The 72089-nt window shown below is 33.4% G+C and overlaps 5 protein-coding genes and 3 long non-coding RNA genes across 8 annotated transcripts in view; 4 read left to right on the plus strand and 4 right to left on the minus strand.

The window, feature by feature from the left end:
- The first annotated feature begins 8020 nt into the window (after positions 1-8020).
- On the plus strand, positions 8021-10678 carry LOC144569280 (putative cinnamyl alcohol dehydrogenase 5). The gene is made up of 5 exons (XM_078319547.1): positions 8021-8264; positions 9180-9293; positions 9393-9909; positions 10042-10195; positions 10365-10678. The coding sequence occupies exons 1-5, from the start codon at positions 8152-8154 to the stop codon at positions 10568-10570; spliced, it is 1104 nt and encodes a 367-aa protein (XP_078175673.1). The 5' UTR covers positions 8021-8151; the 3' UTR covers positions 10571-10678.
- Positions 10679-17424: 6746 nt separating this feature from the next.
- On the minus strand, positions 17425-18391 carry LOC144569571 (uncharacterized). The gene is made up of 2 exons (XR_013516091.1): positions 18033-18391; positions 17425-17659 (listed from the first exon to the last, which is right to left on the minus strand). It is a non-coding gene; the product is annotated as an uncharacterized LOC144569571 (long non-coding RNA).
- A 14450-nt stretch (positions 18392-32841) lies between these two features.
- On the plus strand, positions 32842-36953 carry LOC144569279 (putative cinnamyl alcohol dehydrogenase 5). The gene is made up of 5 exons (XM_078319546.1): positions 32842-33055; positions 35252-35365; positions 35469-35985; positions 36141-36294; positions 36505-36953. Exons 1-5 carry the CDS (start codon positions 32937-32939, stop codon positions 36708-36710), a joined length of 1110 nt encoding a protein of 369 aa, XP_078175672.1. The 5' UTR covers positions 32842-32936; the 3' UTR covers positions 36711-36953.
- A 1109-nt stretch (positions 36954-38062) lies between these two features.
- Positions 38063-40656, minus strand: EMB2217 (Pentatricopeptide repeat (PPR) superfamily protein). The gene has a single exon (XM_078319921.1). It carries the CDS (start codon positions 40566-40568, stop codon positions 38220-38222), a length of 2349 nt encoding a protein of 782 aa, XP_078176047.1. The 5' UTR covers positions 40569-40656; the 3' UTR covers positions 38063-38219.
- An 824-nt stretch (positions 40657-41480) lies between these two features.
- On the minus strand, positions 41481-46205 carry LOC144569281 (GTP-binding protein ERG-like). The gene is made up of 9 exons (XM_078319548.1): positions 45689-46205; positions 45284-45373; positions 44841-44989; positions 43944-44102; positions 43683-43749; positions 43202-43309; positions 42976-43115; positions 41983-42104; positions 41481-41671 (listed from the first exon to the last, which is right to left on the minus strand). Exons 1-8 carry the CDS (start codon positions 46124-46126, stop codon positions 42005-42007), a joined length of 1251 nt encoding a protein of 416 aa, XP_078175674.1. The 5' UTR covers positions 46127-46205; the 3' UTR covers positions 41481-41671; positions 41983-42004.
- On the plus strand, positions 42361-43137 carry LOC144569283 (uncharacterized). Its single transcript, XR_013516034.1, has 2 exons — positions 42361-42493; positions 42959-43137. It is a non-coding gene; the product is annotated as an uncharacterized LOC144569283 (long non-coding RNA).
- A 7586-nt stretch (positions 46206-53791) lies between the features above and the next one.
- LOC144569485 (zinc transporter 3-like) lies at positions 53792-58998 on the minus strand. Its single transcript, XM_078319859.1, has 4 exons — positions 58539-58998; positions 57506-57800; positions 55026-55175; positions 53792-54507 (listed from the first exon to the last, which is right to left on the minus strand). The coding sequence occupies exons 1-4, from the start codon at positions 58880-58882 to the stop codon at positions 54202-54204; spliced, it is 1095 nt and encodes a 364-aa protein (XP_078175985.1). The 5' UTR covers positions 58883-58998; the 3' UTR covers positions 53792-54201.
- Positions 58999-71029: 12031 nt separating this feature from the next.
- Positions 71030-72089, plus strand: part of LOC144569671 (uncharacterized) — a 2505-nt gene continuing 1445 nt past the window's right edge. Inside the window, exons 1-2 of the long non-coding RNA XR_013516124.1 lie at positions 71030-71139; positions 71635-71673. This is a non-coding gene — a long non-coding RNA (uncharacterized LOC144569671). The remainder of the gene's footprint in view (positions 71140-71634; positions 71674-72089) is intronic.

The raw sequence follows: 72089 nt of genomic DNA on the forward strand, positions 1-72089 counted from the left end.
ATATAGATACAATACTAGAGTGCTCCAAACATCTTCAATGGGAGTGTTGTATTAGGGTTGTAAATGCCCTATTATCTTGTCATCTAGAGACACTACTAAAGTTCTCCAAACACCTTCAATTGAAGTGTTGTATTAGGGTTGCAAATGCCCTTTTATCTTACTATATATAGACACTATTAGAGTGCTCCAAACACCATTAATTGGAGTGTTTTATTAGGGTTGTAAATGCCTTATTATCTTGCCTTCTGGAGACACTACTAGAGTGCTCCAAGCACTTTCAATTGGAGTGTTGTATTAGGGTTGCAACTACCCTCTTCTCTTTCCATATAGAGACATTACTAGAGTGCTCCAAACACCTTGAATTGGAGTGTTGTATTAGGATTGTAAATGCCCTATTATTTTACCATATAGAGACACTACTAGAGTGCTCCAAACACCTTCAATTAGAGTATTGTATTAGGGTTATAAATGCCCTATTATGTTGCCATCTAAAGAGACTACTAGAGTGCTCCAAACACCTTCAATTGAAGTGTTGTATTTGGGTTGTAAATGCCATATTATCTTGCCATCTGGAGACACTACTAGAGTGCTCCAAACACCTTCAATTGAAGTGTTGTATTTGGGTTGCAAATTTCCTATTATCTTGCCATATAGAGATACTACTAGAGTGTTCCAAATACCTTCAATTGGAGTGATGATTAAATGTTGTGATTTAAGCTTACAGATCAACTCGGACTTGCTGCCGGTTCAATGTCATAGATGCATATAAGTGTTTATATGTCGTCCAATTTCACCATGTGTGAACATCACTATGGATTCTTTGTTTTGTCATTAATGGTTCACACTGTTATTGTCTAAAGTATGAGACTATGGTATATCTGCTTAAGGAATGTGCATTAGTGGTTGGTGTCCAACGCTCTCCGTAAAAAGGGGCTATTCAAACATCTTCTCTATGTACAGTACTTACGTTGGGTATGACACATATGTCAACAAGACTAAATATCCCTTACTAGGCATGCTGGTGTATGCAGAGTAAGCTATGATATCCATGCCATTAAATCTATAACAACCCATTTTAATCGTTCAGAGAGCTTGGTATCCATGCCATTCCCTCTCTGTGTCATTAGAACCCCATACCGATTTAGGTCATTAGGGTCTGAGCTCATCAATCACTTTCTATTCAAATTAATTGGTCAGGGAACATCGTAAAGAGGTGAGAGACACCTTTACACTCTCAATTTTCCATTTGGTGTTTGATTTTGACAAATCCCCAATCCATTCTTCCTTTTCCTTTATTCAATTCTCTTCGTAGGTTGAGAAATAAACCAAATTGACTGTTCCATTGTTATCGTCTATCGGTTTATAGCTTAGAATTGAAAGGAATTGGGTTAATTCGGCTTAAGTCACTTGAATTTCGATTTCCTTTGCTTCCTTGTTCATCAGAGAAGAAGGGAGGAGAAGGAAAAGAGAGAGAGAAGGACTGTCAGGGTGGGGCCCGTGCATCAAACTCCCAAACCCGACGTTCTTTTTCTCTCAGATTTGAATACTCCCAGCTTGTCATGAATCGAGGCGCTGGCGACTGGGCATGTAGCGCTTTGGTCTAGTGAACAAAGTTTACCCATATCGAAGGGTTCAAATGCGCTGGAGCACTGGGGTTTTAAATGGGCTCGGGTTGGATTGAGCTTGGAGCATGGTGAACCACACAGCTGACAGCTCGGTTCACATGTTCATTCTTCATGCTCTGGGTCCATCCAGATTCACAGTTCAGCAAAATTTTCATTTATTCACTGACTAGTGGGCCCAAGGTATGGTGTTGTGCTTTGAAGCTCTAGTTTATACACCAATTGGTCAGGGCAAATGCTATGGGTACCCAGAGACACGTGGCACCAATTTGGAACTGCCATGTTATCAAATTATTTAAAAATTCACAACTCTTCAACCATTTTGAGTTAGAAGGTGTATAATATATCAAAATTCATGGTCTCACATGTAGAATATTATCATGATTTCTAACATGCCATTATTGATAACACAAAAATATATAGCGAAAATCACTACTTTTTAGTACGAAAAATTACGAAAATGCGTATGCAAAGTACCCATTTTTCCGAATTATTTTGGCAGGTTTTGAAGAAAGTTGTGAATTTAGGTTGATAACGGAGCAAAAATGCCATATTTAGGCCGATTCTGAATAAGGCGTCAAAATAGGGTAACACATGGAGTATGCAAACACCTCACACAAAGTGCACAACATGCAACATGGCAAAATTCACTGAAATTCAGCTAAGTATAGTGCCCTACGGCCTCGGGTTTGTCGCATGTGGCATAAAAGCCTATGCCGCAGGGGCACACGGATTGAATCCGTGGACTGTCTAGTTTGGATTAAATCTCAGCCGTTAGACATCAAGTTTCTAGAAAGACGCGTTTCCAGGTGTGGCAGGCCTCGCCTCGCCTTGAAGCCTAAGTTTAACACTCCAAATATAGCATTTATGCTATATTTGGCACCCATGATCTCCATGTTCTCCATGACTCCTCACTTATAGGCTAGGCTATATAAACCCCTCTTGTAATAGGAATTAGTGTGCATGTTTTACTTGTGTAAGTCCATAGTTTAGAGCATAATATTACGTGAAATATTTGGAGTTGTGGAGAAGAAGAGGCGCTTGAAGTCCAAGGCGGAAGAAGAAGAAGTCTTCTAAGGATGAGGTGTCTAGGTTTTAGGTTATGTCTTTCTTTTATTACTTCTCTTATTTTGTCATGGCTTTGAGTAGCTAAGCTCCTCCTCTCTAGGGATGGATGTAATGAATTCTAATTGCTCTTTACTATAATATTTATTTTTCTTTTATGTCTATTTGAGATTTCGTTATACTTAGAATGCTATTGAAATATGTCCTTGCATACATAGTTCTGTCTACAGATGGTTCAGTGTCCTCCACATACCAATAGGTGTTATAAGTAGTTGTACCTCGGTGTGAGAAGGGATACATGTAAGTACTATAAACACTTTGGCTAACGAGGCCTGGTCGCGATTCAAAGGCTAGGGTTCGAACCCAATGGGCTCCCTTGGCAGGACAAATATTAGATAGTATCTCGAGGTTTAATTAGGAATTTATTTATTACTTGTAATGAATAGGGTTTAGGGTTATTACTTAGCGAGTAATAGGGAAATATAATTAATTAGATTGGTGTGAGTGGTTTAATTACATTATATCCTGTGATAATCAGAATTGTCCCCCACAAGCCGACCTTAGAGTCGAAGAACCTTTCAAATATGCATAGAACTGAACCCAAGTAATCCGTGGGGAATAATAGTACTGGTATGCGGCTCTGCTCTACGGGGTGGTCTATGTCACATACGGCAGTGACAGTGCCGTATACGGGTAGACATGAGTACCATAAATATTGTATTGAGTAAATTAGAAAGAATTCGTCCAAAACCCTAGAAGCTCCCTAAACTTGGTTTACAGCAATTAGCATCTCCACCTATATCCTTGCCAGAGTAAACTGTAAAATCAACTTGCACCTATTATTATTATTATTATTGTTATTATTTATTTTAATTAGTATTCACGCAACCTAAACAAACCCGAAGAACCTAGACTAGTGTTATTGTTGTTAAACTACTAAGATCTATCCCTGTGGATCGACACCCGACACTACTACACGGTAGAATTATGCGCTTGTAATCCGACGGAGTAGCATTATGGTAACTAAGTATATATTTATATATACTAAAAGTTAGTAGTCTCATTTAGAGTCATCAATTATCAATTCATCTTGGAGAGCCTTCATGCATCTTTGGCATTTTCCAAGCATCTCAAACATTGTCAATTTCCGATTTATTTAATTTGGCAACATTTTAGGATACAACATGCATAAATATGACATTTTTGCTCTATTTTTGGATTAAATACGCAAATTTCTATAAAACCTGCCAAAATAGCCTAAAAACACGTTTGCGGTAAATAATTTGGAAAATTGACTACTTTGCATTCATTTTTTTGCCATTTTTCATACTAAAAAGTAGTGATTTTCGCTCTATAATTTGGCATCATCATTCTCTCGAAAGTTGTCGGAGATTTCTTTTCTGCAATACTAGAGATGAATAAAAATTAAGTCTCTAAAAGATATTTAATCAACTTTAAATTAGGTCTCTTAAAGAAATTTTGCTACTTTGGCATTATTTTTGAATTGACTAAGATATTCATTTACATTGAAAAATAACTAAATTTGAGAAAAGAAAAGCAAACATGATAGCAAGCTTCCATAAAATCAAAGGAGATCAAGGGCGCACTTCTGTAGAATCGAAGGAGACGAAGAGGGTCTCGCGCTTCAGTATCGTAAAATTAGAGGCGGAGATGAAGCATATATTATTGAGTATGGCTAATATAACATCATTGTCATTTCAGTCTATATAACACCAACTTCAAAACCTATCAAATCAAGTTTAAATGGTGAATCCAAACCGTTCACATGTAAAATTTATTAGTTGTGCGTTTACATGTAAAATTTATAATTTTTTGAGTTTATTCGGTATCAAGTCAAGCGGTCAAATGTTTGAGTTTTTAAGTTAATTTTAATACATTCATTTTTCAATTTTTTTTGCCGCTTGATTTGGTACTAAAATAACTCAAAAATATAAAAAGTTTGTATGTAAACGCATCACTCATAAAGTAAATTGGTTTGAACGGTTTGGATTCACCATTTCAACCCGATTTGATAGGTTTTGGAGTTGGTGTTATATAGACTGAAATGACACTGATGTTATATTAGCCATACTCTATATTATTATATATATAATCCATGAAGGGTTTGATACTATTCACAACCTCCCCTCCGTCTGATCCCATCTGACGGTTCTTAGCTGACCGTTTTATAGTAAAAATGACATGTGGGTTCTTGTTCACACAAAAGTATCCACAAAATTTCAGTACATCAAGCTGTACCTTTTAACCTTGATTACACTTTCGACTCAGATTGCAAGTTTACAATCCTAATCGCGTAGTATTATCAGGTATCGATCCACAGGGACGGTTGAAACTTAACTGGACTTTACTTAAATTAAATAAACTCTAGAAGTTGCAAATGTGATTTTGGTGTTTTAAAAAGATAAATAATAATATTCAAAACAATAAATATTTTTGGGGTTTTGTTTAATAAGAATAAAAAGGCGTTTTCAAGGTACTGTTTTCTGTGTATGGGACCCCGAGTTGATGTTGCAGCTACTGTTTTCTGTGTTGATACTAATGTTTAGAGTTTCTATCGACCAGATCTAGATACCTAACCTCAACTTTCGCATTTTGGCCTAGGACCCGATTACCGGACTCAAATACTTCCCTCTTAGATGCGTTAAACCTCAACTTTCGCATTTTGGCCTAATTTATCTAAGTTACTTGTCGGTTTACTAAAAGTATCCAAGGACTTTCGCCTCAAGGAAAGTTTCACCTTTCGGGTACTCCTTGGTTTCACCCTACTTCATATGCTTTATTCGGTTGGATTAAATGTCATAGACTTGGCTCCTAACACTTAGATGTGCGCATTCATCTAACGGGATGACTAATCAATTCAAGCAAGCACAAATAAAGCAATCAAAATACTACACAACAAGGTAAAAACAAAGCATTCAACACAAAATCCAAGTAGCATACGAACAAAACTAAACTAGAAACTACATCTTAGCCCTAGAAACTAAAATAAAAGAAAGCAAATAAAACAAGTAAAGATAATGATAAGGGAGCTCATGGCAAAACTCAAGGAAGGAAGAAGATCCGTCGCAAAACTCTCGTTTTCCTCCTCTCTACTTGCTCTCCAAGCCAAGCCCTCGCTCCCAAACCCTAGGTTGATCCCCCATGATGCAGAATGGTCTCTCCCCTTTTTTTGGTGTGGAATATCTCCTTTAATGCCCCAGATCACCTCTCAAGAGGCTTCCTTTTCAGCCTCCTTAAATTATGCTCATTTCAGATTCCAGCTGGATTTTCCGAATTAGCGTCCTACGGCCCGTAGGGGACCCCGTACGGGCCGTATGCCTGTGCTTTGTCTTGGAGACTTTGTGCCTCTGTTGTGGAACCTTCTGTGTGGTTGGGCAGATCTTGTACGGGCCGTAGGGAATGTCATACGGGCCGTATGAAAAGTAGTCAGATCCAGTTTTTTCGCCATTTTTCCTGCAAAATACCAAACAAAGCATAGCAGTACCACATTTCATCGAAATACAAGTAAAAAGTCCACGTTTATAGGCTTTAAAGAACAGGTTTCATAGAATAAGACTGTGTAGTTTCATACAAAATCTCAAAACAAATCGTGAGATATCGGCTCTCAAAAATTGCCCGAACTGCTGAAGGAGTGCTTCTGAGCCCAAATTTGCACCTCTGATTAACATATCAAAACACCTTCAAAAATTATGAAAATTTACCGACATGCATTATTGACTTCATAGAACAAGACTGAAGTTTCATACAAAATCTCAAAACAGATCGTGAGATATCGGCTCTCAAAAATTGCCCGAACTGCTGAAGTCAAGAAGAGTAAACCCGCTTAGCGGAAATCTGAATATATAAGCAAGAAAATATTAGTACAAATTATAAATAAAAGACATTTTATAAATCAATAAGTTTGTTTAGGACTAAAGAATTTGTTGTTGTTGTTGTGTTGTGTTGTTGTTTTATTATTGAATAGGAAGATCAAGTATAGAATATTTTTTAAAATAGATAAAATTATACATGATAAAAATCACTTAATGCTACCTTTTTGCAAATTAAAAAGATATTATTAATTTTTGTACTTGATTAATACATTAGTATCTTCAAAACTATTCTTAAAAATCATTTTAAGAAATGAGGAATTAAAAAAAAAAAACGAATTGGTATTGAGGTTGAGCCGAGCAAAACGACGTACGACACCAAAGATCTCAGTTTCCTGTGGCTTGTCCGGTGCTTTCGTACATGTAGTTGGTAGTTTAATTGTAAACAAGGTCCACAAACTAACCACACACACGTGGATCTGAGGAAAAAATGCTACTTAAAATCAAGTTCTGGATAGTTCTGTTACTTTGCATCTCTTTTACGTGTGTGTGGGACGATGGACCGAGATGGTATGTTTCTGCTGTCCCAGTAAAACAGGCGGACAGGATTCAACGATACGGAAATAAATCTGCTGTGATCCAAAAAAATTGTAGGTACACTGATATTTCAAATTTAATATTTTATTTGTTTTGAAATTTATTTATAAAAATACAATTTTTATTGAGATTCATACATTCTAAAAAATGAAAAGTTAAAATTTGAAATAACAAAGACCTACAATTCCTTTGAATTGCAGCAGATTTATTTCCCAACGATACTGGGAATTGAAATTACCAGAGCTTTCGCGAACGGTTGCAACTTGTCGATGTCAATTGAAAAGGCAAATGAAAGGAATAAAGAAACAGGGTTATATTTTTGAAAAAGAAATATTGTCTCAAGTCCGTCCGTTATTCAAATTTGGCAGCAAGATGAATTGAGAAAGTTTTCAACTTTTACATCCAAATAAATAAAAAAAATGTTCGAATAGCATATTTGAAACTATATGTATATATTAGTAATAGATTCATTGTACTTAGCCATGTATTATGACTTGTGTTAGACTTGTAACAGATTTCAGTTATGATGCTGTTAGGTTAGTTAGTGAAGCAATTGAGCTCACTTGTAATCAGGGATCAGGGAAGTCTATATAAAATGTGACGCAAAATATAGAACTTGGCCCTCATTGACTTTAGTTGGTACAAGATTTATGGAGGTGTTTTGGTGCGCTACTAAGCCAGACATTTATTGCCCAAGACATTTTTGTGTTTGTACATTTAAAGCGTCCCACATGTAATCGCAGATGGCATTGCCAGTCGGTGTATTTTTCTGTCTGTGAGTAATTATTGTCCAACTACTAACAAAAAGTAATATAAATTCCATTGAAAAATTAAGTAATATACAAAAGTAACCGCTGATCTCAGCAAGGATCGAATAGCCAACGTTCCAGTACCTCCTCGGCTATATAAACCTCTGGTCACTCTCTTCTGCTTTCCATCTCTGCATTAACATTTTATCCATCCAGCTAATTAAAGAAAATCTCTCTCTTAAATCCTCCCCCTCCCCTCTTTATTTTTAAAAACTTGAGCGATCTATAATGGCGGCACTGACAAACGGGAATAAGGTAGCGCCAGAGCTTCCACGCAAGGTCTTTGGTCTTGCTGCTCATGATAGCTCCGGTCTTCTCTCTCCTTTCTCCTTTTCCAGAAGGTTCATCTCGCTCTCTCTAGATTTGTACACAGATTTCTGTTAAATCATCGATCTTCCTGATAGATAGTGATTATTTTTTCTTTGAAACTCTAACTGATAGTCTTTGTTGCAAGAGAAGAAGTGTAGAGGTTTATAGTTCATATATATACAAAGGGATTTTTAATTCCTATTAACTTAAATCTCCGGTCTAGGTTGCCGATTTGACTCGAAATATATACGTAAGCTTAACAGATTTGTGCATGTAGATTTATTCTTCATTCAGTCTCTGTGTTGATCGATGTTTGCTATAAACTAAAAATAAACAATAGATGAAAATAAATCAAAGGTGGATAAAAACCTCCCTCGCCTTTTCAATTAAATTTTCGTGGTTTTTCCTTAGTATAGCACTTCCAAAGTGACTTCACTTTTTACACATTTTCTTTTGTTGCATTTGCTAAGCGTGTGGATGTAGAGATTTATAGTCTGTTGTTTTATTGCTTTCATCTTGTTTAGTACTTATTGATACTTCAATTGGATTAAGAAAAGAGTAACAAATTTCACAGTCTTAAACAAATCTGAATAGATCAATAAGCGGAAATCTGTCAATTATAAGTCTTTTAAGCTCATATTTGATTTTGATATAATCTATACAATAACTAAGGGATGCAGATCTGTAAAAGCGGTAAGAAGGCCCATCTTACTAGTTATTTTTATAAATAACATAATTTATTTCATCGCACTTATATTAAATAAATTACAAGGAATGTTGATATAAAACGCCTTGAAATGTTGACATCATCCTCTTTCGCTGTTCATGTTTTATAGATTATTTCAATAATTTGAAAATTAATAGACTAATTTTATGATGCCAATTTAAACCTTTTGCATTATGTTGTGCCATCCTTAACTAATTAACCAATTTCTCTAATTTAACAGGAACAATGGAGACAATGACGTGACATTAAAAATATTGTATTGCGGTATCTGCCACTCTGATTTGCACAGCTTAATGAACGAATGGAAGAACACCATGTACCCCATTGTCCCAGGGTAAATCCGAAATCTGACACTTTGAGTATATAATCTCAACAAATAGTTCTTTCAGTTGTTTCTGTTTAACTTTAACATCATAAAGCTTTCTTTTGACAGGCATGAGATCGTAGGTGAAGTCACTGAAGTCGGCTCCAAGGTCAACAAATTCAAACTCGGAGACAAAGTGGGGATAAGTTGCTTGGTCAACTCATGCCGCTCTTGCCCTGGCTGTACAACAGGCTTTGAAAACTACTGCCCAGTACCGATTCTCACCTACAACTCAGTGGACTCAGAAGATGGTACCGTAACCTATGGTGGCTATTCTGACATGATAGTTGTCAACCAGGACTTTGTGATTCGCATCCCTGAGGGTCTTCCACTAGACAAGGCTGCCCCACTGCTCTGTGCTGGTATTACTGTTTACTCACCAATGAAATATCACGGGCTTAATGCGCCAGGAATGCACTTAGGGGTTGCGGGTCTTGGTGGTTTGGGCCATGTGGCTGTCAAATTTGGGAAGGCATTTGGAATGAAGGTGACGGTTATCAGTTCCAGCCCGAGCAAAGAGAAGGAGGCGATTGAGAGGTTGGGTGCTGATTCATTCTTGGTTAGTAGCAATGCCGAAAAAATGAAGGTATGTAATTTTTTTTCAATTTTAAAATTCCATACATCAATATATAATCCTGTGATGTCAATTCTTGCTTAAAAAAGAAATATGTCATTAACATGAGGTTGATTTCATTTTCTTCACCCCTCTTGGTCATAGGCTGCAATCTTCAGTATGGATGGAATAATTAACACTGTCTCTGCTTCACATTCTGTTGTCCCTCTTCTAGCACTTCTCAAACCAAATGGAAAGATGATAATGGTTGGTATACCAGACAAGCCCTTGGAGGTCCCTGCTTTCTCTTTGATTATGGGTGCGTGGTTCTATTAGTATTTACATGTTTAATCGATCACTAATTTCCGTTGTACTCGTTTCATTGATTTTAGGAAGCAACAATTTATTTCTTCTTAGCAATTTCAATGTTTCAAGTTTTCTATTAGAACTCAACCCAATTCAGGCGCTAATAAAACTTTGCTGTACAGGAGGGAAGATTCTAGCTGGAAGCTGTATTGGAGGGATAGCGGATACACAAGAGATGATTGATTTTGCAGGCAAGCATAATATAACAGCCGAAATAGAATTGATTGGTGCTGACTATGTGAACAAGGCAATGGAGCGGCTTGCCAAGGCAGATGTCAGATACCGCTTTGTCATTGATATTGCCAACACATTGAAGCCTAATATTTGATTTGGTCGATATCTTGAGCTTAACAAAAATAGTTGAAATGAGTTGTTGGTTATTATATGCTTTGAACAGTTGTGAGTGCATGCAATAAGATATTTGAGTTTCTGTTTTGAGAATCTGGTACAGTTGGCAATGTTTTGAGATTTATATACTTAAAGTGTCGGCTTTCAGATTATAAAATCTTGTTAGTTCAAGCGAAATGATGAAGGTGTTTTAACTCCTTTTGTCCTTCTATTGCGTTTCTATTACAAATTTACAATACCGAATTGGAACTGCAATTCCATGCTACATTCGTTGGTTGCAGTCTTGCAGATCCTGTTTTACTGCAAAATAGTGGAACATGCAGAAAAAAATGACCTCCATCAGCTTGTATCCATGAGTTGTGTTCTTTTATTGTTCCCAAAAAAATCAAGTGCCAGAATGAATATAAGAAATAAGGGACATGGCTTTAAATTTGAACTACCGCAAATATGTGAACAAACTTAGTCCAATATTTCAATCTGAGATATCCTTTCTAATTTTTGAAAAACCCCCCTTTGGTCTGACAAATGTCGAAAGATGGTGAAAACGGAAATAGGAGGAAAATACAAGTTCTTAGTTCAATTCAATAATTATTTATCCTGATTGCACTGAGAGTATTAATATATCACTGCTAATTGCAGTATTAAGCAAACAAAAAACTAAAATTAAGCAGTTGTCGTGATGCTCAGGATATATTAATTTAATTTATATCCTTTCTCCAGTTTCTCATTGTCCAGTCTTTCATGCAATTCACAAACAAACCACGGGAGCACACAGTAATCGGTTAAGCTTGTCAAAGGTGTAATCACGATACGTAGTTATTACAAATTTGCAATTGCAATTCATAAGCTCATGTCCTCTTCTCCAGTTTCTCCTTGTCCAGTCTTTCTCCTCCCCTCTGTTCCAGCCTCCTGGAGCTATCACGCAGGACTGCTCAGTCCTCTGTGTCCCACTGTTCGTTGAGCTTGTCAGAGGTGTTGTCGAGGAGTACGACAGGATGAAACCTCTGAGTGACACAAATTGTAATTAAACTGTCAATGGACGCAGCATGAGTATCTCATTCTTACTTTTTTACATTAACGGGAGAAATTTTATATTTACCATAAAAAATAAACCATTTAACCACAATTTTATGTAAATTTCAAATTTGACACAGCTGCAATTATAAACGGTAGTCACTTTTTTGGTGTCTGCAACGACAAATGGCAGACACAAAATTTGTCCGCCATTCGTCATTGCGGTTAGTTATTTTGTTAAAATTCTGAAATTCAATGATTCCGTTGAATATATTTTTTTATTCATTTTGAAAATGAATAGAGCTTACAATTTTAATATAGGGGGAATTTCACGTATACCCCTCAAAAACTTCAAAAACTCACAAATTTACCCATTTTATTATATTTTATATTAAAACTCATTCTAAAATCTTAAAATACCCATTTTACCATTTATTAAAAGCATATAAAGCTCATCAAACTCAAATTTAAATCTAAAGGGTTCCTCTACCGTTTGATCTATGTGCATCACATTAAGATCTGTGCATAGTGCTTCAATTTCGTGTTGATCTAGCATGCACGGATCTTAAAGCAATATTGATGGGTGCGCATCGCATTAAGATCTGTGCACGTCACATCAATATACGTGCGTGTTCGCATCAAGATTCGTGCTGATCTTGCGCATGCTTATTTAAAAGCAGTTTGGACGGTAGAAAAATTGTTCAGATTCAATTTTGAGTTTGATAGGCTTTATATATACTTTTAATAAAAGAGTAAAATAGGTATTTTATAAATTTAAAATAAGTTTTAATATAAAAGACAATAAAATGGGTAAATTTGTGAGTATTTGAAGTTTAGAGGGGGAAATATGTAATTTCAAACTTTAGAGGGGGAAATATGTAATTTTGAAGTTTTTGAGGGGTATACGTGAAATTCCCCCTTTAATATATAAGAATGAATATCAAACAAAATCAGTGTTCTAAATAGCTAGCTATAGCGGCTTTGGACCTAGAAAGCTAAGCTACGGGTTAAAACTACGCTAATCGAGCTATGGTCGCTATAGCGCTAATAGCAGTCCGCTATAGCGGGTAGCGCATACCGGCAATAGCGGTCCACTATGCTACATGAGCTTATGATTTTGCAATTTTAATGGGCTTTATTGTTCAGATGGATTTTTTTTTACTTTATCAAGCTATATCAATACAATGGAGCATGTGCGGGCTATACCGCTATATCAATTAAATTTTGTATCATGCATTATTGTTGGGCTTTTCAAAAATGAAAAATTAAAACAATACCTAGAGACCTTGTCCGTGAGAAATTGAAACGAAATGAAACCATATGTATATATGTATATTATAACTTCTTAATCAATTTGGCGTTTTTTTTTTCTTAATGAGACATGTTTACTATTAGTAGAAATATAAAATATAATTTTTGAAATAAAAAAATGCTATTTATGATAGCTTCCGCTATAGCTGTGTTATTCGCTAAAGCTTTTTTTTTTGTCTCCCCGCTATGCAGCTATAAACGCTATTTAGAACCTTGAACAAAATAGATAAAATATCTTATAATTTAGATGTATTAAAAGTACTACGAAACATTTTTCAGCCATGATTTTTTGCAGCTATAAAAAAAAAATTATGTTGTTCTACTTGAAATAAATAAATAAATGTGTTAGATTTGAGTTATTAATCTTGGTTCAAAAATCATTTCTAGATAAACAGAAAAATTATTGTGGTTCTTCTAGTACATTCAAAATCTAAGGCAATCCATCTATTTGCCTAGAAATTATTTTATATTTTTTATATTTTAATATATTATTAAAATCACTTCTAGAGAAATAAATGAAGTACCTAAGAATTTAAATGTACTAGAAGGACCACGATATTTTTTTTATTTATTTAGAAGTAATTTTTAAACCAGGATCAATAACTCAGATTCAAAACATTATTATCTTTTTCCAATAACAAAAAATCATGCTTGAAAAATATTCATAGTATTTCTAGTACATCTAAATTATAAGATATTTCATCAATTTTGTTTGATATTCTTTTTAGTATATTCAAATTGTAAGTTGCTCCATTCATTTTCAAAAATTAATATAAAAATATATATTCATCGGCACTATTGATCACTGAATTCCAAAACAAAATAGCTATCTGCAATTACAAATGGCGGACCAATTTCATGTCCAACATTTGTTATTATTGTTGTTGTAAGCAATAATCTAATACTCTATTTAACTAATTTGTAAAACACATAATTGTTGAATTTTCTTGAACTAAGATATTTGCAGGTTCATAAAATTTAGAATTGTAACATAACTATTGAGGATATTCCCTTTGTCTTTGAGTTATTTGACTGCACTGTTGTTCTGATAAATGTTAAGGGTTCAAAATCAATATCATCTCCTCACAAGCTTTCTAAAAAGCGATCATATGCTGAAATTAGACACTTGAGAGCTAAGATATGCCAGTTTGAAGATTGTTGAAATTCCACAACACTTATAAAGCATTGTAACAATTGTCATCAAAACCCTAGATTTTTTTTCCCCCTCTATATAAATAGAAACATTGGATAGGTTCTCATATGTGCTATCAGTCACCATACACTTTGAAAATTCATCTTACTCTGCTAAAAAGAGCCTCCATTGTTTTTTTTTCTTAAAACTTCAACAACTTCAAATTTACTCTATCAAAATTCAATCTTGATTAGAATTAGAGTGATTTGTGAGAGACCTCTTGTTTATTCAAACATTAGAGCATTGAGTGTTCGCTTCTTTGGGCCGTGTGACCTTTTGAATTTTATAAAGGCTCACCGATTTCACTTTGTACTAATTTCTCACTGGATAAAGAAAGACACATCATCGCAAAGGTCGTGGAGCTCTGAAGATGTAGGTATCTTTAAGCCAAACTCCATACATATATATCTCGTGTCAAGTGTCTCTCTTCTATTTATTTTACGTACACTTGTTTATTGTTTAGTTTCTTGATTCCGCCAAAAATAACATACCTACACACGAGATTTATTTTAATAATAGACTATCAAACTAATTAGGGTTACAATTTTATAAGGTTCCATATTCACACACACACACCCTCTAGGTGCTCTTAGGGACAACAGTTGCGGACACCAAAAATATATCTGCCATTTGTATTTCCAGCCGTGTTAAATTTGACATTTACAGAAAAATATGGTTAAATGGTCTATCTTTTTTTTTAAATGTCAAATTTAAAAATTTGGACATTAACGGATAATAAATGTATAATTATTGAATAAATTAATCGCTTATAATTTAACTTAAAAATATTGCAAATAAATAAATACTAAACACATCATGTTCATAATATCATAAGATATAAAAAAATTCATTATTAATCTCATTACTTTTTAAAATATAAATAATTGAGTAAAACAATATAAAATGTTGTACAAATATATTTTATCATAAAATATAAATGCTTAGAAAATAAATTGTGTCATATAAAAATATATAAATCAATCTAATTATAAAAATAAAAAAGATTTAGTTGTAGATATGAATGAAAAATTATTATATATAATTTTATTTTTATCAATTATTCAATAAAATAATGGGTACAAAATATTTTTTATTCTAATTAAGCTAACAAAAAATTTATTTACCCACATCCTTAAACATTTTTAAGCATACCTACTTTAAAGAATATGATACAAAAAAAGGGTTTCGTTACACCCTATGTTACTCCGATACGTATCTATTGGATCCATATCTGTATCGGGTGCGTATCGGATATGGATATGCACCCAATACGGACTCGATACGTGTCCGATACTCCATTTGGCGTATCAGCCTACGTGGCGTATCCTTACTCTCATGATACGGTCTCTAATACCGATGCTCCATTTGGCGTATCATGGCGTATCCTTACTCTCATGGTATGTGCAGAAGCTGTGAACCACGCATGAACCGCTTAGAGCTGGTGCACCGTGCACCGCGTATGGACCTAGCCAAAACATATTTCTAGCGCCAGGGAGATTCGAAATGGGGTGCTTTGGTCCGACCCACATAGTTCTCAACCACGTCGCTAGTTGGGTTTTGTTGTTCATATCTACTAACTAATATAATTATTGTATACTTGGACTAACCCCTATTTGTTATACCTAATACAAGTTTAAATTAATAATATAATTAATATAATAATATATATAATAAACGTATCGTATCCTTGATTTTTGAAAATTACCGTATCGCCATATCTGATACAACACCCATATCCGTATCCATGCAACATAGGTTACATCCCTTATTTCCCTGCTAGTTGTTTTATTTGCCCATGTGAAGAGTCTGGTCCAAGCGTGCAGTGTTATAAGTTATAACGTAACTTCCTTTTTTTCTGGTAATTCAGTACAAGTTCTCAAGAAAGATGGCATGATGATTTCATTTGTATACAACATGAATTCCACGGTTTTCTCGAGTGTTTTTTTTTAAAAAAAAAAAACATTTTTATGATATTTAAAAGAAATTAGTATAAAGTGATAACAGAGAGGAAATTATTTGAATTGTAGAATGATTTCATTATCGCGATGTCACAGTATCTTTACAATAGCCAGTATATATATATAGGCTTTATTTAGAGGCGGATGTAGGAAGCCAATATGAAAATCAATTGATTCTCATCTATTTAAATTTGTTTGTTATTCGTTTAAATTTGTAGGCTGAAAATGTTATTACTTATTACACATCCATCTCACGCAGCGATCTTATTACTTGCTTTCACGGAATTGGGGAGAACCTATCTTGTTCTTTCTCAAAATAAAAAAGAAAAGGAAACGGTTACTTTTTCAGCTGCCTTTTTGGGATTTTATTTTAAAAATAGAATTAATTTTAACTATTTTAAGAAAACAAGCACTATTGATTTGTTTTTTATAAAAAAAAAATATAGATCGATGGAGGAAGAATTTTAAAATTTTTTTGAGCCATCTTATATTGGTTGTTTGTACTTATTTCTGAGCTGTTTTTGTTTTTAAAAAACAAACCAACCAAGCTTGTTAGAATAATTAATATTGATTCTATTTTAAAAACAAAATTTTTCTTTTTGATTTGACAAATCAAAAACAAATTGCTACATGGGTTCAAAAGCGACTTGAAGTATGCTTGCTTGGATTTTCCGAGGGCTCACTTGTTACATCAAGGGACGGGACCCCACGGCTTATATAAAATATAAAAACGGTTATTGAAATCAATTTCAGTTCTTGAAATTCATTTATTTCTCTAGAAGTGATTTTAATAATATATTAAAATATAAAAAATATAAAATAATTTCTAGGCAAATAGATGGATTGCCTTAGATTTTGAATGTACTAGAAGAACCACAATAATTTTTCTGTTTATCTAGAAATGATTTTTGAACCAAAATTAATAACTCAAATCTAACACATTTATTGAAATCAATTTCAGTTATTGAAATCAATAATCTAACACATTTGCAAAACGGTTATTGAAATCAATTTCAGTTCTTAATTGCATAACTCCTACAACCATGCAATTGCAAATCCAATTTTTTCGCTCCAAATCAACGAATTTAATGAAGTTTGACCGACCCTTTGACCAGAACTGACCCCTTCCTTTCTCCGCAAAATCAATTTCCTTTCTCCGCGAAATCAATTTCCTTCCTTTCCTTCCTATGACCAGAACTGAACACCTCCAAAACCAACATTAATGACTAAATCCAAAATCTATAACACCAAGAAAACAGAAACATGTGTAAATGACTATTAACTCATTATTCATAATCAACCAAGAAATTTTGGAATCCTGACAAGTGCTTAAACAAATAAATTGAAGAAAAAAAGGGAGAGGCCGAAATGCAGTAATACTATTTTCATCATATAGCAGCACAGAATGAAAAATTGAAAACAAAATAATACTCATTAAAGTGCTTAAAAGTAGACTACAAGTAACAAAGAATCCTAAAATTATAACCATATAGCAACAGATCTCCAACAACTTTCATCCCTGTTCGAACCAATGTGAAGTAGATTGAAGATGCCCATATTACTATCTTTCAAGTATGCAAATTGCGAGTATTCCCTGCTAAACAATAACCAGAAATCAATTAAGACTTTGCAAAATAAATTATAATCAGAAAATACAATCATTTTTGCATTATTTTTTTTTTCAAATAAGACGTGTTCCAAAAGGACAATTCTTCATCATTCTTTTAAAATTTCAAGTATACAAAATATATTTAAATTTATCTAAGACAACTCAGCTTGAAATGTAAAATTTGCGGAAAGGTGCATATACATAATGGAATTCTTACTTTTAATTAAATCTACTTATCTAATTTGAACAATTTTCAACTCAACCGAACTGCATTTTAATTGATTACATAAATTCCAACATTACATTACAAAGTTACCAAGAATTCTTAATTATGCCATAATAAGTTAGTCTTATTTACCTCACTGTTTACGAAGATATCTGGAGACTTAGTCTAATTTCCTAGCACCTTTTGAATGTCTGAAAGAAGCCGTTCTGCGATGCTGCGGCTGAAGTCCTCCCTGAAAAGAGTATTTTGATATAAGCTCTCTGGTGCTCTTAATTTAAAAAATTTTAAATAATAGCTTTGTTTACAAAATTACAAGAAGATAATAATGGAAACTTAGTGTTCCTTATTGCTTTTCATGTTTATTTCTCGCTTGAAAACTGAAGTACTTAAGTGATATTTTCTCTATTTATTTTAAATGGTCACAAGCATTAAGTATTTAAAATTTGAAGTGGCCTTGATTATACTCGTAGTTGAACCTTTCTGAAGTGATGTTTTCTTGTACAAAGGTCGGTTTTGACTCGTACCAGCTGGAAAAGTAAGAAAGGAAGAGACATAGTACCCGTAAGTAACTTCCTTGATAGAAGAGAAGCTTTCGAAATAGTTCATCTTTCTCCACTCAGAAACAAGCAACTTGCCAGAACTTCACCCTCTAGTAACATCTCATTCAATTGGAGATCTCCGGTCAGAAACAAGCAACCTATCGAACAAACATGAGCTGTAGGAAATTTTTTTGCCTGTTCAGGAGATACATGATGTTCCTGAATCAGATGCAGAGAGAATAAATCAAGATTTGATTAACAGGCTGGAGATGATCAGGATGCCAAACTCCATCACCACCGAAGAGAAAAGTACTACTAATGTGAAAATCGAAGGAGCAAAAAAGACTCAGGAAAAGGTCAAACAAGGAGATGATGTAACTATTCCAGAGGATTTTCGGTGCCCTATTTCTCTTGAGCTAATGTGAGATTCAGTTATTGTGTCAACTGGACAGGTTTGTAAATGGGGTACCAATATCTAAGGGCAATTAATTGTTCTTGTGTACATAATTTTGCTGGACCTGACGAGTACCTGCCCATACAGTTACCGGGCACCAGTAAAACAGTACATATTTTACCAATACTTGATACACAGATATAGGTGGCCAAAGGTATGTAGCTATATTAGATATATGGTGTTGAAACTTTTGACTGAAATCTTTGCATGAAACACCTAGGCCCTAGCATGCCAAAACCAAATCACAGGAAAAAGGTTGACTAGTAATATAGACAAAAGCTCTGATATACTATGAACAATGGGGCTTAAAAAAAAATTGGTCCAAACCAACAGGGTTTCTAGATGTGTCAGCTTGTAAAACCTAGTACCAGTCGGCTAACCTTATCTGATGACGTGCACTCTAGCTCGAAGCACTTTATACTGTATTCAATTGCTTGGTGCACTCGCTCGCCATGTGGCTATACTCCTTGCAGTTCCAGCACAACTTTTGTGATGGGCACTCAGCTGCTATATGGCTGTTTATAATCATTTCATCTGACAACAAAATTCAAATTAACATCAGAACCAGGCAACCAGCTTCATGCATCAAACAAAACAGAAAAATAGATTATATTCAATAATTCGACATGTTTCCTAGTTCTGAACAAAATTTCTTATCAACTAATCGGTTGAGTTTCTTTTCCAAAACAAAACAAAATAGATGAGTTCACTACAATTGAACCTCAATTGAAAGAGCATGAATAAAAAACCTACCAGTGTAAGCAAATTGATTAAAAATTCCTACTAATAAACCGAGAGATGTTGGTCAAACGAACCATAGCAAGGAATAAGCATAAATTGGGCAACAGAATTCGCCACAAATAATGTAGACCAAATCCACAATCAAATATAAATCGAATAGAAGTTATAATTCAGCACTCACCCCAATAATACAACAAGGAAGATCTCCGTATCAATGAGCAATTCCTCTTCAATTGTTCTAAAAAAGTAGATGCGAAATAGGAGAAATTCTAGCCGCGACACAGAGAGGGGCGAAGAGATGGAAGGGAGCGATTGTGATATTTTCTTGGAGCGCGGCTGTATTGAAACGGGGAGGGGAAGAACGGAGGAATGGAGGCAAAAATGGTGAAAGGGAGGTACGGTGGAGGAGGAACGGGGACGGGAAGGGGAAGAAGGGTAGAGGAAAGTTTCCGTTGACAGTAGCTCAAGTAGCGACGAGCAGATCTCTCGCGATTTGAAGTTTTTGAGCGATTTGCAAGCCTTGCAAATCCTGAAAGCTTTCGTTTCTGAAATTCTCTCTCCATCGGTGTCTTGCGGATTTGAAATGACACGTCGGACTTTGCAAGCGTAATTGCAAGCCGATGGAGATGCTCACAAGGTAGCCGACTTAACTAATTACTTCTGCAAGACTCACATGTGATCCTCGCCAGGAATTTTTATTTTTATAAACCATAACTAAAAAGAAAAAAAAGATTTTTATGAAACAAACATGATTATTTATTTTTTTTACAAAATTCATAAAAATCGAAATACCATTTCGATTTCAAAAATTATTTATTTTTTATTTTTTTGGACCGAAATGGCAATTTAGTTCTAGGTTTTTTTATAATTTTTCAACGTATTTTTTCTCGAAATCTGTGAAAACAGATGGGACCGAAATAACAATTCGGTCCCAAAAACAAAGGGACCGAAATAACATTTCAGTTCTTATGATTTTTGTAAATAAAAAGTAATCATAGTGATTTCATAAAAAATCTTTTTTCTAATTATAGTTTATAAAAAAAAATTCCCTCACTAGTCACCAGTGACGTCAAAGTATTGTTTCTCACACGGTCACACTTTAATTTTATTATTTTTAAAAATTATTGATTATGTAATGTAATAAGGAGAGTCTTATATATTTCTAATTGGTTTCAAATTATGCATAAATTAAACTATATCAGAAATTCAGAATGAGCGAACATGGACTCAAGGTTAGGGGTGAAAACGGAGTCGGATTATCCGATCCGAATCCGCTCCGTATTCGTTTATTATCCGTATCCGTTTTGTCCGGAGCGGATAATTCACGGATCCGGATCCAGATAATTTCTTAATATCCATACTATATCCAGATACGGATTCGGATAAATTCCGCTACTCGTAAACGGAACGGATATCCGAATATATCCGAACCCGCAACTGCTATGCTGGCTACCCGTGAAGGCTGAACCAGCGAAATTATTTGAAAAGTATTCAAAAGTGCTGTTGGCGTGAATCGAACCAAAGCCATCATGTTTAAGAACCAAGACACACATCCACTATACCAAACACTCTTTTGTGTTATTAGAGCACTTCTTGGCTATTTAACAGAGCTTATTCTTTTATTTTTCATTCACTTCAATTTCTTCAATTCCGTTGTTCTCCATTCCAAATCTTTTATTTATATCTAATTTGTTTTTAATTTTCATTATATTTTCTTTCTGTTTATTATCTAATATAACAAATTTTGTATCTTTATATTATTTTTGTATTCCTCATATTAGTTGTATATAAGGTTTATGTGATTCAATTATCCGATAATTATTTGTTTGTATCCGAATTCGAATCCGTATTCGTGGATTATCCGTTCCGTATCCGTATCCGTTTAAGGCGGATTTGGTTTTGAATTTTGATATCCGTTTACTATCCGTATCCGTATTCGTATCCGCTCATTATCCAACGGATGCGGATATGGTATCAGCATTATCCGCTCCGTTTTCACCCCTACTCAAGGTGGCTTGGCAGGTCTCCTTGATAAATAATTTTGTAGAAATAAAAAATGCCTTCTAGTAAGACATAATTGGTTTGGAATAAATTTAATTCTCTAGAGAAAAAAATTAATCTGTATTATATCCGACAACTAATGTCTTAATTTAACATTAACTGAACTTTACGACATTATTAAGTGATTTATTTAGGCCCTGTTCGGCATGCCACAATTTCGTGGGATTTAGATGGGAATAGGGTCAATTTCCTTTTTTTTTTTCAAACCCCGTTTGGCTGTCTTGTTTTTTTCCCAATGGGTTCCCAACTATATTCCTCCATTGTTCCTGTATAAATGCAATTTTGTGGGAAAAAAATTATCATCTCAGACTCAAATTTTTTTTCCAAATCTTCTCTCTCCTCTTTCTTCTCTTACTTCACAATGAAAGTATGAGTCAGTACCTCTGTTTCATTTTATATTCTAACACACCATTCAGCTTGTATATATAAAGACCACAACAAGAATGAAACACCTTTCGCGAGGATAAAAAAGTGACTTTTTGCGACGAACTACTCTCATTCTTCAGCTTTTTCTTTTTGCGACGGTACTTTTCGCGAGGGAGTACCGTCATAAATTTGTTTTTTCTCTCGCGAAAAGTATCTACATTGTTGTAGTGGACATGGATTTAAACTGAATTTTGGTTGTGGGACTAATAAGTTTAGCTCAGAGACCGGATAACACTGCCTTTGCATGTGAGGCAGTGTTTTAAAAGTCAGTTTAGTCGGCCGAATATTCGATTGAATATTCGTATTCGGTTGGAATCCGAATAGAAAATGAGTATTCGGTCTAATATTCAGTTTCAAATATTCGGCCGCATATTTTTTTCCGCATATTATCTATTCGGCCGAATTTTTTCAAATAGAGAATAAGAATCCGAATAAGAACCGAATAAGAACCAAATAAGTTATAATTTAATTTATTTAAATTTGAACTTATGTTTTATTTATGCTTATTCGTAATTTTGTAATTTGTACTGTGGGTTAACTTGTTCTAACTTACGTTATATTTTATTTATGTTTATTTGTAATGTTTATCTATGTTTATTAGTGTTAATGTCTATAATTTTTCATTTGAAAATCCGAATATATAAATCTGAATAAAAATCTGAATAAAAATCTGAATATGCGGCCGCATATCATATATACGGTATTCGGTGGCTTTCTGAATACCAAATAAGAACTAATTATTAAAATACTGCATGTGAGTATGTGACTATGTTTTTTTTTTTTTATTCAAAAAGTCAGTAGCTAGGCAGCATGTCCCTATGTGAGCCAAACAAAACTGGACCCAATTGTTTTTATCTTGGATTTTGTGCTCCTTCAATTAAAAAAAAATGTAAACTAGTATATAAAAAAAACTTATAATTGTGAATTATTTTTTGTATAAATTAAGTGAAAAATATGTGAAAAAAGTAAAGACTAATTATTTTTGTTATAACATTTTCTTATTTAAATAGATGAAAAAATTAAATAAAAATATATTTTAAAATAGATTAAGATTTTTCACAACTAATTTCATGATACAACCGTACACTAATTTTAGTACATTCTCATAATTAATTTTAAAATTGTATCATATTGTGATTAAGATAATAGTTTAAAATTATTAATATAAGAATTGAAATATATGAGTAAAAATACTATATGCAACACACCCTAAAAAATATTTAATGCATTTTAAAAAGACAGTTATTTATAAAGAGATCTCCTTTATTTTGATGCCAATTATGGGACAATGCTCAAGTCTAAACTAAAACAATTAAATAAATATACATATTTCAAAATAAATAAAGATTTCTCATAATTAATCCCATGATACAAACGAACACTCATTTTCTCATATTCTCGTAATTAATCTCATGCATTCTATACCCGTGGGTTCCCACTTTTTCAAAAGTAAATTTTCACTTTTTCAAAAGTGAATTTCCATTCCCATTCTTATTCTCATTCTCATTCCGTAATTCTGTGACATCTGAACACGCTCTTAATGAGATGGATCTGGCGAGTTAAATTCCCACAAGTCATAACTAAATCTGCAATATTAGTATTTTGAATCCGAAATTCAAATGATGATTGGTGGGTAATTTATTGAATATTGAATAACATGTTGTAACCCAATCATTATGGTTTTCTTTTCTTTCTTTTTTCTTTTTTTGCGTGTTACAAGCCCTAGCCCAACATTATGAATATGTTTAAAAATCTATATGAGAGCCAACGACGCAATCCATGTACAATCCGTACCTAACCTCTTTTTTTTCTTCTAAAAGTGGGATCAAGGGAAATAAATCTGCTACCATCTTAAAAGGGATTGTAGGGTCCTATGATTTTAAATCCAACCTTTCATTTGTTTTGAGATTCATGCATAAAAAGCATTATGGAGACCCAGACAGCCCAAAAAATTAAAGGTTGGATTTAGAATCGTAGGACCCTACAATCCCTCAGGATCGTAGCAGATTTATTTCCGAGATCAAGCCTACTGATTTTATTAAGAAATCAGGAATTGTTTAGATACATCCTACCCAGTGTTCTAAATAGCTAGCTATAGTTTTTTCAGACCATAAACGCTAAGCTATGAGATAAAAGTGCGCTAACTCAGCTACGACCGCTATTACCGCTATATGCGACCCGTTATAGCTACCGCTATGTTACATTGACTTGTTTTTTGTAATTTATATAAACTTCTGTACTTCTATTCTTATCTCTAATGCTACGTGGTCTTCTACGATAAGTATGCTAAAACAAACTATGTGCTTCAGTTTTTATTTGTGATTTATTCTCTCATTCTATATCGAGAAATATTCAAATGTTAATTCTTCATTTTGATTGCTCTTCGTATAGTATTCATTTGTAAAATTATTATCATTCGTTTCAATTGAAAGCTAATTATTATTATTATTATTATTATTATTATTATTATTATTATTATGAGATGGGCTACGGTGAGTTGCGAAGTAAAATGCGTTTCTACTTCAGGCCGTATTTTTATTTTGAAAGTCCAAACGACTGATCCGAACGTTAGATGTTTAATCCATATTGAAATGTGCTTGGAGATCAAATTTTACATTTTTTTCAAATTTTTTTACTATTTATGAAGCATTTTTTAAAATTGTTGTTTCGCTGTGAACAGTGAAAAACAGTAAAATTTTCTGGACCATCAGATCAGCGACTTTCAAAATTGCTTAATAAATAGTAAAAAAATTCCAAAAAATGTAAAATTTGGTCTCCAAGCACATTCCAATATGGAAAATAAGATGAACGGTTCGGATCGACATTTTCAACTTTAAAATCGCAAAATATGAGCGTGAAGTAAAATAGTCGCTTTACTTCGCAAACAGTAAAATATGTAGCCCATCTCTATTATTATTATTATTATTATTATTATTATTATTATTATTATATATCAAATGTTTAAATATGTATATTGACTTCATTTATTGTTCGCACAAAAGTATGATATACACAAAGTTTCAGGTACAGCGAGCTGTACCCTTTTAAACCGTGATTTAGCTTTTGAATTATGTTGCAAGTGCACAACTTTCGTTCAAGAGTATAATCAGGTATCGATCCTCAGGGACGGTACAGTTCAACTCTAAATCTTTGCTTGTCTCCGTTAGGTACTAGATTTTGGGAAAACATTGGTTTGATTTGTTTAAATTCCTAAGTTCAATAACATAAAAGGTAAGCAATTAAACGTTTGGTTTTACTTTGATTTTAAAACGAAGTTTCTAGGGTTTCAGATTTCATCCTCAACTCTGCCTCTCTGGACCTTCACGCGACCCTTGTGACGCGACCCGCGTGGTCTCCCATGCGACTCGCGTCGTCCTCGAGTAAATGCAGCATTTGACCTGTTTCTGAGTTATTTGCTTGTGTAAGGATCTGTTGACCGTACCTATTGTTCCTAAACCTCAACTCTCGTTTATTGTCTTAATCAACCTGGTAAGGATGTGCAACTTCACCTTCTTAGATCTACAACCTCAAACTCTCGTTTACTGATATTCAACCTAAGTCAATTGTCTGGTTTGCTAAAGGTATCCACTATCTCTCAATAGATGGAAATTTCACCTCTCAGTTACTATTGATCTCACCTCTCGGATCTAAGATCTACCTCAAATACTTTATCTAATTGCAAGAAACATCAAGGTCAAAGTACTAGAAGAGATGCAAGAAACATTCAACAGTAGACATCAAGATTCATTCAGACAATCACAATCAAGCAATAAAAGAATAATACTCAGGCAATCAAACACAAGAAAAACTCAAATTCAAGTTCAATGCATTACAAACAGAATCTCAGACTACATCAACCCTAGAAATAAGATAGATCTACTCAAGCATGATAAAGAAAGAGATAAGAGAAGAAATCATGATAAAACCGAAGAAGGAATTGGATCTAAGAAGAATCTTCCAATCTTCAGTCCTCAGCTCCTCCTCTTTCTTGAACGACACTCCAAAGGCCTTGAGATTTGAATTCTTCAATTTCTGAGCTCCCCTCTCCAATGGCAGAGGGTGGTCTATTTATAGCTTTCCCAAAACGAATACTTCATTGGGCTTCGTTGTCTGCTCTGGAAACTCTGGACGCGAGTCGCGTCACCAGTGATGCGACCCGCGTTGGAACCTGTCTGATGCGCCTCACGTCTGTGGTAGAGTCAGGGCATGACGCTACCAGCGTCAGGTTTGATACTACCAGCGTCAGGTCTGATGCTACCCGCATCAGAGTCTCAGAATGTCAGTAACTTCCCTGATTTCGCCAGTTTTCTGCAAAATAAGAATGAAAGCATAGCAGTACCACTTTCTATAGATATTCAATGTAATAGACGCTATTTGATGGTTTAAAATGCAGATTTTGGTACGGAAAAAGGTTAGAACAATAGATCAAATATGGTGATATCATTTATCTTATAAAATTAATTGCTCTTTGTTTATTATAATATGTAATACTATGAAGTATGAACTATTAAATAATGTTACTTTTTAAAAAAAATTTCTTCTTATTTACGTAATTGATATAAAGTATAGACTTAAATTAGTTGTCATTTAGTTGTTACATCAATTCTCTAATATTGATTATGTTGATAATTAGTAGAAATATAGAATATAAAATTTAAAAAGGGAAAATCGCTATGTATGATAGCTTTCGTTATAGCTACGCTATTCGCAATAGCTTTTTTTTGTCTCCCCGCTGTGCCGCTATAATCGCTATTTAGAACCTTGATCCTACCAGAATCAAAAGAAAGAAAGTCAACTGATGCATCAAACAAAAAGCTCATATATAATCAAAAAGTTGAAATTAACAAGCACACATACTATCTTAGTGATATCTCCATATTTGATCTATTGTTCCGACCAATTCCTGTACCAAAATCTGCGTTTTAAACCACCAAATCGCGTATTTTACATTGAATATCCATAGAATGTGGTACTGCTGCGATTTCATTCTTATTTTGCATAAAACGGGCGAAATCAGGGAAGTTACTGAATTCTGAGACTCTGCACGCGACCCTCATCACATCTAACGCTACCCTCATCACATCTGACGCGACCCTCATCAGAGTCGATGCGGGTAGCATCAGACCTGACGCTGGTCGCATCGCGAGTCTCCAGAGCAGATAGTGAAGGCCCAATAAAGGCCCAGAATTGAAGTGCTCGTTTTGGAAAGTCTATAAATAGACCACCCCTGCCACCAGAGGGGGAGTTCCGAATTTGAAGATTCAAAACCTCAAGAATTGGAGTATTGATCAAGAAAGAGAGGAAGGAGGGAAGATCCTTGCTAGATTGCTTCATTTGGTTTCATCATGATCCTATCTCTTATCTTTTCTCTTATCTTATCTTTTATGATGTTGTTTGAGTATATCTTTCTTGTTTCTAGGGTTGATGTAGTCTAAAGCTTTGTTTGTAATGCATTGAATCTGAATTTGAAGTTGTTCTTGTGATCAATTGATTGAGTATTATTCTTTCATTGCTTGATTGTGATTGTTTGATTGAATCTTATTGTCTATTGTTGAATGTTTCTTGCATCTCTTCTAATATCTTGACCTTGATCCTTCTTGCAATTTAATCAAGTACTTGAGGTAGGTTAGAGATCTGAAAAGGTAGATCAATTGAACCGAAAGGTGAAATTTCCATCTATTGAGAGATAGTGGATACCTTTAGTAAACCGAACAATTGACTTAGATTGAACACGAATAAACGAGAGTTTGAAGTTGTAGATCTAAGAAGGTGAAATTGCAATTCCTTACTAGGTTTCTGGTGCTAATAAACGAGAGTTGAGGCTCAGGAATCTTAGGTAGGGTCAATAGAACCTTGCACAATCGAATAACTCAGAAACAGGTTCAATGCTGCATTCACTCGAGGACCACGCGAGTCGCATGGGAGACCATGCGGGTCGCGTCACTAGGGTCGCATGCGAGAGCATGCGAGTCGCGTGAGGGTCCAGAGAGGCAAAGTTGAGGATGAAATCTGAAACCCTGGAAACATTATTTTAAAATTGACTGAAACAAACATTTATTTTCTTTTGTCATCTTCTGTTATTGAATTTAGAAATTGAAACAAATTCAAACCAAGTTTGTCACTTCTAGTACCTAACTCAGATTAGTAGGAATCCAGAGTTGAATTATACCGTCCCTGAGGATCGATACTTGATTATACTATACGGATAGGATTGTGCACTTGCAGTCTTAGACGAGAGTTGATTCAAGGTTTTTAAACGGGTACAGCTAGCTGTACCTGAGACTTTGTAACATACTTTTGTGCGAACACTTAGCACTATATCTTAATCAGTAAAAGCTTCTAGGAATCTTATGTCAAACATAAGGATTGAATCTTAGAGTTGGAGTGGCTCCTCCTCGTCCCCCTCCTCTGCCTTTAATGTCTCTTCCTCTGTCCCTAAAAAAGTAAAATCCTGACAAGATATAGACAGACTAGACAAAATTAGTGATAAATGTAAAAACAAAGAATCATTGAGTGTAGGACACTAAAAAGAAGTCAGAACTATAGCTTTGGAACCATAGTCTGCAAGAAAGAGATGGAACAAAATTGAAAATATAATTTATTTCTCTCCAATCAAATGGTCCAAAAAACAGCAACATTTCAATCATTATTTTTTTTTTTTTAGAGGAATAGAAGCATCAATATATCATATGTCATTCATATCCAAACCCTCAAAAATAAAATTATTATGATAAATAATCTATTGCCATATTTAATTTGTAAAATAACAGTATACAAATAAATGATCTACTATTTCATAAGCACCACAAAAGGAGCAAGAGGGATCACTGGCCAACCCATTTTACAAAGATTATATTTTGTTCAAAATTTTATTTCTTTTAAATAACCATGAAAAAACTTTTATCCTTGAAAGAATTTTATAGTTCCATATTGAAGCAAACTCAGTATTCACAATGTCTCCAAACTCAACCTATTAGTAATAAAAGAGACCGAATCGTCTGCCCCCAGAGTCACTGCGGGTGGGCCCTCATTTAAAAACAGTAACAGTAGTTAAACCTTTTAACAGTAACCGGTCCCACCCCGCAGTGACTCTAGGGGCAGGAATTTTCTGCACCCCGGGGGGCAGAAAATCCAGTTCCGTAATAAAAATGTATAGAAAAACGACCTACATGTGACCATCTCCACAAAAGAGAGTCACACATAGAAAAGTCAAGATGACAAGAGCTCAACTAAGTGTGAAGATTATTCCATTCAATTAAGAGTATACCAGTCAATTGTCTATTGAATTGGATTGAGAAGCAATTATTAGGAAAAGCCTCAATACCTAGTAGGGTTGTTCATTGGATCCGGTTTAGTCAGTTTTGAACCGAACCGAATTAGTTTGGACCAAATAGTTTGATTTTTTTGGTTTAATGGTTCAGTTCGGTTTGTTTTTTAAAACTGAATTATAACTTCAGTTCGGTTTAGTTTGGAAATTTAAAAAAACAAATTAACCGAATCGATCGAACTTTTATATATTATGAATTTGGTACAGACTGCCCCGGTTTTTTTCTTAATCAGTTGCTTTAAATACTTCGGTTTATTTTTTAATATCCTAGTTTATTTCTTAATTCCCTGGTTTATTTCTTAATATACTTCGGTTTATTATAAATAAATTGTCTTAAATAAAAAAATTAATATATTTCGGTTTGAACCTAACAAACCGAAATAAAACTTTGGTTCGGTTCGGTTCGATTCGGTTGCAATGCTAAATCGGTTCGGTTCGGTTTTATTTTTAAAACCGAATTATAACTTTGGTATACTTAGTTTGATTCGGTTTCAACCAAACTGAACCGATAAACACCACTAATTTACCAGTAAATCAGAATCAGTTGTAATAGTAAAAATAAAAAATAAATAAAGTAAATCGGTACGTTTGGATGAAATGAGAATAGCTAGAATAGAGTGCTATTCTAGAATAGGAGCTATTTGGAATAGCAACGTACATCCAAATAATATTTTTGTTATTCGGAATAGTTAGAATAGCTGCTATTCTCTATTCCTTGTAAATGTTGGAATAACAACTATTCGAAAGTGTGAAGAGAGAAAAAAAAATACTTTCTTCTCAGATTTCCGCTAACACAGTTCCGAAATTATAAAATTGACACCACTTCTGTTATCTCTACGTCGTGACAATTCATTTGAGACCCCACTTGCCTAGCTATCTTTCCTCTTAATTAGCACCTTGTTAACACTATTTTTTTATCGGTTGTAGCTATTCACTATTTCAGATTTACAATCCAAGTAATATTTTTACTAATCGGAATAGCACCACTTTTATACTAATATAAAAATCACTATTTATTTTCTATTCTCATTTGCTATTCTTAAATTTTACTATTCTAGCTATTCTAACTTCCGTACCCGAAAAGAACAGTCTAACCATATGTCGTTTCAAAATAAAATTGCAGTGTCATTGTCTAACTATCTAGAGAAACCAACATAACAATGTTGGCACCCTTAATCACCCTTTTCCAAAAAGAGAACATTGAAAAGAATAACATGAACTATCATATTTGACATTTTGATGAATTTTCACATACCATGTATCTGGAAATTTTGAAATCGTACCCACCATTTATTCAAAAAAGTCTGATTGAACCGATATAAATCAATAATACTCTAACCCGGCCCCTTGAGCTTTACTTTTACAAATTGCAACCCAAGCAACAATAAAATATTTATTTCTTAACAGAATGACCTTCATATTATAAAAAAAAAAAAAATCCACAATTGATTTGTTAGAAATTTATTTTAAAACTCAAAATTTAAATAATATTTATTTTAATATTAACAGTTTTTAGCTTTATGAATTATAGAGCTAATTGTGAATTAATTCTTTTGATTCAGTTTCTATATAGATGCTCATTATTCATTGCCTCAGAAAATCAAATCCAATATATTTTGGATATCAGCTGTGTGTGGTATCAATGCACTTTGCGCAAGCAATTAATCAATTTCCGTTTGAGCTATGCATGATGACCATTCATTCCTCATATTCAACAGTTCAATTTCATTAATATATATAGAAACTGTAATAGAGAATGAATGCGATTTTAATTGTCATAAATGCACAGATTTATCTGTGTTATTGTTATTTGTCTATAAATAATACATGATACTTGAAGAGCTAATTATCCAATAACCCAATAATTCATTCAACAATTCACATTCTCTTGCTCTTCCTATTAGCTCTATAATTCATAAATTCAATTTCTATTCTCCCACAAATAAATATTTTCTTTATAAAAACATATTATTCTGCTATCATTGTTGAAAGAAGCTACATCAACTTCTACCACGGTTGCGCCCGAAGGTAGAGGAATACCGGCGTAACTTGGGGCAAGCTTAACCGATTATTCCTGCGCTTAGGGCGGGAAGTTGCCTTAGGTCCGCATTTTGCAGCTCCGGGTAATAAAGTTTTAATTATATTCTTGATTATATTTTTTAATATAATTGTTATTTATTTTATTGATCAAATTTCAGATTTAAAAACTAGTTGGTTAGTTAATATTTTTCCAACATGATTAAGTTTCAATTTGACCTTAGAGGGCATCTTAAAAACTGACAACCAATAATAAAATTAACAACTTATAAAATTAAATAATACCGTCAAACTACCAACATAAAAAATAAATTGGAAAACAAGAAAGACAATACTAATAGTACATAAGATTGAAAATTAAAAGTGAAATTGTAAACAAGAGCTGAATCAAAATTTACACATTGGAGTGATCAGTTAGCCCATAAAGAATAAAGAATAGAGAATCCATACTTCAGGACGGTAAACGAAATGCGTTAAAGATCACAAAAGAAAATATGTATATATTTTATACTCATCTAGTAAGAAAAATAAAATAGTCTAAATAGTAAATATCAAATGGCTGATTATTCGTTTAAATTTTTTCCTTTTGAAAAATAGCAATTCGAGTTTTCCCGTTGCTTCTAAATTGTGAACAATTTCATAAAAGTTGATTTTGCAGTTATATTCTAAAGGTCGAGAAAGTGAGAGAGAATTAAAATTTCTAGTTAATTATATTTCAAATTAAATTAAATTTTCTAGGGATTGAAGAGGTATATTTCGAAATATAGGTTGGATGAAAACTAATTATATCTTTATCTATTTTTTCTGACAATTGCAGACATAAAAAAAAGCTAGTATTACTAAACATTTTTTCGTCCTAACATTGACCGGAAAAGGGGTAACAAATATTTTTCTATTCCTAACTATGAGGTTTCTTGTTCTCTGATGAATGAAAAATAAATTAGATTAAAAGAAAATTCCTAACTATTTTTCAAAAAGAAGCTCTTTTACCTAAAACATAATTTAAATTAGAAATGCTCTTAATTAAAAAAAAAAAAATCAAGAGAGAGAAGAAGCATATTAAGACAGCCAATCTTGTGTTTCATGTGTCGTCAATGCGTTATTTTTGGTGGATATAAAAAAATTATTATATATAACATTAGAAAATATGAGGTAGCCTTTTTACATGTATATGACGTCAGCGGTGACGTCGGCAATGATCAGTCACGTCCGCATCGTCTGCATTAACTCAAAAGATGCTCTTTTTAAGTTAACGCATCTTTTTCAAGTTAAAGCAGAGGATACGAATTCTAAACGAACACACTCCTATCCGCTATATAAACCCTTGTGCACCCCTCCCCTTCCCTCCATCGATCTCTGCCATTGCCCCCCTCAATACATCCAATCCAAAAAATCGATCTGTTTCTCTTAAGTCTTAACCCCTCTCTCTCTCTCTCTTTTGAGAAACTACAATGGTAGCTCCAACAAACGGGAAGAAAATAGCGCCGGAGGAGGAGCACCCCCGTAAGGCCTTTGGTCTGGCTGCTCATGACTCCTCAGGCATTCTCTCTCCTTTCCCCTTTTCAAGAAGGTTCGTCTCCCTGACTCCCTCTCTCTCTCTCTATCCATGTTTCTCTATGTAGATACATCTCATGACGATCGACGCCAAGTCCAACTGGTGTAATTCTACATCAAATGATTTCATCGAAAATACTTTTGAACCAAATCTTTCTCGGATTTGAGCTCTCAGTTTTGTACTTCTTAATTTTGATTAAATACTCTCCTTGTTGACTTGATAAACATATTGATTTCATCGAAAATATTTTTGAACCATATCAAAAACAAATGTTTTCTTTCTTATTTTCTTTCTTAGCATTGTTGTGGAAGACAAATAAAGAATGTACCCGACCGCATACAATTGTGTTTTTGCGGCTTTAACTGTGCAGCTTACAATGCTGTTGATAAAAAGTGAGAATCATCATGTCCCCCACACGCCACACAGATAGACAGCATAGAAATAGTTTACGGAAATCACAGCTGCAGATTGTATTTAGACAACTATATATTAGGAGTCTTGTCTAGAGTAGAGTAGAGAAAAAAAATACGTGACATGCTGTGTCACGCTTGACGTAATTAAAATGGTGATAGATGGTCACGTTACATGTAGTCACTCCGTAATTAGACGTGACGTGATTACACGTGATATGACGTAAATTAGTCACGTTAATTTTTTATATTTTAATTTAAATTGTTGAAAATTCATAAAAAAATATGAAAAATTCTAAATAATTAAATAATGTTGCAAAAAAAAAAAATTTTGAGAAAAGACCGTTGAACATTTGATATTATTTAAAAATTTAAATTACAAATATTCATTAGACTAAACTAGAGAAAATTAAAACCAATGAGTATCAGTGATAGAACCTACACTAAAATAAAAACTTAGATATTATATACATAGGAAAAAAAATTCGATACTTTATGTTTCAAACTGTAACGTTACGTGACGTGACGTGACGTTACGTGACGTGACGTGACGTGACGTGACGTGACGTGACGTGACGTGACGTGTAATTTTCGTTCAAATGCGGTCATGTCACGTGAATAGTCACGTCATGTAATCGACACATGTAACGTAACATAATGTAAAGTTCCGTAACATGATTAATCACGCAGTGACTAATTTCCTTCGTGCTCTTGCCTAGAATTTTGTGAGATATTAGTTTTGCATACGGGCTTGTTTAAAAAAAAAATGTAGTCTTTTTTTTTTTTGGGTCCTTTCCGGAAAAAACTAAAGATAGGGGTGAAGAGCAAATCCCAGCCAGGTATGAGGTATCTCATTGTGGGTCCCAAAGGGCATAGCGGAGATTCAAAGTGAGTGGACTCAACAGAATCCACAACCGCTGTTGCTACAAAATGCGATTTCAGCCTCTCGTTTGAAATTTCGTACGAATTTTTAAAGACCTCTCTTAAAAAGTCATATACCATGCACGTTTTACACGTACATTCAGTTAATACTAAATGATAAAATTATACAGGCACGAAATTATGTGCTTTGACCTTTCATGGCATACCATTATTTACATCACTGTTACAAACAAGTTTAATTAAGTACTTTGGGTGAACGAGCTAGAACGAACACCTTTTAAAGACAATAACAGTTAGCCATTTATTTGCTAATATGAAAAGTCGAGTCTTTAATGGTAAATCTTAGAATAATATAAAGATACAAAATATATCGTGGTGACGTGGTGCATCTTTGTACCTACAGCTTGGAAGTTCAATAAATACAGAGTTTATGGAGATGGTGTTATTTGGTGCAAAATAATAAATGTGAAGTTACAGACTTACAATGTGAGGCATACAATTAATTAATTAAGTTTCCTTTCTTCTTTTAATTAATGAAGTAATGAATGCATGTGAACTTCGTATCCGCCCTTCTGTCCACCCATTTTAGTTTTCGATTTCAACCACTCACAGCCTTTTAATTTCATTTTTGTACGTAATTCCTTATTTTGAACTTAAAAATAACAAAAGAATAATACAACATATTTAAGAATAGGATCTATCCCCCAAGTATTTCTCCAGTGTTTAATTGTGAAAATATTGGAGTATTTAGCGATGCCACTTGTTATAATTTATATATCTGTCCTTAACACCAGTTCATGTATTAGATTTAGCATGCTACACTCACAACTCCCTCTTTACTAATTACTATACTTATCATCATTTAATTTAAGCTTTCGTAGTTAACCAACATTTCTCTAATTTCTACTTAATTTAATAGGAACAATGGAGACAATGATGTATCAATAAAGATATTATATTGTGGCATCTGTCATTCTGATCTCCACAGCTTGAAAAATGAATGGCACAATACCATCTACCCCATCGTTCCCGGGTAAATAAATTAAATATAATAAATGAAGTTAATTTTATTATATATAACTTATTTCATGACTCGTTCTTTTAACATCATATATACAACTTCCTTATTTTTACAGACACGAGATTGTAGGTGAAATCATTGAGGTTGGCTCTAATGTTAAGAATTTCAAAGTTGGGGACAAAGTGGGGGTGGGTTGCCTGGTCGACTCCTGCAACTCTTGCCAAAGCTGCACCACTGGCTTTGAAAACTACTGCCCAGGAATGATTCTTACCTACAATTCTGTGCCCCCAGGAGATGGTACCATAACATACGGTGGCTATTCTGACATGATAGTTGTGAACCAGAACTTTGTGATTCGCATCCCGGAGAGTCTTCCACTGGATAAGGCGGCCCCACTGCTCTGTGCTGGTATTACCGTTTACTCACCGATGAAGTATCACGGGCTTAACACGCCAGGACAGCACTTGGGAGTTGTGGGTCTCGGTGGCCTGGGCCACGTGGCTGTCAAATTTGGGAAGGCCTTTGGAATGAAGGTGACAGTTATCAGTTCCAGCCTGAGGAAAGAGAAGGAGGCAATTGAGAGGTTGGGTGCCGATGCCTTCTTGGTTAGTAGCAATGCCGAACAAATGAAGGTAATTATTATCTTTTTAATATATGACATGCACATGTCTGATTTATTTTCCTGTGTAAATGATTGTGGAAAGTATATATAAAAATAAAGCATTGTCATTGATTTAATTCATTTGATCATGGTCTTTAATTTACTGCAATATATATATACTTTTAGGCTGCTATGGCTTGCATGGATGGAATAATTGACACTGTTTCAGCTACACATGCCATCCCGCCTCTACTAGGACTTCTCAAACCAAATGGCAAGATGATATTGGTCGGTGCACCCGAGAAGCCCTTGGAGGTCCCTGCCTTCGCTTTAATTTTTGGTAATTACATTTTAGCTTTTATTCCTACAAACTACTTCAATTTAACTGTCAACAATTGTCATTTCAATTAGCATGGTATTGGGTATATATGTTAAAGTTGTCTTTATTTAAAATTTCCAATTTCTCTCTATTTTTAAAGTTTACTTTTAATTAATTAGTCATATTTAATGTTAATAATAAAACATCTGTTGTACATTTGTATTGTTACAGGAGGGAAGACTCTGGCTGGAAGCTGTGTTGGAGGAATTAAGGATACACAAGAGATGATTGATTTTGCCGGAAAGCATAATGTAACAGCCGACATAGAATTGATCAGTGCTGATTATGTAAACAATGCGATGGAGCGGCTTGCCAAGTCGGATGTCAGATACCGTTTTGTCATCGATATTGCCAAAACCTTGAAGTCAAATGTTTGATTCAGTTGTTCTTGCATTTGAAATGAAATAAAGAGTTGGAAGTGATGCATGGCCTCGGTTATGTTATAGTACAAAATAGCAATGTTATATTGTTATATTACGATGAGTATGAGTTTTGTTTTTTTTTATAATATTCATGTAGTATGTTGAAATGTGCAGTTTTATCTGCAATTATAATAATTAAGAATGAAAGATATGAAAAGAGGATGGAAGAATAAGGAATTGCTCGATGGTTTGGCAGTACTTTTTCCTGGATTCACTAAAACAAGGACCATTATATTTCCCTATCTGATACTCTAAAAACTATATATAAATCATGTCTCTTTCTTTTATTTAGAAATTGTTGTTTGCAGTCCTAAGAATCAGGCTAAGATGATGCTCATAGCCGATTTTGCACATAAAATGAAAAATTAGGAAAATGTATGGGGTGCAAAGAAACGGAAATCCTGATACCTCAGACGAAGCTGTCTGACCTAATTAATCAAGAAATTCAGACCGCTTGCTCCATTATTAGGTAGATATTCGGTTAAATTTGAACATTCCATGAATTTTGTACAATTGGAGAGGAGATCTGAGCTCCACTACAGGACTGAAAAACTGCAAATTACACGCACATTGAAGATGGTTCAATGAACCTAAAAACCTCATGATCAACTCTCTTAATGTACCGAGACCAAGTATTAAGCAGGGATAGATAAAAAATAATTCAAAAATCTACTATCTTACATTATATTAAGTTTGTTAACAATATTTGTTCAGCAAAACCACAACCATTGACTGACGAATGGTGATGATAACCATCCATAGGCTTGTAAGAGGCATTTGAATTTTTTTTTAAAATAGCATCAAATTTAACTATTTCAACGAAACAATTAAACATGTTGGATGTGATTGTTATGAAAAACAGTTTCCATAGAATCAGTGGAAACAGACTCCACCGATCCACACTATTTTCCGCTCATTGTTTTTTTATTTATTTTTTCAAATTATGAGTTAGAGTCAAGTCATCCAATACACTTTCAAATTCCTGTGTATATTAAAAAGGTTTTCACCACTTTAGTTTCAAACTCATGACTTCTCACATGAGAGCCATGTGCCATTGCCACTAGATCAAAGACGAACTCATTAGTTGTATTTTGCTTAGTCTTTTAGGCAATAACACAGACCCAATAAAAGGCATATAGATGTCTCACGTTCTGTTATTACAAATGCTTGTGAACATTATATCAGAGAATTCACTTTAACGTGAGAGAGAACTTGCCAGTCGCTGCCAAGAATTTCAAAAGAGAGCACAAATGCCAACTTGCTATCGCTAAGGTTTATAAATAAACAAAACAAAAAAGAAACGGAGAGAGCACAACTGCACAACGTTTCATTTTGAATGTTACTATACATGCTTTCCCACAACACAACAAAGAGACTCCACATAAAATAAGTTATTAATTATACTAACCCTCCTAAAAAACCAAGAATATCAAAGAAAATCTAGGATCAAATAAAAATAGTTTACTAATACCTCCCTTTGGAGAAAGGTTTAGGAGGTGACAATGACCTAAGCTCAGGTGCCGAGCTAGGAAACAACACATTGAGCCTATGCATCAACACGTCCCCTTTAGATGGTATTTCATTCAACAAAAACTGTTGTACAATCGGTTTCTTAAACCATTCCAAAACTGCATCCCCAGGAGCTCGCAAAACGACTTTACTAACCTCAAACGGCGACTCAAGAGATTCCAAAACTTGTGCTACGACCATTTTGAGTGTGGGCCCAGTGACCAACTTAATCCGACGTGGGACAACCCCATAGTACAACATCCTCTTCCTAAACCTATGCAAGGTATGCACCACAGATACCAAAGCAGCGCCTACTGATAGATTTCTCACATCCAAAGACCATGCAATATGTTGGTCAAAAACTATGGCTTTTGGGAATAACTTGTTTTCATACGCCACTTTCCATACACACCTTGCACGGTTCATCTGTCCCATTAAAACTAAATAATTTAACAGCACATTAACAAAATACCGAGCTGCATTTTCTTCAGATTCATAGTCTATCCCTTGAAAGAATTCACGAACAAAAGACAAAACTGGTTTTTTCCTCTGTTCAGGCCCTGTGAATAAGTCACACAAAAACTCATGTGCCTTGTGGTTGGTGATGCTGAGTATCTCCATGATGGCACGCTCATTAGACTCCACCTGGCAACGAACTAGATATGCAAGGATCGAGGTATAAAGAATCAAATCAACCTTTCCTGCAGACCCCACATAGGTTTCAAGTAGGGGCCGGGCCGATTCGTACATACCAGTTTTCATGCAAGATTCAAATAATTGCCTGATAATGAAATTGTTGGTACGGATGCCGGCTGAGTCCATAAATTGAAGCCACTTTAAGGCTAATTCAGCCGACCCCTCTTTAACATAAACCATTAACATATCGCTTGCATTTACCTCTACAGGATAGCCACTTGCTTTCATTTCAAGTAAAATCTTTGCAGCCAGATCAATCATTTTTTTCTTGGCTAAGAGAGTAAGTAAAGAGGTGAAGGTACCTAAACCAGGTCGTACACCTGCATTGACCATGGAACCATAAGCCCACATGGCAGACTCCACCTGACCCGCAGCTGAGTGCATCTCAATCAAACAAGCATATGTGGCAGGTGTTGGAAAAAATCCAGCCTTTTCCATTTCATTAAACAAAGAGGCAGCAGCATCTAATTTACCTGATTTTGCATTGGCCTCTACCATCATGGTGTAAAGGCTGAAATTGGGTCGAAATCCTACCCGCTTCATCTCTTCCCAGATATCCATGCCTGCATCCAACTTCCCAGCTTTGACCAAAGCCTGAATTATAGATGCATTTATGGCATTAGTAGGTTTATAACCCAAATTTTGCATCTCTCGATAGAGCCCCATTGCTGCATCTAATCTCCCAGCCTTTCCCATGGAGTCAACCAAAGATGAATAAATTCCAAAACAGGGTTTGGTCTTGTTGTCCTCTTTCAATTTCATGTCACTAAATAGTTTCAAAGCTGAATCAAGCCGGCCAGACTTAGCAAGAGCGGGGATCATCAATTCATAAGTCTCTGAATCGAGAGAACACTGGCTTGTCTGCATTGATTCATATATCTCAAAAGCCTTGTAATGAAGCCCCTTTGTCAGAAACAGGGTAATCATAGAATTGAAGGTCTGCGTGGTGAATTGTGTAAAGTTGCGATCTTTCAGCTTCTTGAAGCATGCAAAAGAAGGTTCTAGCAAGGAGGCATTTGCAAGCAACTGCACAGCAAGGTTAAGGGAGGGAGTGAAATGAGATAACAGCTCCTGATCCTTCTCTCCTAATGAAATCATTTCATCGAACAGGTAAAGGACATGCTCAGAATGCGTCGACCCCTCCAATCTCTGTAGAACTAAATTGAACAGGGGCTCAGACTTGAGCAGTTCACACCAGCTCTGCCTCCTGGCCCAGTTGAAGAGGGACAAAGAAGGGGTGGGATCAGATGAAGGCAAAGAGGAGATGGACGAGAGGAGTACGGACAGAGAAGGAGGAGAGGGGAGGGAGTCCAGGCGTGAGAGGAGGTCGGGGCCCCAGGGATGGCGGAGGGCAAGAGAGGCAAGACGCGCGGCAGCGACGGGGTGGGAAACAGGGAGAGGAACGGAACCGGCGAGGAAGGTGGAGTCTTGGCTGGGGATAACGGGTCGGGCGCCGGGGGAGGTGGAGATAACCGAACCCGATTCGTCTAGGTAGTCTACGGTGTCTGTCCATTTGGGAGGAGTAGTGGTCGCGTAGAATTTAGATAAAACTAGTGTTTCGGTGGCGAAGATGGAGGTGAGGTGGCGCGACCGAAGGAGACGAAGCATGATCGAGTGTTGTTAGTCAAGGTTCTGTACAATTAGTACAAGCTTGCAACAGAGAGAATGCCCACAATTAGTCTTCTAATTCTGCAAGTCCTCTGGTACTTTTTCGAGAAGCCCAAAACTAGTCTTCTACTCACGGGCTCCTCAAAATATATATAAAATAAAAGATTCCAAATTTTCTCTTATCTTTGGGCTGACTTCAACATATCTAAATGAAGCTAATTTCTCTTGATGGCAAATTTAGGTATGAATTCTCACTATTATATAATAAATTTTGAAACTCCACACGTGTAGTTTTTATAGAGCTTTTCCAAACCGGAAAAAAAAAAAAAAAAGTTTTTTGATAAGCTTGACGCAAGTCAGTGGTCTAAAAATCTATTTTTGGAAATAAAACATTCACAAATTGGATAAGAGTAGTACTAGAATGGATGATCTCCTAAAAAGTCCCCGTGTGTTACTGATTCCAATTGAATTTCATTTCTAACCTACCTTGAATTTCATTTATAACCTACCTTAAACTGTTTGAAAATAAAAAATTGAAGAAGAAGATAATAATAAATTCTGAGGTTGAGAACTTGAGATATATACTCATAACCATAAGATTAATATATTCATGTAGATACATATCAATTGATACCTGAGATTGTTAATCGAAAAATATGTTTATCCTAAATAAACTACGTCTAACAAGTGCAAAACACACTAAAAAAATGAATGTCAAGTTTTAGAAAAAACAATACAATTCAACTCCTTTTCTAGTGATGATCGACGGTAACAAGTGCATATGAATAGCAAATACGTGAATCTATTCTCATCTCGTGTTCTCTGATAATTTGTGATACAAAACTATTACATTTTATCATTCAACTTTCTATACAAGTCTTTACATTACCTCCTTTCAACCCTTTTTTTTCTCAAACAGACTATTCTATTTCGTAAAGAGAGCAATATTCATAAAATTATGAACTACTATATAAAATGTTGCAAAAATGTACATCTTGTCAACGCCATGTTTAGAAAAAAAAATCACCAGGGGATTTTCAACCATGTCCTTGTAAGATTTCGTGTAAATTTTGAATAGCTGATTCAGCTTTGCTTTGAAGTGTCTGCAGGATTCCAGGTAGAATCAGAAACACAGAATTTCACAAAAAAAAAGTACGACAAAATAGAATATATATTTCAGGAGCAGTCTGTTCCTTTCCATTTGTATTTTTGAAACTGTATCCATGCAGGAATTATCAACTGCTGCATTTCAGTATCTTTTCTTGAACAAATAGCCAGCACCCGCATATATCTCAAGGCAGACGAAGGGCTGGAAAGTCAGGTAGCAGTCAATGGACATGTGTGTTATGCTATCAACAAGCAACACAAGTTTCCAACCAAAGTCGAACAAATTAGTGAGAGGACGAGAAAGTACTCTTTAAGAACTGATGCGCAATTTAAGCGCCCTTTCTTTTAGCAACTTTGACTTGAAGGATCAGATGAACCTCTCTTTTGAATATGGATCTCAATTCTCGGTTTGCTTCGATCCCAATTCTCCTACAATGACAATAATAATTTAAAATAATGAGGATGACGGGAACAATAACTATATGATAATAGCGATGATCATAATTACAAAAACAAACTTATGTCCACCTATCATATAATAAAAAAACTAATTTTCTTTTGGTACTACTAAATCTTCAAGAATCAAAATTGCTCTAAAAACAGAAATATCATACATTATTCCTTCAAATAAAATTCTATGAACCTTGGGATAAGTAATCTCATATTTAAGAATTTAAGAAATAGGAGAAGAATGTATCTGCAAGGAAATTTTTATTAAGGCTTTCCTTAATTGTCTTTTGATGTTTCCATCTTGGATTCTAATTTTCATATTTTGATAATTTAGAGAGGAAAATTCAGATATACATATACATACATACGTACATATATATATATATATATAGAGAGAGAGAGAGAGAGAGTGAGAGAGAGTAGGGTTAAAATGCACCATTGGTTTTGTGCCCCAACCATACCCCATCTCTTTATCTCTATTCTCAAAGTTCAAATAGTCAATCTGAGAGGCTCAACATGATCTCCATATTAAAATGTGCTTAGAGACCAAATTTTATATTTTTTGGAATTTTTTTACTATTTTTTTAGATAGGTACAAAATCACTGCATCTGGATAGTGTCCAGATGCAGTGATTTTGTACCTATCTAAAAAAATAGTAAAAAAATTCCAAAAAAATATAAAATTTGGTCTGTAACCACATTTTAATATGTATATCATGGTGAGCGGTTCAGATCGACTTTTTGAACTTTATAAACGAAGATAAAGACGTGGGGTGTGGTTGGGGCACAAAACCAATGGTGCATTTTAACCCTACTCATATATATATATATAGAGAGAGAGAGAGTATACCCGATTTTAGATCCTTTCTTTCCAACAAGAATTTGGCGCTGGCTTTGTTTTTGTGTTATAAAGTGTTGCTCTATTCTAATAGAGCCATCTCTAAACTCCTTCCATCCCATCAATTTATGGTCAATCACATAAGGTATTTCCTTAAAAAAAAAAAACAGAAAACATTCACAACAGGTGAAAAGGATGCAAGAATTTAAGTTTTACCAAAAAAAAAAAAAAATAGTACCTGATGAATGTGATCAAGCATCCGTTCCCGCACAACCTCCATAGATATATTTTTCATCACTTCTTCTGTTATAACCTCCGGCTCTTCTTCCCATGGCCTTTTTACTGCCTACAATTATTCCATTGAAAACAAATAGTTGGTTATTACACACCTACAAAGAAATAAAAATCTTACATATAAGTGGTCATTTCATAAAATGTCTTGAAGTTTCAGTTACGACAAAACTGATACTATATATAGTTTCCAATTGGTGCTGATGATTATAATAAAAAACATCTTACTGTTTACTTAATTTTTATATAAAAAATAAATAAATACAGCCTTGGTACAAGCATGCAACTAAAGTTTACTACAGTTGAATTTAGATGTAGCAATAACTTATAAATAAAATATGCATTCAAGAGGAGAATTTTCAAGTATTGCACAAGAAAAAACACCATTTAGCCCAGATACCATGAAGTACCATTTCGTACGAACATACCTGGTCCATCAAGTATTGCTCAAGGTCTTTTACACCAGCACCTTTTAGCCCAGATATCATGAAGTACCTACATTCCAAAAAGACCACTTGATATCAAATCTGACTTGCCCACCACAACTATGTGAAACAAACAAAGAAAAATTATATATACGACATAAGCAAATTGACTAAAACAATCAACCACACACGTGGACACTAATTGATTACAACACAATTGCGCGGGTGAATGCACACATGGAAAAAGAATAATATGTCATATACCGTTCATATCCTGGGAGATCTTCAAATTCTGTTGCAACTTTCAACAAATCTTTCTTATCGGTTACCAAATCAACCTTATTCATGCAAAGTATCCTCTTTTGATCAGGCTGCTCCTCCTTACCTAGTAATTTTATCAACTTTATAACCCTTTTATCGGGGCTATAAAAGCAAAACAAACAAACCAACATATAAGAATTTTCTTTGATGTGTCTGCTTCTTCAAGTAGTTCAATTACTGAATACAATAATTGATAATGAAAACATTAGGTCTGTCGATCTACCATGCAAAACACCAATATACTCTGCATAATGAATACCATAAATAAGTTGGATAACCCAAAACCAATTACAAACATCTCTATCTCACAATAAAGCAAACAGAACCCTCCTTTTACAGTTTCTTTATCATTTCCTTTTTTTCTTGTTTTATATCAACTGCTTCCACCCTTACTGTTCTCTCCATAAATGAGAAGCAGAAAGGGGAATACCTCTCCAAAAGATTATTAACCATAGGGCCCTGAGCCCTTGAAGTTTTATACATTTGCAAATTTAGACCCTAGAGCTTCAGATTTCACATTTTGGTTCTTAAACTATCCAAATGCTTGGGCGGTCATCTTTTAGGCAGAAGTTGGATGAAATCATAGTCACTGGCTCAGTAATAACATGCCATGTGCCATTTTATACTAAGATGTCCCAACAAAATAAAATATTCTACATCAGTGCTAATGAAGATTTTCATTCATTTTTTATTTCAAATAAAAATTATTACGGGGAATCCAGGGGCACAAATTAGTACAAGTAAAAACTTGACAGCAAACAAAATGCTATGTTGGAGTTTTTGGCAGTGACGTGTAATTTATACTTCAAAGAAAAGGCATAAGAAAAAAAGAGACCTTACATGGTTAAATGCCTATGTACGTCAAAAATTACAATTAACATATCATATAGGTTGATTGTATTCCAAGCACTCTCCACTCGAAATCTAACATCAGTTGCCTTAGGGTATCCGTGAGATCCTATCATCAACCCTGGTGTATCAAAGAAACACTGCAAAAATAAAATACAAAAATGCAGTAAACAATAAGATGTGTGAAATAAAAAAAGGGAACTTGTACAACATCTACCAGAATAGTACAACATATTCCATGCCAGCTTGAACCAGGTGAATTTTCTATTTCTTTTTGTTTTTGTTTTCACCTTCTTTGTTTACAAAGATGCTCCATAGATCAAAACTAAGAACACCCACCACTTCAGGGTCAATTTCGAATTAAGCATTAAATTTAGCCAAAAAATACATAATACTTGGGAAGTTTTGGTCCTGTACCAAGTAATGAAACTTACAATTTGAGTATGCCCTTTGGTAATGACTCCCAAAGTTTCATGTGTGGTTGTATTTGTCTTTCTTGATACAGCTGCCACTTTTGTTCCCACCTAACATAAATGTAAATAAAAAGAGAATGGAGTGGTAGAATTGTAAATTGTAATTCATTACTGCACCAGATAGGTAAAGATATAGGCAAAAAAAAGTTGTGAATGAAAACTGTCTTCATACATGGAACTCCAAACCAAAGACAGCCTTAAATGTAATTGTCTAAAGAAACCAACTACTGTGCGGTATAAAGTGAATGGCATTAGAATGGATCTGAATGATGTAATTCTACTAAATATTCAAAATAGACAAGTATAAATTCGGAAGGTATGAAATACAAATCAGACACGGAGTAGCCACCAAAAATAGAACTATACCATCAAATTAGTCAGACACGATTTCCCAGCATTAGGCGCGCCAATAATTCCCACGGAAAGAGACATTTGGTCTTCTTCTCTTACCACCATATCATCTCCCTCTTCCACGTTTTCAGGCGATTCCATCGCAGCTTCTAGAAGGGATCTGGCAAGCCTACTCGCTCTCTCCCTCTCTTTCTCTTCTTGCAATGGAGATTGCATCTTCTTACCGAACAGAGCTTCATCGGCTCTCGCTCGGTAGTATGAGTCCAGTCTAGGATTTGATTGAGAAGGAGAGGGGGTGGAAGGGAGGGTGTAATCTGAGCCATCAAAATCGGGATTTGGAGGAGACTCCGAGTCAGAGGCTGTCTGGGCGGAGAAGAGGCGGATAGGAAGAGAGACAAATGATCGGATAGTTACAGAGGTAGCGGCGGCGGAGGTGAGGCGGAGAGCTTTCATTGTGGGCTGGTGGAATTCTGATAGAGTCGGGCAAGAAGGGTTTTAGGAAGGGTTCTCGATTCGGAAATTTTTTAACCGTAGAATTAAGAAAATGAAGAGAGAGAAACAGAAAGAGAAATCCGAACAAAAGTAGATTTTTAATAAAAAAAATTGGCATAAACAGACAGAGAAATCCGAACGATGGTATAGATTAATTAATTAAATTTTATGGTATAAATAAAAAATTTGGTATAAGATTCTGTGTTGGATACTTGGATGTTACATATTCGAAATCTGAACAAAAATAGATCTTTAATAAAACAAAATACAAATTGCAACAACTTCTTCAGAGACGGTCCAGGAACTAAACGAGGCAGTGTTCAGCTCCTCTGCACAATGTGCTCCTGGACCTGACGAGCTCTCATTTCTATTTTATCATACCGGGATGTAGTCTAACAAGATCTATTTTCTCTATGTATCTACTTTTATGAGCATAAACTAGATTTACATATATTAAATAAATCAATTATATGTTTGATATCTAAGAAAAAAGATGTTCATCTCATTAGCAAATTTTGATCTATTAACTTAGTGAATTGTAGCTTTAAGATTCTCTCAAAGATCCTAACTAATCAATTAGACCCTATTATGTCTTCTATTATTGATGCTAATCAAATCAGCATTCATTAAAAATAGATATATTTTAAATAATGTCATTCTTAGTCAAGAACTTATCCATTATTGTAAAAATAAGAAGGAACCTGATGTAGTTATAAAAGTAGATTTTAATACATATTTATATATGTGGCTTTTAAATGAGAATTCATACATATCCAAAGTGTCCAAGTGACAGCACTGAGGACAATTAGAAAACCTGTGCGATCGGCAAGGCTAAGAGAGTAAGCAAACTGAATCAAACTATCACAATTGTGCCAGAGATGCATTACCTCTTGACTTTTTCCTAACCAGAATCAAACCTGTTGAGCTAAGTCACAATTAAGAAACAAATGATCTACTGTTTCATGTTGACCACAAATGTGGCATTGAGTGTTACCGATCCATCCTTTTTTATTAAGATTATCTTTGGTCAGAATAAGATTATGTGTCACTAACCACATGAATATTCTTATTTTGGAGAGAATTGGTAAATGCCACCAAATCATAGCATTGGTTGGTTGGTACCCACCAAAGTTTAGAATAGTGTAAATAGAGCGAGTGGAGAACTTCCCTGAATTTTTCCATCTCCAATCTATCTTGTCATGCGGCAAAGTGAATGAAGTAGAGCTAATATAGCAAGCAATTCTAACCATTCTATATAATCTACACCTAACAATTATATTCGAAATTTCAAAACCTGACCTTGAGTGTGTATGACATCAGCTAACAGTACTGTTTTATTGGTGCATTTAGAGAACAAGGAATAGTATTTAATAGAAAGGGAACAATTTTGGTACCATTGATCTAACCAAAACCTAACTTGAGTTTGTAAACCAGGAGTATAAGTAGTACTCATATCCCCAATATGACTAATTTTATTCATAGAAGACCAGAAAGGAGAAGGGGAAACTGAATGGTTGCTAATATATTTGTGTAGAATAAGGGTTTTCCAAAGGCCAACATAGTCATTATTTTTAAGTTTCCACCACCACTTAAGCATAAGGGAAATGTTCATTTGTCTAAGGTCTAGAATACCTAATCCTCCAAATTTTTTAGCTAACCTAGGTGTATACCAATCTAAAAGGATGTATTTTTTCTTCCTTGAGTTACCTTGCCACATAAACCTTCTTCTAATTTTGTCTATCAGTTTAATAACAGTAAGAGGTACTTTATACACTGAGAGAGCATAAAGTGGAATAGCAGAAAGTACTAAATTTAACAAGGTAAGTCTACCACCTATAGATAACATATTGCTTTTCCACAATTGTAGCCTACTTTCTACTTTATCAACTAGGAAAGACCAATCAGAAATTTGTAATTTTTTATAATGTAATGGAAGTCCTAAATATTTCATTGGAAAATCCCTCCAAGAGCACCTGAACAAGCAATTAAGAGCTGAATTACGATCTATATGTAAGGGGAACATTTCTGTTTTATCATAGTTAACTTTGATCCCAAAGATGGATTCAAAGGCTAGCATGGCCCACCATGCAGCTTCCACATTAGTTTCTTGGGCTGTCAAGAAAAGAATTGTATCATCTGCATAGTGACAATTGGTAATGGCTCTACCTTCGACACATTGGGGTCCTAAACCTTGTATCACATTAGCAATTCTACCTTTAGAGAATATTTTACTCAATGTATATGCAGCTAAGATATATAAAAAGGGAGATAAGGGGTCCCCTTGTCTAACTCCCCTTTTACAATAGAAATATGGACTAAGTTCCCCATTAATAGTCAGACATGATTGGGAGCTATGCAACCATTAAGTGATCCATTGGATCCATCGACTACCAAAATTCCTACCATGAAGTATTTCTAACAGATAGTCCCAGTTAATCTTATCATAAGCTTTTTCAAAATCTATTTTAATAACTACCCCAGCTTGCTTATTAGTATGACAGGAGTGCAAGATTTCCTGACTCAGGATGACATTATCTAAAATGTATCTATTCTTAATAAATGCAGATTGACTATTATCTATAAGTCTATCCATAACTAGGTCTAGTCTATTAGTAAGTAATTTAGAGAGAATCTTAAAACTACAATTAACTAGACTAATGGGTCTAAATTTCTTAACATTATTGGCATCTTTTTTCTTTGGTATGAGGCAAGTTTAACTTTATTATTTATTCGATTAAATTTCCATTATATTCAAATTGAATCATGGTGTTCATCTTAAATTAAAACTACATAAACTTCCAACCTAATTTTTATTCATGGATTATCAAACAATGATTTGTAGGATGGGGTTGTATGTATGAGAAGACATTTTGCTTAAAAGAGTATGTGAATTCATATGTCGATCGATATCATATGTTGCAAGAAAAATGTGAAATTATTTAACTTTATTCATTCACGTTTAATTTATTGTTAGACCAGATGATTTGAAATTTTGAACTGAGCAGATTCAAATCGATTGTCTTCTTCTTACAAATAATAAGAACTATTGAGAAATGTGAGAGGTTACATATTTGAAATCTAAATAAAAAAATTTCTTATAGATAGATATTATGATAGTTAGGTAACTTCACTTCAAACTTTATTGAAAAAAAAATAAGCACTCGTCATCTTCAACACTTCGTGGTCATCCTCCTTTTGAAATATGCTCTCTTCAAAAACATAGTAACGCAAATCAGTAAAGAACAAAATCTGTTGCGATTATAACTAGAAATTTGCGTGATCAAGCAATCAATCTGTTGATGTGCAGATCTGATCATCGATCCTTATGAATAAGGACAAAATATACTTTTTTTTTTCTTTTAATTGTTTGATTGCTCAAATAGATTAAATTATACCAAATGGTCTTTTAGAGTATATTTCTTGTCCGCTGTGATCATCAAAATATTAAAATTTCCAATTTACTTCTTAAAATTTTAAAACTACATTAGTTTGATAATCATTAAAATATCATCACACGATGTGGAGACCAAGTCAGAAAAAATTAATCATAAGTCTATGCACTTTTTCTCAGAAAAACAAATGAAGAAGAAAATTAAAGTTTAGGATGAGCTTCTGAATTTAGATAATGAGGAGATCAATGGTGAGAATGAGAAAAAGGGGGAGGTGGGGTAAATAGGATCCTTAAGTTGTTCTCTAAGTTTAAATTTTAGGAAGCGGAGAAAGATAAATGAAGAAAAATGAAAACAAAAAATCTCCTATTGTTTCAAATTTTATTCCCTTCCTGTATAAAAAATAATAATCGTACATTTCTTATCATTTTGTTCCATTTTTTTTTCTATTTCTTCCTAACTTGATAGCAGGCCCCATAAACCAATAATAATAGTAATAACTAATGTTTTAAAATATGGTTTCATTCATGCAAGCAGAAAATCACTGCATACAATATATGCAGTATGCGGCTGCATGTGCAGATTTTAATACATATTTATATATGTGACTTTTAAATAAGAATTCATACATATACATATTCATATGTGTATTTGAATTTATTTCCGCATAAACAACATAAAGTGTGTCTTATTATATGTGAAAAATACAATAAATTTTTACATAATAATTAATCAAACCTGCTAGCTGCTTCATAATTTTAATTAAACATGCTTTCCGCATAAATAACAAATAATGTATGCAACAATTATAATCTTCATAACACATATTTAATTTGAGATTTTGGATTGATTTCGCATAAATCACATTAAATTTTGATTTCATGCGCCGCATATTAAATTTTACATCTACATATCCGCATATGTGGCCATATATTCAAAAATGCATGACATTCTGAACACAACTGCTAACTACATAGACATATACGACCACATATAAAATCCATATAGCCACATTTTAAAACACTACTGATAAGATCTAGATTTTCAATATTTGTTAGAATTGTGTCCCGTAAAATAGGGCAAATCAACAAATATGTTTCTTTCATAGTTTTAGTCCATGGATTTTCTTCACAAAGGCATATATTTTCTTTATTCCATCAATGCTGTTGTTGCTTATTATTAATATTAAATAATGATAGTAAGATAAAATTTAAATATTATCCAGGAAAATCTTTTAAGACATGTTTAGTTGTCATGAGCAAGTTTATAAATAGTGTTTATCACGTCATAGCGGAAAGCCTACAAAAAAAAAACTATAGCGAAAGCTATGCTACATAGCATTTTTTTTATTTTTATAAAAATTATATCATATATTTGTACTAAATATCAACATTATCTAAGTCTCATAGAACAATAAATAATATCAAATTAATTAAAAAATTATAATATTTATATTGAACCAATATAAATCCAAATTGCAACTCAAAATATCCATAATGATACTAATATCATTAACTGATCTTTTTTTATTCAAAATATATTCAGCATCATGACATAATCTATCTTTTTTCTATTTAAATTACAAAATAACCTAGACATCATGGCATAATTAACTATCTTAATCTATTCAAAATATTCAAACTACCATATAGTAAGTATCATTTTGTTACTTCAAGAAATATCTTAATATATTCAATTTGAGCATTTATTTAAAGCTCATATAAATTGAAAAGAAAAAAAAAACAACTCATATTGCATAGCGCGCTGTAGCTTCCTTATTTGATTTCATTTGATGAATCTCTCATTTAATAATTAATAGTTTAATATAAAGCATAGTACGTCAATTGCAAAAAAAAATTACGGTTAAAATTCAATCTGAGTCTTTATTTAAAGTCCATATAAATTGAAAAAAAAAAAAAAAAAAAAAAAAACAACTCATGTTGCATAGCGTGCGCTATTTGCGCTACACGCTATGTGTTATAGCGTCCGTAGCTCAAATAGCGCATTTTGATGTCATATATAACTTAGCGTTTAGGGTCCAAAAATGTTATAAGGACGCTATAGCGCACTATTTATAACACTGGTCATGAGATATATTATGCTAAATGTGATTTCACGGGTTTACAGAACCCAGAAATCCAAATTCATGAATATGCAAAAAAATAGTTATGAAACTGAATTTTTTTTAGTTACCTTCTCAATATTTCAAAATTTTGATAATACCATAGATTTCTAAAACAAGAAAAAAAAACTTAGCACATCCGCACTGTGGTTCTGCACATGAGTTTTTCTCTATTTCAATTTAATATGAGTAAATTAAAGCTAGAAACTCATACGGAGAACCACAGTACGAACATGGTAACTTTTAATTTTGCACAAAGGTTAAAGTCCGAATTTTAACTAAAAAAATATCAAAGAGAATATACTTAAGTGAATATTCGGTTGTACTGTAAGAATATTTTTGAGAAATGACAACACCCTTCCCTTTCTCTCGGTACTACATCCTCGAGCGAAAAGGAGAATAAGAGAGAGGAGAGGAATCAGAATCGAGAGTGCAGTATCGTCGGAGCTCAGAGTGTAGAGTTTCATCTTGATAGAAGCGCTACCGTGAATAGATCCAGTCATCGTTAGAGCACGGCGGCGATCGAAGAAGCGGATCCGATCGTGGAACGAGAGGGGAGGGATCTAAGCCGAGCGGAGCTGATTGGACCTGAAACTGCGGTATCATCGGAGCTCAGAGCGTAGAATTTCTATCTTGATCGAAGCACACAGTAAGTAGATCCAATCGTCATCAAAGCGTGGAAACGGTCAAAAAAGTGAATCTGGTCGTGGACCGAGATGGAAATGAAATTCTAAAATTGAATATGAATGTAAATGTTTACTTATATTTTATGTTATATGAGGAGATAAAATTTAGAATTTTGTAAATATTTTTTTCTTATGTTAGTTGTAATTTTAACCACTAACTATAAGAGAGAGAAAATAATATTTTTGAGAAATGATTTGAGAAATGCATCCACAAGTAAGAGAGGCATAAAATTAGATAACAGGTAAGAAAAATATTTATGTACTAATATTATTTATTTAATTAAATTAGAAACAAAATAGTTTTTAAAAATAGCTACAATTAAGAAAATTAGAATTAATATTGCATTTTATATAATCAAATTTGCTTTGCAAAACCAATTGTGTAAATCATATGCGCCAACAAGAATGGAAGGAGTATTCGCAACCGATACTATCGGTATACCGTCGCAAATACTCTTCCATACATATAGTTAGAACTCCAATCAAAATTTGCTCTGCAAACCCAATCAAATATTCAACATTTTTTTCTTGCTTCTTAGGCATGTTTTGTATCATGAACAGATTAAAACTCCAATCAAAATTCATGATGTACTTGAAATGTAGTTCGCCAATTTTTCTGTATCTAATTGGTGATGAAACTTTATCTTTTTGTCTACACTCATCTTATCAATAAATCTACGTCATATCTGAATGTCAATATTATGCTAAATATAAACTATGCACAAATTTAAGTTTTATACATGAATTATTGTTCCCATTAATTGGTCATCCGAAAACTTACTTGGATCTCATATTGGTTGCAAGTTCTAAACTTAAATGAAAAAATTAATTGTAAGTACTTAAAAGTTGAAATATTTAACTCTATTTTATTTACTAAAAAAGAAAAAAAAAGTTAATTTTAGGAATATTATACATAGCTTTCAATCTCTCACTCTCTAAACTAAAAGTCGAAGAACTAGATTGGAGCTAATTGTCTATTTCCCCATAACAATGTGAAACCCAAACACTTTGAAAAGTTTCCAAAGTTTGGACCAGCGAATCAAATTCTTGATTCTTATATAAGGTCCATTGAAAAACGCATTTGAAATATGCTTTTTTTATCTGATACATGCCCATACAACTCATCTAGTCCACAAGCGTTTGAGCTATGAACTAAGCATTTGTTTGTACTTAAAAAGCATCGTTAGTGAAGCATCCATGCCTTACAGTGAAACAACAATTCAATTCATAGGCAGATGATATGGTAATTCCTGTAGTAGATACAATAAAACAAAAAAATCCTTCACAAATTTCTTTCATTTCATTCATTTTACAACAAATAATCCAATAAAATTGCTACTTCAATTCCTTCATAAGCTAGCAAATTCTCTACATAGTATTTTTTGGAAATTCAAAATGGCAAACAGATTCTCTAAATCAGTTATAAATGTGAAGAGATCAACAAAATACTTTATCATCTTTGATTACACTAATTTAAGCAGGTAAATAACAATCAAGAGAAACAAAATTTTCTCTTTTGAAAACGTGACTCCGCCCAAGATGCTCTTTGCCATCTATACGCTATGTTTTTTTTTTTTTTTTTTTTTTTTTTTGTTTCCCGCCCATACAGAACAATACTACAAACGTATGAGAATAAAGTACTTCAACAGTTGAACCCACCCAATCCCTTGATCCACAATTGCCAAGACAATTAATGGATTCTATTCTTCTTGGGGGAAAAATTTGCTTCTTAGAACTAAGATTCATCCAAGACCCAAAAAAAATTTCTTGGATTTAACCAATTGCATCAAGGACCGTAAATTTGTTTATAGCTACCGTTTTGTCCCTCCCTCTACATGTTCAAGCCCATCTTGCGAGAAGGGACATAAGACCTGCACCAAGTAAGAGTGTGATGTGGGTCCCAAATTGAAGTCTCCCATTAGTCTGAACTCTTGGGTGCATGAAATCAGCAGCCAAGAGGTCAACTAGTGCCATATAAATTAAAATACCAGCTGAGGCCGCGTTAAATACCCCCTCGACTATCAAGGCTGTTGAACTGTTCTGGTCGTAGATTGATGAGACACCAATGCCTAGTGCAATCCCAACAGGAGTTGTAAGAGAGAAAAATGTTGCCATGATTACTGTTGCTCTTGCCTTGAAATTGGCCTACAGTTAAAAGGTAGAGAGAGGTTAGTGTTATATATGTAATAAATTAATACTCTCTGGTGAATTAGCTAACAGTGATCAGGTAAAAATTTGCTAGCATGAATGAAGTTTTATGCATTAATTCAAATTCATATCTCACTATTCCGAAAAAAGTTTTGAGAACTCAATCAAATTTGTATTATGAGGGAAGTTTACTGTATAAATTCAAATTCATGTCATTCTATTCTATACAGTTTTAGAAAACTCAACAAAAATTAACAACCACTTAAATAAACTAGCCAACATTTACTGTTACGAATTGAGTGAAAGAGACATTTGACTAATAGTTAATATTATGAATTGAGTGAAAGAGACATTTGACTAATAGTTAATATGCATCCGACAGTTCTTGTTGCACCTCCATTTTTAAAAGAATTAAAAATAAGACAGTTCTTGTGCACCTTCTAAATTACACAACAAATTGCACGGAAGCGATGTGACTCAAGCAATTATATAGTACCAAAGTTTATTAAAAATACCTGAACAATGCAGCCACCAAGCCCGACACCTTCGAAAAATTGATGGAAGCTAAGTGCACCAACAAGAGGCCTAATAGTGCTTGGCCTCAAAGAAGCACCCAAAGAGACTCCAATTATCACAGAATGTACCAATATTCCCAATTCTAGTACCTGCATTTGTAAAAAATTTCATTATCATTTATTAAAAATAATCAAATGAACCAAACGAAATGAGAGTCAAAATGCAACTATAATTAAGGTACGACTTAACAATACCCTGCACAAAACATTTACTAACAGTAAGAGTTGTATGCAATATCCGTCTAATTAATTGCACAAAGACCAAAAAACAGCTCAATTGATAGTCGATAGATACCCTTGGTCCAGGGGATGCCAGTTTGAACGGCTGTCTTTTCGTAATAAATGGATGGACCACAACAAAAATGCACATATTAACTCTGCAAAGGAATTTGCAATTAAGTCAAGCAATAGTTATGTGCCAACCACTTTAGACACCATATTTTGAACACATGAAAGTGATACAAAACAACATGAAAGTTTAGCAGAACATGGCTTGGAAAGAGCCATCAAATAGGCCCCGAGTGGTCTTGATGGTACATTTTCCACTTGTTGGAATTATCAAACCCAATCCACATAATGTTCTTCAAGGCACACACACACTAAATATCTCTCCAAATAATACAGTTCCTATTTTAGTCCAAGTTGTTATCACAAGGCCTCTTGTAGACTTGTGTACCACAAATATATTAATGCTGAATAACACAGTGATTAACAATCTAGTATTATTGCATTATGATAAGACACAATCAAGTGTTGAGTGAGCTTGATGTGAAATGACTACCACTAAATAAAATTTCATATTTTTCTTTCCTATAAAAAAAATCATAATTTTCACACCGTTACATCTATGCTCACAGTATAAGATAACTAGCAACATAAGAAAGTGATATGCATTTATAATAATCATTAAATACTTTTTTTTCCAAATCGTCTGGGTAAGATTAAATAGAAGTAAATTAAGTTCCATACTTGCATTCCAGAAAGATGAGCTATGTGTGATTGGAGGAGTGGAGGAAGTTATAGCGGTCATGTAACAAAAGTAAGACATATTCTAAGCAGAGTGTACCAAGAGTGGTCTATGGAATAAAAGAAATTGCAGTTTTGTTCAACCCAGAATAAAATAAATGTCCAGTCCAAATTATAAGTTGGAAGCATGCATTGAAACCGTTAACCACAATGGGCACCTTTGTCCAAGTGGACCTAATTAAAGAGAAATCTATAAAAGGAAAGGAATTCTAGTCCTGCATGACACACAAAATAATGCCGTCCAAATTATACAGTGGAAGCACATGTCAAAACTATTAGCCACAAAGAATTCGATTGAGCTCTTTTTTTGTCACATTTCCATGGAAAATGAAAAAAATGGACTACTCGGCTTGCAAAATTCCATGATTCTTATGAAAATAACAAGACCAAGTCCTTTTGATTGGCTAAATTTCTATTTATTTTGATTTGAGGCCTCAAGATCTTTTTAGATTGAGAATTAGATTTTAAACTCCAAAAGGATTATTTTCCCTTTAAATGGACAGAAGTTTCTATTGTTGGCATGGTACTGAACCTTTGAGAATGGTATTGGACAATCTTTCACAATACATACTTGATTTATATGTTCCGGGCTATCTAGACCTACCCCGAAATTTTTAATAATACCCAAAAATTATACGAAATTATGCAATCTACCCACTTTTTTGTGGGATTTCGAAATCTGCCCCTTCCGGTTACTAAATAACCGGACAGAGGCTTCCTTTCCGGTTATGTAGCCACCAGATTTCCTTTCCGGTTATTTAGTCACCGGTCCAATTTTCTGGATTTGGTCACTGAAACAATATCAGCCAGCCTCATTTTTTACTAATTTTTTTTTCCTCAAGTCCTTCACCAATATTTCAAATTCAGACCCTTTTCTTTTTCACTTTGTCAAATCAATGCCTGCACTGGAGGACTTCTATTGAAAATATTGATGATACATATATTCTTAACATGGTGGGGCCCAAATTAGATACAAAGAACCTTGGAGTTTAAAATGGGCAGAAGTATATCGATCCTTTCTATGTTACCCCACAAACAGTTCCTGACGGAATATGTACATCCAACCAACCAATACACTTGGATTCATTTTTAGTACTTAATTAAATGGATAAGACCGACACCTCCATCCAATCGTGTGAAATACATGAACCCCTGAAAGTAAAGTGCTTTGAGGGGTCATCCTTCCTATACAAGAAAAGTTTTCTTCTAACTGAATAGCTTTGGCCCAATCAATTAAAAAAATATCTTAAGAGAAACAATTTGCTGATTCTAAATAAGTGTTTGGATTCCTCTCCTTTTACTTTAAGATTAGAAGACCAAAGTTAAAACCATGACGAACACAACATCAAGAAGCAATTAAGAACCCACATTAACAAGAGAGTGGTAACATTTACCTGAGAGATAACTCGGTGCCGCAGTAGCGTATCATCCGTCAACCCTTCTGGCAACAACCCTCCCACCATGTCAGATTGACCATGGGAATGTACAGGCCCGTGTGTCGCATGCAAATGGCCAGCATGAGCCCCTCCTGCCGGGTCCCCCTCCATCTCCTCTTCATCCAACGGCCTTGCTTTGCTGAAATGAGATCGCTTGTAGTAGCTTGTTGCAGCTGAGTCAATCATCATCGTTACAATTGCTGATGTCATGGCCACAAAGCCTGCCACAGGGAACTTGTGCCATGGACCATTGCTGAAAAATAGCAATGATATTCTTGTCAATTTTAATTTATTGTCTTTTATATTCACAATGAAATAAGTAATTCTATGAATTAAGAGGGACCTATTTGTACAACATCCAATTTTGAAGTTTCTCATATTAATCCAGTGACTAGAATAAAGGATTTTGGCGTGACCTGAGAGCAGTAAAAAGCAAGGCCATCCCATAAAAGAAAGAAGGACGGATCTAATGTCAAAGTTAGTTCCAAACCGGTGCCAATGAAATAAATTTTAAATAAAACTAATTTAAAAGAAAAATTGATAACAAAACTGATTGATTGAATATATCATACATATCATAATCTACGCACGAAAAACGACATCGCTTCAATTTTGATTCAGCAAGCATCAAGAGCTAACAAAATTAACAAACTATCAAGAGTTCAATTATGATATGTATGATTCAAATACAGCTTTACATATCTCCAATTTAACGCACGGAAAACTATCCCTTTGTCTAATTTATCCTGAATTGAACTTGCAAAACATACTATAATTCAAATACAGCTTTACATATCTTGAGCATCCTCATTTGTTCTCCTTCAACAAACAGTAGATAAGAATTAATATCCAACTAGTAAGAGGAAAATTCTTTTGTTGCAAACTACATTTGTGGTTTCCACTTGACTATTAAATATTAATCCATGGCTATTTTATAAATTGCATATCGTTATAAACACAAAAAAAAATATATGCTATGCATTATAAGTACCTTGTCTCCTTGACTAGACAATGTGAGGTCAACCCATTAAATGCGTCGGGTAGAATATGTACCATCCCTGTGGCCAAAATAACACCAGCAGCAAAAGATTTCACCATGAAAAAAATGTCGTTTTCAGGATTAAATGCCCGTACTGATCGGCCGAGAATTGGAATCAAAACCCCAATTGCGCCAGCGCATAGAATGGAAGCTATAGATATGAGTTTCAGTTCCAGGGCCTGTTGGAAATCTCTTCCCTCAGCGGTTTTGGTGCAATCACAAGAGCAGAGCACTTGGAGAGGGAGAAGCGAGAGAAAGAGAGTAAAGAAAAGGAGGCTTGGGTTTGCACCTCCCATGGCGAAAGAGAGGAGAGAGAGGAGAGAGCAGACGGAAAAGGGCTTTGTGCTACTGAAGCAGAGGGATGTTTAAATAGGGGGATAGTGAGAAAGAGAGAGAGACTGAGAGAGTGTGGAAACTGTGAGCTCATTAGCCTGCGGGCTATTCCTCCAAAAAAAAGGAAAGGAAATAAAATAAAATAAAATAAAAATTACAGGTGTTAACTATCTCCTGCTTTCTCCTCTTTAAAGCGGTTGAAGCATCCATAATTGATGAGGGACGCTTTTTTTTAAAAAAAAAAATTAATGTTAATTATAATGGGCGACATACTCGCACTTTTAAATTTAATCTTCAGTTAGGTTGGATGTGAAAGAATATATTATTTAATGTAATTATGATGAACTAATGAAGTTGAATTGAAAAATATATTGAGGAAAAAGAATGGCTAAAAACAGAGATTGAATTACAAGTAGAAGGAATCAAAGAAGAAATGGGTTCGAAAAAGTTCAAGAATCTATTCCAATTAATAATATACAAAATTGACCATCCTTTTTGAAAAAAAAAAAAGAAACATAAAATATGAGTCGCGTCATAATTTTTGTTATCATCTATATAATAAATTTAACAATCAATTCATATTTTTTTTTACTTCGCATAACAATATGAAGAATATTTCTAAATATAAGTTATTCCTCGTAATTTTAATTAGGACGAGAAACACGCTACATAAACAATTTTAAATTTTTAATGCATCGGCCTTTTCACCTTTTGGCATCCTGATGCTTTTCAAAAGAAAACTTAATTATTTTTACTTTTCATATATATGAATGTTGGAAATAAAAAAAAAAAAATTATAAGTTATATCCACTTATTTTATCTTAAGACAATATTTTTTACGGTTCAGTCATTAATTTCTAATATGATATATTATGAGGCATGAATTGTGGACATTTTATCTGCCCTATGTAAGTAACTAAGTATGCATCCATCATTTTCGAGATAGTTTGAACTTAAAAGGCGTATAAAAACGTGCCTGTTTGCCAAACCGTTATACGTGATGTGATACAAAAGTATAATTTTCGTGAAATTGGAGATAGCTAAGAAATATCCTCTTTAAACTTAAAAGCAATTATGGCCGGGGTTAGATGGCGTGTGCTAACTTCTAGCGTTGTACAGAGCTAGGGATACAACCAGTGTTGACAGAGTGTTGTCATCATGGAGTAATTCCCTTCTCGGTGCGGTTCTTGGTTGGGTCAGAATCCGCATCCAAATGAAAGGATACTGGATAGTGGATATAGATGTTTAAGTCCTTTAGCGGGTTGCATTGTCAAATCCTCCGAACCGGCTTGTTCGTTTGAGCCCCTTTAATTTCGGCCGTGCTTTTTATGTTGTTAATTACTACATTCCTTTTCTTTTTTTATTTAGGTTAGCTGCTTTAATGCTTACTAATAATTCAATTGATAAAAAAACATATTTATAACGAGTCAAGCGACTCTAATTTCTAAATCTATTCCTTTATTCTCACAAAATTCTCTAAATTATTCAAAATTACTCTAATCATACTTAATCACCCTCTAAATTCTTAGATCTACTCTTCTAATCTTACATATATACACTCATAATCGCTCTAATACCTTAATCTTTATCTCACTCTACGACTGGATCTGCTCTTCCAACTGCCGTCGCACTTCGACAACCGAATCTACTTACCGTCGCACTCCGATCAAGATGAGAACTCTACGCTTTGAATTCCGATGATACCGCTCTCGGCTCCGCTCGGTTCCCTCCTCTCTCTCTCTCATTATCTTATCCGCTCAAATAAATAGAGACGAGCGAAAGAAAGAGAAGGGCATGATGCGTCGGAGATGAGATCTACAAGTAGTGAAAATAACGAACAAATATGAAGTGTGAGTTTGAGAGGAGGAGAGAGAGAGGGGTGGCAGCTAGCTCTAGGTTTTCGCTGGAGCTCTCCTCTTTAACAAATTAAAGCTTTTCCTGGTTGGTTTTCTTATATAATTCTATGTTTTTAGTGAACTTTGAGCCATCACTGCTGCCTAGCGCAGTTAGTTATGATATTCCATTCTACATAAAAATGTGAGTTCCATTTCTGCTCGAAACAGGAAGTGTGTTGTGCTTACGGACTATAATAAAAAAAATAGAAAAATGAGCTTTGAGCCTTTGACCTATCTTGAGTCTATAGCATACTAGCCAAAGTAGGAATCACTTGAAAATATTTATTTTGGCAATTTAATTTTAAAAATATTGAATTGACAAATAAATTAACGGCTATATTGGATATATAAACAAATTAAATCAAATTTCATATAACTTAAAGTACTATTTGGTTATGCATCACAAACTGTAAACGATAAAATATGTACCGAGGTTATCTCTTTTATTTTTATAGACATGATACGTCCATATACCTATAGCGCTGAATGACTTTATCTTTTATTTTTTTATGATTATCCATATCATCAAATAAATAATCATCAAATAATATCTTCCAACTAATAATTTTTTTTCTAAGAATTCTTGAATTAGAGAAATACTTCAATGACAATTTTCAGTTCCGTTTTGCCTTATATAAAGGAGTTCGCATGGATAAGAGCTTCAAATTAGCATTAGTACATTGTCAATGGCTCAATGCAATGTTACCATGATGCACTTTGTTCTTTCGGAAAAAGACCGAAAGTTATTGACTCAGGTCTTACATCCGTGGACCCGATTAAAAAGCGTTGTAGAAAAAATGGGAATGAACAGCTTTCTAGGTAGGATCCGATCCATCAGAGACATCAGACAACGTCATCTAAAATAAAAATTTTGTCATGTATTGATTGATCAAGTATTGTCATTGAATTTTTTTTATAAATCATAATTAGAAAAAAAAAAAATGAAACCAACATGATAGTGTTTTTGTTTTTACGAAAATCATAAGAATCAAAATGTCATTTCGGTCTCATTTTTTTTTAGAACCGAAATGTCATTTCGGTTCCAACAGTTTTAACTGATTTCGAGAGAAAAAAATACGTTGAAAAATTGTAAAAATACCTGGGACCGAATTGTCATTTCAGTTCTAGAAAAAAAAAATCAGGACCGAAATAGCATTTTAGTTCTTATGATTTTTGTAAAAAAAAAAGAGTAATTATGTTGGTTTCATAAACGTCTTTTTTCTAATTATAGTTTATAAAAAAAATTCATAGTGATTTGTGTCATTTGTGTATTTTGTATTGTGTTCATTCGCATATCATGATCATTTCTTCGATTTTTCAGATGTGTAAAATTAAGTAATAATTTGAAGTTTCTTTCTTTTTATTCCTGCGGGTGAAATTTTCCAAAAGCTATTCAGATGCTTTTTTTTCTTGTCTATGAGTTTGGTTCGTTTCACTTAGCAAATCTCATTTTACATTTTTTTTTAATAAAAGTTGAAAGTTAAGTTATCCTAATTATTTAATATTCACAATTATTTTTTTTTTTTAATTTGAACCTCTGATTTTTAACAATAATTATTTTTGTCATTAAACTGAAAACTAGTTTTCATTATTTTACATTTATTGTCCGATTTTTTATTTATATCCAAAAATAATATAAAATTTAAAAAATAACCAAACGTCGGGTATATTTCTAAAACTACCCAAACTGAATTTTTTTTTCCGGTTTTAGCACCAATTACCGGAAAATTTTTTTCCGAAAATTGATATCTAAAACCGGAAAAAAAAATTCCGGTATCCAATTCCGGGAAAAAATTTGTGTCAATTCTGTGTATTTTTTAATGTTCTACGTATTGGTGTAATCACTTTTGCAATTTGGTCCCTGTATCAGTCCAGACTTGCTGATTTACCAGCAGATGTCAAATTTGATATACATATACATATATTATACATATAATTTTTTTTATTTATATCCAATTTTTATTTTATTTTCCGGTCTTAACATCAATTACCGGAAAAATTTAGTTTAAGTTTTCGTTCAACGGTAGGCATACAACGATCGGTATTTTATTTATAAACGTCGTTTTTTTATAAACTCATTTTTTTATAATATATGTATATGTATAGGTATAGGTATGGCTAAATTGCTACCGATAGCACTTCGACCTAAGTGCTTATGGGGTCATATTTTAGTATTTGATGTTCAAACAACAAATTCAAACCGTTAGATGTTCAATCTATATTAAAATGTATTTGCAGACCAAATTTTACATTTTTTGGAATTTTTTAATTATTTATTAAGATGGTTTGAAAATCGTTGTTTTTATTAAAATTCTGCGCCATTAAAAAACAGCAATTTCAAACCATCTTAATAAATAGTAAAAAAATTCCAAAAAATGTAAAATTTGGTCTCCAAGCATATTTTAATATAGATTGAAGATCTAACAGTTTGGATTTGTTGTTTGAACATCAAATATGAAGATATGACCCCGTAAGCACTTAGGTCGAAGTGTTACCGGTCCAAATTTCAAATTTCAAAATCCAAAAGTCGATCTGAACCGTTATATGTGATCTTTATATTGAAAATGTACTTGGAGACCAAATTTTACATTTTTCTGAATTTTTTTACTATTTATTAAGCCACTTTGAATATTGTTGATCCAACGGTGGCTTAACAAAATAGTAAAATCAGAAGCCACCGTTGGATCAGCGATTTTCAAAGTGGCTTAATAAATAATAAAAAAATTTAGAAAAATATAAAATTTGGTCTCCAAGCACATTTCAATATAGAGATCACATCTAACAGTTCATATCGACTCTTTAGATTTTGAAATTTGAAAATTGAACCGGTAGCACTTCGGCCGAAGTACTACTGAAGCATAATAGTCACACATATTAATATTCAACTGAAAGCATATATATATATATATATATATATATAGGACGTGGCTACGGTGCTATGGGTAGCTAAGAGGCCTCCGTGCTACGGCTCGGATTTCGAGTTTTCAAAATCCTAACGGTCGATCCGAACCGTTCATCTTGTTCTCCATATTAATATGTGCTTGGAGACCAAATTTTACATTTTTATGAATTTTTTTACTATTTATTAAGCCACTTTGAAAACCCCTGATCCAACGGTGGCTTAACCCAAAAGTAAAATCAGAAACTACCGTTGGATCAGCGGTTTTCAAAGTGGCTTAATAAATAGTAAAAAAATTCATAAAAATGTAAAATTTGGTCTCCAAGCACATATTAATATGAAGAACAAGATGAACAGTTCGGATTGACCGTTAGGATTTTGAAAACTCGAAATCCGAGCCGTAGCACGGAGGCCTCTTAGCTACCCGTAGCATATTAGCCAAAACCTATATATATATATATAGGACTTGGCTACGGTGCTATGGGTAGCTAAGAGGTCTCCCGTGCTACGGCTCAATATTCAACTTTTCAAAATTCTAACGATCGATCCGAACCGTTCATCTTGTTCTCCATATTAATATGTGCTTGGAGACCAAATTTTACATTTTTTGAAAATTTTTTACTATTTTTTTAGATTTATTGAAAATTGCTGTTTTTCAGACAAATCTGGACCATAAAAAACAGCGATATTCAATAAATCTAAGAAAATAGTAAAAAATTTCCAAAAAATGTAAAATTTGGTCTCCAAACACATATTAATATGGAGAACAAGATGAACGGTTCGGATCGACCGTTAGAATTTTGAAAAGTCGAATATTGAGCCGTAGCATGGGAGGCCTCTTAGCTACCCATAGCATATTAGCCAAATCCTATATATATATATATATATATATATAGAGTAAGGCTACGCTACTTCGCGAATTAAACATGTTGTTTTAATTCGCGCTCATATCTCTAGTTTCGAAGTCCAAATAGCCGATCCAAACCGTTAGATGTTTAATCTATATTAAAATGTGCTTGGAGACCAAATTTTACATTTTTTTGGAATTTTTTACTATTTATTAAAATGGTTTGAAAATCGCTGTTTTTTAATGGTGCAGAATTTTAATAAAAACAACAATTTTCAAACCATCTTAATAAATAGTAAAAAGATTCCAAAAAATGTAAAATTTGGTCTCCAAGCACATTTTAATATAGATTAAACATCTAACGGTTTGGATCGGCTATTTGGACTTCGAAACTAGAGATATGAGCGCGAATTAAAACAACATGTTTAATTCGCGAAGTAGCGTAGCCTTACTCTATATATATATATATATATATATATATATATATAGGACGTGGCTACGGTGCTACGGGTAGCTAAGAGGCCTCCGTGCTACGGCTCGGATTTCGAGTTTTCAAAATCCTAACGGTCGATCCGAACCGTTCATCTTGTTCTCCATATTAATATGTGCTTAGAGACCAAATTTTACATTTTTCTGAATTTTTTTACTATTTATTAAGCCACTTTGAAAACCCCTGATCCAACGGTGGCTTAACCCAACAGTAAAACCAGAAACTACCGTTGGATCAGCGGTTTTCAAAGTGGCTTAATAAATAGTAAAAAAATTCAGAAAAATGTAAAATTTGGTCTCCAAGCACATATTAATATGGAGAACAAGATGAACGGTTCGGATCGACCGTTAGGATTTTGAAAACTCGAAATCCGAGCTGTAGCACGGAGGCCTCTTAGCTACCCGTAGCATATTAGCCAAAACCTATATATATATATATATATAGGATTTGGCTAATATGCTATGGGTAGCTAAGAGGCCTCCCATGCTACGGCTCAATATTCGACTTTTCAAAATGTTAACGGTCGATCCGAACCGTTCATCTTGTTCTCCATATTAATATGTGTTTGGAGACCAAATTTTACATTTTTTGGAATTTTTTTACTATTTTTTTAGATTTATTGAAAATCGCTGTTTTCAGCAAATCTGGACCATAACAAAAACAGCGATTTTCAATCAATCTAAAAAAATAGTAAAAAAATTCCAAAAAATGTAAAATTTGGTCTCCAAACACATATTAATATGGAGAACAAGATGAACGGTTCGGATCGACCGTTAAGATTTTGAAAAGTCAAATATTGAGCCGTTGCATGGAGGCCCTCTATGTTATGCATAGCATGTTAGCATATTCCATATATATATATAGGATTTGGCTAATATGCTATGGGTAGCTAAGAGGCCTCCCGTGCTACGGCTCAATATTCGACTTTTCAAAATCCTAACGGTCGATCCGAACCGTTCATCTTGTTCTCCATATTAATATGTGTTTGGAGACCAAATTTTACATTTTTTGGAAATTTTTTACTAGTTTTTTAGATTTATTGAATATCGCTGTTTTTTATGGTCCAGATTTGTCTGAAAAACAGCGATTTTCAATAAATCTAAAAAAATAGTAAAAAATTTTCAAAAAATGTAAAATTTGGTCTCCAAGCACATATTAATATGGAGAACAAGATGAACGGTTCGGATCGACTGTTAGAATTTTGAAAAGTCGAATATTGAGCCGTAGCACGGGAGGCCTCTTAGCTACCCATAGCACCGTAGCCAAGTCCTATATATATATATATATATGTACGTATATATAAATATATAATGTATGTATATGTATATATGTAAATGAGTTTTATAAATAAAAAAAAATTTGGAAAATCTCATTTCCGAAAAAAAAATTCTGGTTTTGGGACTAAAGACCGGAAATTTTTTTTCTGGAATTGGATACCGGATTTTTTTTTCCGGTTTTAGTTTTATATATCAATTTCCGGAAAAAAAATTTCCGGTAATTGGTGCTAAAACCGAAATTTTTTTTTTTCCGATTTAGGTAGATTTGAAAATACACCCAACGTTTGGTTATTTTTTAAATTTTATATTATTTTTGGATATAAATAAAAAAAATCGGTTTATTGTGGATAAAAAAAAAATCTCTCTCTTCCTTTAAAAAATTGAGCGAAATTAAAAAAAATTATCACTTTGTTATGTTTCTATCGTCTTTATTCATCTTTATTTCACCTTTGTTGTAACCATAATAATTAATTTGGCAATTTAATTTTCATTGAGTTTATTTTTGTGATTGGTAAAGATCTATGATCCAAATCCCGTTATAAAATAATAACTAATACATATTTTATGTTATTAGTAATTCATTTTATTATTTAAACTAATATTAATAAGAATAATTGTATTGAATATCAAATAGTTTAGAATGGAAAATTCAAAAAAATCATAACTGGTATTAATGTATATTCTTCTCAATACATTTTTATAACTATTCCAGTACATTCACATGCGTAAAAGTTTATGTAAATTAATTTGTGAGTTTTCTTATTCGTTAAAATAACATATGTATAATTCGGTAACAATCAAATATACCTTTAAAAAAAGATCTTAATATAAAACACGACACGAGACATAATTATGCAATTAGATCTTGATTAAGATTGAATTTAATCAAATTTGAAATATCTGCCGAAAAAAGAAAAAAAGAAAAGAAAAAGATGGATGTGACACGACTCGTGATAAACTTGCCTACCTTGAGTGCCTTTCAGAGCGTAGGCCCCACGTGCTTGACAGGCCCTTTTCAATTAAAATTAATATCCGGAGTCCTTTTCCCTTCACCAATTTATTAAACAGAATGCAAAAATTATTTACAACATTCGCTCGAAGGAAAAAAAAAAAAAAATGTTTGATATTAACTGCAATGAGCCAATGAAGCATCCAAATAAACAAGTTGAATAATATCAACAAATTCTACTTCAGAATTGAGAATGGTTTTTGCTAACATTGTAAAGAATTTGAAATATATACATATAAAGAGAGGAGGGATCCCCACATTCTCTTTTTTAGTAATATCAGGTTACATTCTATATTTTAAAAAAATTTAAAATTCAAACAGTCAATCTAAATCATTCAACATGATTGATATATTACAATGTGTTTGCAAATCAAATTTTATATATTTTTTTAATTATTTCATTATTTATTAAGTATTTTACAAAATCGTTGTTTTTAGACCATTGAATTTTTGTTTTCAAATTTAATTAAATTAATCACGACAACAAATCTACTTCAATGATCATTAGCCGTCATTACAACATTTCTGTTCTCCGTCCATATATTTCTTGGCAAAACAAATATTTGTTATATAGGGAATTCAACTTCATTTGTTGACTATGTTATTATGTTAATGAATGACGGCTGATATAACTATCTCTGTATCTCATCATAACTCATATTTATAAAGAGGTGGATTCAAATACATTTATTTTTGGTGGTTTATTTTTTTTGTACGAACAAATGAAGAAAAATGCGATTTTTTTTCTGGATAGAAAATATTTTTTATTTTATTTTTGTACAAAAATTTAGAAATTGAAAGAAGAAGAAGAAGATATGATTCAATCTCAAACTATGTTGAATACAGTAGGAGGGTTCCAATACACTGTCTTTCATATTTCATCATATCTCAAATTTTATATTTTCGTTCTCAAAATTCAAACTGTCGATTCGAACCGCTCGACATAATATCCATACTAAAATACGCTTAGAAATGAAATTTTATAATTTTTAAAAATTATCTACTATTTTTCAAGATAGATACAAAATCACTGATTTTTTCCCACTGAGATGCCATCGGAAATCATGCCTTTTCACTTTTAAAATTGTCCATCTCTTTTCTCATTTTTTTTTTTTAATTTTCTATTTAATGTGAATAAAAGTTTCGGGAAACTTGTTATTCTGATTTCAACTGTTTATATACTTATTTGATTCGATGAAGTAAATTTTAATGTTCAAATTCTCAACAAAGATGAACAGCTAAATCAGAATAACATGCTCATGTTATTCCGTTAACAACATATTTATTTCCACCTGTGTTGTAAAAAGACGTTCATTTAGGCTGATTAAGCAATCGATTATTTTTTATTATTTCTATTTTTTTTTTCGATTAATCACTTGGCGGTACCTTACCCGTCTGACGATTGTGTACCGTTATTTACAACACTGATCTCCACCAAGTCAATTACTTATCAAAATGGGATCAGCTAAATGGGATCTCGATCTCCGCTTGGACAATTGACCTACACAAAGGAAACCAAAAGCCATACAAGTGCTCTTCGAACTGTTTTTTTTTTTTTTTTTTTTTTTTTTTGCAAGTTGTAAGCCCTTAGGCAGTGCTCTTCGAACTGTTGAATAAGACTTAATTGGACCTTGAGAGTTGAGATGGTGAAATTTGGGTTGAATTGTGAGTGCTATGTACCACTTGATAGTGAGTTGGTGACCACTCGTTTATTGAGTTGCGTTAAGTTGCATCTCAAAAGAGAAAAGAGAAAAGAGAAATGTTTCCATCTCCCATTCGAAATTCTCCATTCAAATCTTTCAATCCATCAAACCCGTAATTTTTTCTTATGCACTTTAGCCCCCAGCCTTTTTTATATATTTTTTTTCTTTCTATCCGGGCATATAAAATTTCTTCCTTCCTTTCTCTTTTACGGTAGTTATCAGATGCTTCTCTTGTTTCTTTCCTTCTTTCTCTTCTCTCGTTTTTCTCTCCCAAAATCGATTAAGGTAATATTTACAAACTCAACAGAGCAGAGCGCATGCCGTGACTCAAGTACCTGATCGTAGAGACAGTCACTGTTTAAGAATATATGACTCAAGACCCTGGCGGCATTAGAAAATATTAAGGTTCTAAATAGCGTTTATTGCGTCATAGCGGGGAGCCTCTAAAAAAAGCTATAGAGAAAAACGTCGTTATAACGAAAGCTATGCCACATAGCGTTTTTTATTTTTATAAAAATTATATTATATGTTTGGACTAAATATCAACATTATCTAGTCTCATAGAACAATAAATAATACCAAATTGATTAAAAAATTATAATATTCATATTGAACCAATACAAAATTCAAATTGTGACTCAAAATATTCATAGTAATACTAATATCATAAACTATCGATCTTTTTCTATTCAAAATATCTTCAACATCATAACATAATTTATCTTTTTTCTATTTAAATTTCAAATTAACCTAGAAATTGAAAAAAAAAATGCATACTTCTAGTAAAATAAACAGATGATCCTTGAAGAAATTCTTGTTAGTCCCTAAAATTTTCATAATTTACCAATTATTTATTTGATTTATCATCAGTTAAAAAAAACCAAGGACAAAATAAAAAATTTATTATAGCGGCCTTGAATTTGATATAATGTAATATTCATCAAAATTAAACAATATCTTCAACATCTATTTATTTTAAAGCCCATATAAATTGAAAAAAAAACTCATGTTGCATAGCGCGCGCTATTTGCGCTACACGCTATGCGCTATAGCAGACCGCTATTACCACTATAGCGTCCGTAGCTCAAATAGCGTGTTTTAATGTTATAGCTTAGCGTTTAGGGTCCAAAAACGCTATAGCGCGCTATTTAGAACACTGGAATATATCAGTGTGTGTGTGTCTGTGTATATATTATAAATTGAAAACAAAAAAAAAGAATATAAATTGAAACTTGTGTGTATATATTTCTCTTATAATATGTGTGTGTATATATATATTTTATATATACACATGATAACAGTTTCTATTTATGTTTTTTGATATCAAATTATATGTCGATATTGAATTGTTGTACGATATTTGATATTAGATTCGAATCGAACTATTATTTGATATCATTGGCACTTAAAAATAAAGAATAATCACATCATCAAATTATTATTAGAGATCACAATTCAAGTTAATTAAAAATACATAATTATATAAATTCTTAGCATGTCTCTTAATTTTTGAATAATTATTATTTTCATTGAAATAATTTTTTATAATTTTTTCTTATATTATGTCTCCGTTGCAATGCATGAGCACGATACTAGTATATATATATAGCCCTAAACCTTTACAACAATTTGATTTTATGATTTTTAAAATCCAAATAGTTGATCCAAACATTCAACATGATATCTATATTAAAATGTGCTTGGAGAACAAATTTTACATTTTTTTTATATTTATTAAGTATTTTACAAAATTGTTGTTTTTTAGTGGTCCAAAATTGTCTCAAAACTTTTGTAAAATACTTAATAAATAGTAAAAAAAATTAAAAAAAAATATAAAATTTGATTTTCAAGTACATTTTAATATAGATATCACACTTAATGGTTTAGATCGACTATTTGGACTTTAAAAATCGCAAAAAAAATAAAAATAAAAGATGCTGTAACTTTTAAATGTTGTAAGTGGATCCCTCCTCGTATATATAAATTTATTGCAGCAACAAAAAAATTATAGAGGTTGAAGAAGGATCTGATAAGATTGAGATCAACACAGATACGAGAAGTAACAAGATTGAAGATATGAAGCATTTTTCTTTTTCTGAGGTATCTCTCGACGTACTATAAAATTGTTAGTAATATTAAATTCTGATTTCTGACTCTCAGTCTGAGAATATTGAGATTTGGGTGAATTTGGTGACATATATATTTTTTTTCTTTTATTTACCATTATTTCATGACTGTGCACTGAAAAGTTACTAAACTGAACTTTGAAGAACCTATTGGGTTATTTTTTTTAGTACCAAACAATGACTTATACATTGTATATATTTGTAGTTGTGTACTATTTTACTTTGAAGAACCTATGGCTGTGCAATGACTTGTATAGTTGTATGTTTCTGGCAAAGAATCTAAACCTCCTCATTGAGCTCTACTTTCTTACATTATATTTTATTTGAAATTTTTGTAGGGGCTAGATGGTGGGATAGTTATATTAGTGGTTTTGATGCAACTAGCACATCTCTTTATACAAATGCATAATTGTTTTTGCTGGTTCAATTTGGTAAAACTAATATAGTTTTTTTTATTAATATATTGCAGCAAAAATTTGTAGTGAAGCTGTCACTTCATCAGGCCACGGTCGGCAAGGCCGGTCCTAAAGATTTTGGGGTCCGGGACGGGAGAAAATTTTGGGCCCTTTTATATATACCAATGTTATAAAAAAATGGTCTTAACGGTCAATTATATGCCTGTTTAATCATTAACGACGGTCAAACTGTTACAAATACAATTATCGGAGATCTATTAGTGGATTTTTTTTCAATTATTCTCAATTATTTTGTCTATTCTCGTTTGATAGTCCATTTATTTTTGTTTATTCTCATTTATTTCGTTTATTCCAGTGATTATTTATTTTTATATTGCTTTTTTCTGTGACTGTGTGATAATAAGTCTCATAAATCATGTATTGCTATTTTATTTGTACTTGGCTATACATCCAATTTTTGTATATATATTTTTTTTCTTCTTACTTACTTTGAATTAATTGATTAATT

Source organism: Carex rostrata, chromosome 18 (genome assembly GCF_964058835.1).
Source record: "Carex rostrata chromosome 18, lpCarRost1.2, whole genome shotgun sequence".
NCBI lineage: Eukaryota > Viridiplantae > Streptophyta > Magnoliopsida > Poales > Cyperaceae > Carex > Carex rostrata.

Bases quoted from the DNA above. Each gene is read 5' to 3' on its own strand.
- LOC144569280 (XM_078319547.1), top strand. From the start codon at position 8,152: ATGGCGGCACTGACAAACGGGAATAAGGTAGCGCCAGAGCTTCCACGC. The intron at 8,265-9,179 runs GTTCATCTCGCT...CTAATTTAACAG, and splicing joins CCTTTCTCCTTTTCCAGAAG to GAACAATGGAGACAATGACG. The intron at 9,294-9,392 runs GTAAATCCGAAA...TTCTTTTGACAG, and splicing joins ATGTACCCCATTGTCCCAGG to GCATGAGATCGTAGGTGAAG.
- LOC144569279 (XM_078319546.1), top strand. From the start codon at position 32,937: ATGGTAGCTCCAACAAACGGGAAGAAAATAGCGCCGGAGGAGGAGCAC. The intron at 35,366-35,468 runs GTAAATAAATTA...TTATTTTTACAG, and splicing joins ATCTACCCCATCGTTCCCGG to ACACGAGATTGTAGGTGAAA. The intron at 35,986-36,140 runs GTAATTATTATC...ATATACTTTTAG, and splicing joins GCAATGCCGAACAAATGAAG to GCTGCTATGGCTTGCATGGA.
- EMB2217 (XM_078319921.1), bottom strand. From the start codon at position 40,568: ATGCTTCGTCTCCTTCGGTCGCGCCACCTCACCTCCATCTTCGCCACC.
- LOC144569281 (XM_078319548.1), bottom strand. From the start codon at position 46,126: ATGAAAGCTCTCCGCCTCACCTCCGCCGCCGCTACCTCTGTAACTATC. The intron at 44,990-45,283 runs GTAAGTTTCATT...TTATTTTTGCAG, and splicing joins CCAAAGGGCATACTCAAATT to TGTTTCTTTGATACACCAGG. The intron at 44,103-44,840 runs GTAAGGTCTCTT...TTGCTTTTATAG, and splicing joins GTACATAGGCATTTAACCAT to CCCCGATAAAAGGGTTATAA.
- LOC144569485 (XM_078319859.1), bottom strand. From the start codon at position 58,882: ATGGGAGGTGCAAACCCAAGCCTCCTTTTCTTTACTCTCTTTCTCTCG. The intron at 57,801-58,538 runs GTACTTATAATG...GCTATTTTTCAG, and splicing joins TGTCTAGTCAAGGAGACAAG to CAATGGTCCATGGCACAAGT. The intron at 54,508-55,025 runs GTATTTTTAATA...TTTTAACTGTAG, and splicing joins TTGGTGGCTGCATTGTTCAG to GCCAATTTCAAGGCAAGAGC.